The 72089-nt window shown below is 36.7% G+C and overlaps 1 pseudogene; it reads left to right on the forward strand.

Annotated features, from left to right (window-relative positions):
- Positions 1-14953: 14953 nt before the first annotated feature.
- On the forward strand, positions 14954-41477 carry LOC148840872 (uncharacterized; annotated as a pseudogene).
- Positions 41478-72089: the final 30612 nt, after the last annotated feature.

Here is a 72089-nt window from a genome sequence, read left to right on the forward strand (position 1 = left end):
TTACCTGAGAACCTATACAGTACATGAAGAAAAAATGAGGTGAGGATAATATTTAAAATAACTGTGTGCAGGACTTTTTGCTTTCTCATGCTGTCTACCACCGAGGTCCATAAAACACAGTCTACATGTATAGTTTCATAACAGACATGCTAAGTTACGTGGGCTTCAGTGGGATATCAATTAAATCTGTATGACAAGAAAAGCCTGGAACATTCATATAAACTGTTCTTTTGAGGCATTTATTCCTGCATGTATTTTTAGATGCATGTATTTTTTGATGCAAGACAAGTCCATACTCTAAATGGTTGCCCATTTTTTTCCCAACATTAAAAACTTGAATTATAAATTTAGTTATGTTATTTGTGAATTTTACCATTTTTATGTAATTATCTTTCTTTAAGCACAGTAATGTCAAAGGAAGCTCAGATGTGTTTTTTGAATGTAACGCTGTAAGCATACTATATATTGTAATGCACTAGTGCATCTTTGACCAGTGTTGGTCCCTGGGCCTGCCAGATAAGCATAATTTTGTAGATGATCCTTTTGATTTAAAAAGCTATAGAATGTTGTTGTTGTTTTTCATGGAGGCAGGTCAATTGTTCAATGAGAAAGAGATTAAAATGAAAAAATGAAAAATGAACATAAAACAACCTGTCAGACTGCAGCTCTCTCCAAGACCAGGAATGACTGCCCCTCCATTATTATAAGATCAAATTCAATCTGCTAAGAAAATCAATTACAAAAAAATTACAAAGTACTTGAATATCCATAAAATAGTTCACAAAGTGCTAGTTTAACCTTTTAATATTGTTTTTGGACATATCACTTGTTTACCTTACCACATGTTTTGAGTTTTCCTTTTCTTGTTTCCTTTTACAGTTTATACTGTACAAATATTTACAGTGCTTAGAAACTATGGTAGATGACCTCATTATTTTGATTGTGGAAGACATCCCATTGATAAACCATTATGAATTCAAGCCTTACACTTCACATCCATCCTTAAGCAATCTTTTGAGGAGCTTTTTTTTGTATATTTAGAATGCCCAATTAGTCTTGACAGAAACATCAGAGTACGGCAGAATACACATAATGAGGTGTGAAACATAGGAAATTCAGTTTTTGTTTTACTTAGGTGGCATTGCAGCCTTGAACATGTTGTTTTCATATCCAGCAGAAAATATGCAAGTTCGTCTAATGCAGGAAAAAAAATGTTTGTTTCTTCTAATGGCACAATTCTAGACTCCGTATAGGAACTTGAAAACATAAGAAAAATTATAAGCAAGAGGACATCTGGCCCATCTAACCTGTTTGGTAGTTAGAACTTTATTGTGACAAGGATCTCATCTGGGCATTTCTTGAAGGAAGTCAAAGTATCAGCTTTAATTACACATCTTTGTAGCTTGTTCTGTAGTTTTTGGTCTAAATACAAAATGTTACATGTGACTTAAACCCAACATGGTACATTACTGAGTCAAAACCATCCTTCCTGTTATGCAAGGTGGTGGCAGCATCATGTCATATTCCTGCTTCTCATCAGCAGAAATTGGGACTGATGGGATCAAGACTGTTCAGGACTAATGGGAACAAAGTACTGGCAAGGCTTCGAGGAAAAACCTGCTTTAGACTTAAACATGAGACAAAAATCACCTTTCAGTCAGACAATGATCAAAAGCATAAGGTCATGGGCACACTGAAGTGGCATACTGTAAGAATAAGAAAGAGAATGTCCTTGTTTTGCCCTGTCAAAGTCATGACCTGAATCCCATTGAGAATCTGTGGAAAGACGTGAAAATACTGTCTATAAGTGATTCCAAGCATGAAAGAATGGGAAAAACTTATACTAAGTTGGTGTGAAAGTTGGTAGAGTCTTTTCAGTACAGTAGAGAGAAGTGACTTGTAGGTGTAGTGTAACTGTTGCCAAAGATTCTTCCACCAAATAGTAAGTTGATGGGTCTGAATATGCAATTAACGTATTTCAGTTTTTCTCTTTCGTTTTAACTGACATTTACTGTAACTTATCTAACCCTTAAAAGTTTTCTGTTTAAGCATTAAGGTTTTGAAGAAAATCTGAAGTTTAAAAAATGTGAATCACCATTCATCAAGGCAATGCAATCTCACCCCCTTTCATTATATTAACCAAGATCTTAATAATTCTAGTGCTCATTGTATTTTTCTCCCAAAAAGCAAATAGTTGTTGTAACTTACTGTAGGTTCATTGTACTTCCCTTTTTGATAATTAAAAGTTAATATATTGTTTTAAAAGCAGCTTAAGGGAGCTTTTTTGTTTGGAAGAGATTACATTTTCTTTCTAGCAAGCACTTCAGCAATGGTACTAAATAATCTTTATTGCCTTCTGCTGTACAACGTTGCTGCCATGTTTTCTCTCTTCAGACTTATGTACTACACAATATAATTTTATAGGCTTTTATTGAGTGTATATGAATACCCTCTGCTGAAATACATAGAATAAGAGCAATATTGATGTATAATAATATAAATTAGTGTCATTTGTAGTGGTTTATCTTCATTAGATGTACTATGTCTGAGAGTCAGTGAAATCAATACCAGAATTTAGGAAGGAACAATTCAATAGATAGAAACTTTATGTGAAATGCAACACAACACTTTCAAAAGCAAAACATTATCATTAATTTAGTGTATAATAAAGTTTAATTTCTGTGATGTCTGGTAATTTAAGTACATTGTAAGCACTCAATGCTGAAATGTGATTTGTATGTCTGCAAGACCCAAATTAACTTCAGAAAGTACAGTACGCTATGAGAACATGACTGTGTAATCATAAACATAATCTGTTAAGTCATAGAAAGGTTACCAAATCCAGATGTGAATATACAGTATGTAAATGTTTCACAATACATAATGAACATTAGTTTGAGTCTTTGATAAATGTAAGTGATGTTTACAACCGTTGGTTGCCAGGCAATAACAGACCACATAAATACTTTTCTGAAAGACAATAAGATCTTGTTCAAATGTATTAACATAAAGTTAAAAGATGATTTACTGACTGATGCTTGTTTATGATTCATAAAGAGTTGTTGTTTGTAACAGCTATATTCACCTCTCTGTTCAGTATGTGCAGTATACAGTATAAATATATATGTATTGATTTTTTTTCTCTGAATGTTTTAGTAAGGGTTTCAACACTTCACTAAAAACTATAGTCTATAGTTTTCAAATCTTAAAGGACATAGTGTTTTTATTCATTACTTTATTTACATTATTACATTATTATAATAGGAATTCTGTTTTCTTTACATTCATTAAGAAAGGAATGATTGGCATCATGGAATATGGAAAAAATAAACTCAGATATTTTCAGTTATATTTATTCTTTTTCCATGTCAAGTGTCTCTACAGTATGTGTATTGAAGTGATCAAGGAATATCAAAATGTCTCTGAAAAATACTCTTCTTAATTGTTGGATGATTCAATTACAAATGAATTTGTACAATTACAAAAAAATGAAGATCATTTACAAATAATGAAAAGAAAAACATCTGCAGTAAAATATTACACTGTATTATTACTCTGGTTTACACTGTACATTAATAAGTACATATTGATTTAGAAAATAAAACATGCTTAATGTTAGGGACCTTCAGGAGTCAAGCTTGACAGGGAAAGGATGTATTTTATTTTCTTAATATATTGGTTGTTTATACTGTGGCTACACCGTGTGGCTGTATCGCATGTGAGCCCATCTTTGAGTGTTAATTTTTAAAATGTCCAGTGTTTTGTAATTCACAAAAACTGTGAGTCTCACCTTATGCTGTTGTAGTGACTTCATTCAATGGCATCAGATTTATTTCTCTATTATCTATGAGGATCACAGCATCCTAACTCTAATTCACTAAGATTAACACTCAAGACTTAAGTGTACTGAAAGGAGTATGGAGTGTTTAGTCACATTTTTGTCTTGGCTGAGGGCTGACTTCCTGGCCACAGGACAAGGAGACCAGGACACCCATGCAGAGTGAGGAGTGCTACAAAAGTGGAGAAGGGTGGAGGTGGAAATCACAAAGACGTACAGTATGTAAGGGACAAATGGGGATCACATACAGTATGTATAGTGTTAAAGGAGAAAAAATGACATTAGGAGTGATTGCGAAATTCTGATTCTGTTGTCATTCCTCCTGAACATTCATTATAAACTCCATGAGTCAATGTTCAAGGTTCAGACCAAGACTTTCCACGGTTCTGGATAAAGGTACCAGAGAGAGATTCTGACCTGGGCTGGTCGAGACAGGGGGGTTATTCACTACAGTTGCTGCAAGAGCATTAATAAGAACTGTGGGAACTACATTCTCCTTGACCATTGCAGAGCCACCATCAGGACTTGTGTCCCCTCCTCTTGTATTCTCATGAGGCAGTTTGGAAGGTGGGCAGTTGGGGGAAGAGGAAAGTAGAGTCTTTGGCCACAGGTGTGCTAGCATGTCAATGTCAGGAGAGCCTCCTGGTCTTTGCTGGCAAGTCACTGTGTGCAATGTCCTGATGGCTCAGAGATGAAGAGGTCCACCTCTCTTCACCCAAAGTACTTTCAGATCTGATGTCAGGAACCATGTGCGTCACACTGGATTGGTCTACTTTAAAATTAAAGTAAGGAACCTACAACACAGCCTGTCCTTGAACTGAGATAAAGCCCACCGAAGAGTAAGCACTGTTCAAGTCATCTTGCACCTCTTAGCCAACCCAGCATCTGTACTTCCCTACTGTCCTGGCCTGGGTGCATGACCACTATATTAATCAGAGTTTCTTGTTTTTCTTTTTCCTGGTGCTAAGCAATACTTCTCAGTGCTCAGAAAGATAATACACTCCAAACTGCTTTAAACAGTTTTGCTATAAATGGCTCCAACTTAAAGGTGCATTTGCAGATCTATGCATTAGCACAGCGCTCAGTCCTTGAATTGTAAAGCCAGTTTATGTGATTCTTAAATGTCTGAATAGATACTTCAATAGAAATAGAAACTATGCTCTGCGTATTTCAATTGTATACTGACCTTGCATTCTCCAGTTTTCAGTTATTTTAGAACTGCAAACATTGATTCAACCCTATTCATTTACCTCTTCTATGTGCATGTCTATCACCAATATCAGATTTTCTATACAAAAAAACTCCATGGTCTAAAGAGAGGGAAGCTTACCTAAAAAATAAATGGTTGAAATAATTGCATAAAATTCTAATGAACATCATGGATTATGTATCTACAAAAAACTCATTTTTGAACACCCTCATTTATCATGTTTTGCTAAATCTCCAGTAATATTTCTGAAAGCATAATGCATTATGTATTTTTCCTCTAGAGGCAATCGTGTACATGTTATTTTTCTGCCAATCATTGTTACCCATACAGTTCTGTAACATAGTACTGTATTTAATTTTTAAGTCTAATAAAATCATTAAGGAAAACATCAAAACTTCAGGAGGGTACTAAAGATGAGAATTTAAAAAGCATCTGTAAATGATTTATTGTACTAAAACTGAACAAATAATAAATGACTGATAATTGTAAACTGAATGAATAAGGTTCTGTCAGATACACAGCTTGTACTAACAATAACAGCTGAAAAAATCAGTATAATTTATAATTAGATCAATTAGATTTTGTCTGTTGTCTGTTGTCTGGAATGTTGTTCTTCTGTAGATTTGTGTTGATGGTTATGAATTTAGATTAACATGATATGGTAAGAAAAAGGCATATCGTGAATCATTTCCTGTTCCATTACACTGTGCCAGTCACTATAATTGACTCCAAGTAAGGGACCATAAATGACAACATTTGTTGATTCCAAGTCTATCCATCCATCCATTTTCTAACTGCTTTATCCAATTCAAGGTCACAGGGGATGCAGAGACCATCCCAGTAAACAATGGGTGCAAGGTGGAATATACCTGGATGGGATACCAGTCCATCACAGGACACACAAAGACAAACAAAGACACAAACACATTTACACCAGGACCAATTTACCAACCAGCATGTCTTTGGACTATTGGAGGAAAGTGGAGCACCTGTCAAACCCCCATGAGAACATGGGGAAAAGATGCCAACTCCACACAGACAGCATGCCAGGATAGGTACTGAACTCAGCATTGCCATCATGGGGCCCATACACAATACTGTCTCTATGTAAAAGAATGAAATGTTTTAAAGAATATTTTTATAGTAATTCTAAATAAAACTGAAACATCACCTCAAATGTCTAGTTCTGATGGATGTCTTATTGAACATATTTCAGAGAACAATCTATGGGTGTTTAATATTCAGTTAATTTGATTAATTTTTTGTAGTGTTAATTTCTGGATATCAGCTTGATGACTGTAGACACAATTTTCAGTCACTGTGTAACATTCATTTATGGTGTGTCACAATGAAATTAAGGTTATTTGCAGAATTAAGTCAAAAGATGGGGTAGGGAATTCATATCACTGTATTTTGCCATGGGATTTTTTTAATCCTCTTATTCATAAACAATTGAAAATACTCCTAGAATAATTTCCAGAACAGCAAATGGAAAATGAGGGAAGCTGGTAACTTGAGAATTTTACAGGTAATTAAGTTCAGTAGTTTCTGTGCCACTATATTTGAAAGCAAGTAAATGAAATTTACCTTCAACACTTACAATGTGCCATGCTATAATAAGAACTGGGTAGGAAATTAGTTTTTAATGAAGTAGACTATAACCCCTAATGTTACCTGTTTCTCATCTAATAAGTCCTACAGGAAGTCATATATTTTAAAGTAGACTAATCTAGTCAAGCACTCTTATATTCAATTATGTAACTAACTCAATCACAAGGCAAGGTGATTTTCTTAAACAAATACAGTATGCAGCAAATATGAAAAAGATATAAAAAATTAATACTCTTTGTTTTTTTGTATTTAGTATTTTTTGCACATCTGATACTTCTGGGTCTTGTTTAGGAGGAACATTTATGTTCATTAGAAGAATGAAGAGAATTCCTAACATGTATCCAAACCTTTACTTCAAATGACATTTCCGTTGTGGTATGAAAGTAAACATTGTGTGTATAAATCAAAGAATTACAGATTGGTCCAGGATAATTCTATACTGTCTGTTAGCGGTCTCTCTCTACTGTGGTGTAAGCAAAGATGATTGTCCAAAATTACCATGTTTATTTTATGGAAAAGATTGTAAAATTCCTGTAATCTTTACCAAACCTGGATGGTAATGGCTGGTAAAGTTGATCCGGTTGCTACTGTAAATGTGTCTTTCTTGTGCAGTGTTTTTGGAATGTTTGATCCACTAGGAAAATGCCACTCTAAACAATTATGAAAAAAATACAGGCGAATATAAGGATTGGATATGTTTTAAAACGGTAGTCATAGCCCACAATAGACAAATGGTTTTAAACAATGGTCAATAGTCATTTTCTTTTTTAATCAGTTAATAAGCAGAATCCTTGCAGTGGACTGATGTCCCATCCAGGGTGTATCCAGCCTTGGATAGGCTCCAACTCCCCTGTAAGCCCTAAACTGTAATATACTGTAATATCACCGGGGATAGTGTGATATCCCTGCAACTGATTATAGTGGTTAAAAAATGGATTGATTGTATATTATTGCCACTATATGCCTCTTCTTGCAAAGTTTTGTGCCCGTGTTGTAATTAAACAGAGCCTACATTGGTCACTGCTAATGAAGATAGCAAGTCTATAGAAAAATAAGGTTTTTGATTCACCTGACTGTATCTAGGACCCACATCATAAAGAGTATTAAAAGGAAATAAAATAATTAAATATTTGATGGAAAGAGCATTTGCAAGCTGTACTGGACAATACAATAAAATATCAATTGAAAAGATTGTATTGATAGTTCTACACACCCAGCTACAGAAAAAAAGAAAAAAAACGATTTTCATCCAGTACATGGCACACATTGTGCAGGATGCTGCCAAGCTGTGGTTAAATATTGTATCTGTACTGCAATCTCCTGTAACTACATTTATAATTATGGAAATTATGGATTGCTAATAATGTTATTTAGTGTGAAGACTAGAGCGGCTTCCTTTTTATGAAACACAGAATAAGAATTAATCAGACATCTCAAAACCCAGTGAAAGATCCCAAACCTATTCATTACTCATAGGACGAAGGCTCCACAGCAGAAACGTTGTGTTTCTTTTCTTCTCTTTTCAACGTGGGATCATTTACTTGTTCCTGTTCATTACTAATATTACTCAAGTTTCATCTCAAGGTATTCAAGGTATTTTAAAGTAATATACAGTATAAAGTCAGGCCAAAGAAACAAATATTCCAGTTTCATTTTCTTCATCCAACTAATTGATAATATATGAGCTACCTTGTATGAATTGTATGATCTTCTGTATTTTTCCCTTTCTGCAGGTGAACTCCAAAATGGTGTTCTGGACATACTGTACGGCCTTAGACCAGTTACTGTTTGTATCTGGGCACCAGGCTTCTGCCTCTTCTCTCAAACTTCGGTTCTGAATTTGACAAATGATACAATGACATAAAGATTAATACTTTTGAAATACATTAATCATTATTTGATCAAATGTAACATTGTGGCCATTGTACAAAAGCCGAAGCTTTATTTTAGGTTATCCTTCAAAAATCACAGGTTGAGGGAAATAAGAATTCACCAATGTTCTTTTGGTCACACTTAAAAAGGATGATGAAAGAAGACAGTAGAGCTTTGCACTAAATACATGTAATGCAATAAAATGTATGAGCTGTGCTGCTGGGATTTGCAGCAGGACTCGAGCACTAAAGGTATTCTGATAATGAAAGATTGCTTTGACAATCTTATTTACACAAGGAAAAAGGAAAATCAAGATTAATATTCTTGTTCCACAGTGTATTTAAATGCTGCTTTGAAAGGTGAAACCCAGTCATTTTCTAGCTTCTTTATCCAATACAGGATTTCAGGGAAACCAATGCCTAACCCGAAAAGCAAAGGGCACAAGACAGGTTATACCCTATATGGGACACCCTTTCATCACTGGAAAGGTTCAATTAGATTGATTTATTTTTCTTTTTTTTTCCTCTAAAATACCATAAACCTAACTAGTTCATTTGCCCATTGCTTTATACTTAAATTGTGTGGAATAAAAAAAAAAAAAACAACTGAAATAATACTTTTGTCCAAGTGCAGTGGCATTATAATCAAATTACTTGCTATCCAACAGTTACGTTAGCCATACCAAAACCAACCCCTGGTTGGCAGTCCAGAATCAGTGCGGAAACCAAGCAGACAAACAAACGAAACCGAGCTACTTCTCTTTGGTCTATTAGATTTCTGCTATTAAAAGTATTTAAATTAAAAAACGTACAGTACTTCACTCATGCTTAGCTTCTGGTTTTGCACAAGTTTACCCAACAAATACCTTTTTTACAAAACTATCTACCTACCCCTCTGTCTAAAATATGGATCCCAGTGAAATAAAATTAAATACTAAAAATCCATAAATATTTAATTCCATTCCGTTAATAATATTTCCATCTGTGTACCCCGTGGACTGCTTCAGAAAGCTGCATTTACATTTTCATTTGATGTTTCCTTCATCATTTAACCTGTAAGCTTTTTTTTTCCTCCATAGTAAATTAAAAGAATAGAGAATGTATGTGAAGCTGCTTAGAAAATTAATGACACTTCAGTAATTGAAACATTAACTAGGATGCTCTTTAACAGCTAATAACAATTACAATGCTCAGCATTTCATCACTATATCTTGCAAAATCTATGTGTAAAAGATCAAACTCTCCAGGAACCTAACAATAAAACAAACACTTCGGGTGCCCACACATTGGTTTTGGATACAGTGGAAATCTTTTCAACTCATGTTGATGGTTAAGGGTCTCCAGATTACTCCAACTGAGACTTTACGTTTGAGATTTACAATAGAAGAGAAAATGCTTGATAAAAATCAAAAATACTTAACCAAAAAATATACCTTTGGGATCCACTGAAGCCTTTGATAGTTTGAATCAAAGGATCCTTGGGAGAAAAAAGGAGATGATTTTATTACCAGATGTTGCTTGAATAACTATTAAATCAATCAGACCACATACTTCAAAAGAATACTGTATATGTCCCAATGTTTTATTTTCAAACTAATATGACCTATTGTCTCTCCTTTAAATTGAAAAAAAAAATGCACTGGCTCTTCACCCAAACAATTAAGACATTTAAAGTTTACTATTGTCTTCAGAAGAATATCATTCCCATAATCAAATTAAATAGAATAAAACCACTAAGGCATCCTTAATCAAGCAGAGTTTCCAGGCTTTAGCAATTATCGTGCATGAATTCCTGCATACAATTTAAACTAGAATTGGTGCAAGATTCTTTTTTTGTGTGTTTTACATGATTTTCAAACGTATGAGAGATAATATCCATGTTTCTGTTCTGAACCTCATTAAAATGCGAATCATCTTCTTGGCACTGATCCATATCCTCAATTTGCCATTCGATTGTTCAAAATTATTAAAAATAAATTTAATTACTTTGTTTCATGAATAGAATATATTATGTCCAACTTTCAATTTTTTAAGGCAGAGATTTCATTTGGGGAAAGGGATCAATCCTCTTCTTGAAAGACATTACACTCCTAGTCTGAACAGCAGAAAGATTAAATCAGAAAAAGGCAAAAGCCTAGAGGGAGGTGTAAAAGGTTTGATTAATAAGAATGGGAATGGAAAAACAAGTGCTGTTTCTTGGTGCTTTCATACATATGGGAGTTGTTTGAAAAGTCCTGTGCCTAATACAGAAGACAAGGTAACAAAGAATTTCCACTGCAGGTACTTGTAATCCACTAAGTATAATGAAATTGCTGGTCATAATACTTCAGGTTGTTTTTCATAGTTTTTCTTTTGCAGGTATGCCATTATGAAAGCTGTGAATGAAATACAAGAAAATCAAACACTGTGCTGTCTTCATTTTTACACTCAAGAGATAACACCATCAAAGGCAATTTATTAGCTCTTTCCTTAGCATCAAAAACCTGCTGCAAAAATGATTGATATTTTTCTCCTGCACTCTTTCAGTCAGGAGCACACATTGAACGTTTTTTACAGTTGCATCTCTTTGATTTTGACCCTTTGAGTTACCCCTGCCTGTAACTGCCCTGGTGCCTCACTTTCTTCACCTGACACAAAGCCAGAGCAGAGGGTACAATGAGCAGATGAACAGTAGCTGAAGTCTTAGGAGGTTAATTCAAATGCCCATTGAAATGATTGACTAATTAATTATCTAATGGAAACCACTAGAAACTCTTTCTGGTATGAGGATATTAGAGAAATTTACTAATGGCATCAATGGGTTGTACTGTCTTTTGAAATTTGAATTTTGTACAATTTTGTTTTATATTAGTTTTTATTTATGTGGTGCACAAAACAAGGCTTTTCAGAAAATACTGTATCGTCTCTATTTATCTGATTACAAATTCTTTAGTGATGTTTTAAGCGTGGGTCAGAATGACTAAACAAGTTAAAGCTGTGATAATAATTGCTTCATCTCCTTGTTCTGACTTTCATATCATTTAGTACCTGACACTGTAGACCTCATAAAATACTGGATAAAGCTGAAGTACTGTTATTTTGCCTTTCACTCTTTCTGTATAATTCCTGTACAAAAAGACATTATATGAATAAATAAATGGCATTTTGATTCAAGGTGAACAGAACTCAAACTAAATTAAAGTAAGTGTTTTTATGTTTTTTACAACAATTTACAGACAATGTGGAGGCATGAAGCTTCCAGGGAAATATACAAAGAAGGTTCTGTCTGAGCCAAGTTCATCTTGTAATTCAGCAGAAAACTACTTACAGGTTCAAGAATAGAACCAGAACACTTTCAACTTTTATTTTTTCATTTTTATATTCAGCCAAAACAGACACACAATATCAAAAATCACTTATCTACCATAATGTTCTTCCTGACAGCTTTGGAAGCTGTTTTAAAGGTTTTAAACAAAGCAATAATCCAGCTACATTCATGTTACATTACTCATTAAAATTGGGTTTTCAATATCAGTCTTAAATTATCAACAATAACAGAGCCAAGTATAAATTAATGAGAAAGTTAATATTTATCAATGTTTTGACAGTTGTCAGAACGGTATTAGTAAAAGCTGCACAAAGCCCTTCACACAGCTGAATAGATTCTAGTATAAGTCATTGATCTACAGTATGTAGCTTTCCTGGATTGGGGCATCTGCTAAGAAATAAATATAACAATCGGTATTGTCGTGCTTTTACTACCGATTTACATTTTAAGATAAGATCACTTTATTGGCCATATACAATTTCTTGCATTAGGAATTCATCTTTTCGCATACCCCAGCTTGTTCTCCATGAGACACACAGACAGGGAGAGAAGCTTGGGGTCAGAGCACAGGATCAGCAGTTGGGGTTAAGGGCCTTGCTCAGGAGCCCAACAGAGTAGGATTCCTCTATCAGCTGCAGGATTTGAACCAGTAACCTTCCAGCCACAGGCACAAATCCTTAGCCACAGTGCCACCGCTCCACCCAGCCCACATTCACCAATGTGAGGGAAACATATAGAAGTCTATCATGAAATTTTCACAAATAGTCCTGGAAATAAAACATAGCCAAGTGACACCTTTAATTGTTTATACAGTACTGTGGAGAATAAATTCATGCTGAAAAGTACAAAAGAAAGGAAAAAGAAGGTTTTTCATTCTTGAGTCTTCTTCGGGTTTTCCTCATTTTGTTTCCACTTCACTGTAGAAAAGCTGAACATTTCCACCTCTGCATGTTCCTTCCCAGTCTGCATTCTGCAGCCCTCCATTCAAACAATCTCCTGAAACACACCTGCCAGTTGTCAAATGATACAAATGTTACTGCCTGACTGTTTTAGGACAGCTGGCATGAGCTGAAATCACTCACCAGTGATTGCTCTAGATCACATTATACTAGTTGTGCATCTTGAGTAGGTAATCTGGAGTAACTCTGTCTTTTTCAAACCATTATTCCCCTCCAACAGTGCACTCAAATGTAGACACACTGTACAGTACATCCTTTAATAGTATCATTTGTTCCCTGCCCTGGAAGAAGTCAGCATGCCTGGACCCCTGTTATTAATCACTTTCTTTAACTATGACATTAAGGCTTTCTCCACATGTTGATTCTGCTTTTGTATCACCTTTGTGGCTAACCTCTAATTCAACACAAAATGTATACAGTACAGTATATCTGAAACCATGATATTCTGTGGTAACCCACACAATTGTGTGTTACAATCTTTTTGAATTCTTGGTAAATAAAGTAAAACAAGATCAATTTAAGTTTAAAAGGACAGTCACTTCTTACTGGACCTTCTTACTCATAATTCTTGTAAGTCTAAAACCTACATTTGGATTTTGGTATAGTCCCAGCTCTACTGGTCACCTCCTACTGCATGTCCTGTTCTGTTTCTGAGCCATTGACTGATGTTCTGTTGTTGCCAAACAAGAAGTTTCTGATTTTGATTGTGTTTTAATTTCTGTTCTATCGCAATTAACCCTGAGTAGGTAGGGCGATCTTTGTAGCCATTCAAAAGTATTCAGACCGTTGCACACTTTTTCACATTTTCATAACTCAAACTGCTCCACACACTCAAAGACAATACAAGAAATTAGCAAATTATTTGAAAACAAAATTGGAAAACTATTGTTTACAGATACTGTATATTCCAATATTTTGCTGTGGCAAAACTAATTTAATGTAGGTGCCTCAATGTAATGAGATTCACAATTAGTTCTGTTTTATAGTAATTATATGGTTCACATGATTTTATAATATGTCAACCTGCCCTCGGTTAGGTAGTGTGTTTCAAGCAAAGATTCAACCTTGGAAACCAGGAACCTATCAGAACAACTCAGTGGGCTCGCAACAAAGTGATGTTGTAAACATGGAGAGAAATGTTTTGTAGCTAGATAAGAGAAAATGCAAACTTTTTGGACTATACACAAAATGTGAAATCCAATGCAAAATACTGTACAGAACATACTTTATTCATGTCTTATTCATGAGGTAATAGATTGAGTACTAGTAATTAACATCATTGTATTTTCATTATAATCCTATGTAGTAGAGGGATACCTTGCTGTTAAATGTCTTTCTGTTCTGGAATTTACATTAGGGGGAAAACTTTCCTGTTAATTCAAATGGTTGAGCACTTCCTCACTTCCCTACCTGATCTGCTATGCACACTGTAGTAAGACTGCTGCCAGATAATGGCTTCCATGCATCACCCAAATGAGTGTTGCACTTCAGTGGTGGATGAAATTGTTCTCCTCCTATATGAAAAGCACTTTAAGATCCGTTGGGATGAAAAGCACCATGTACATGCAAAAATTAATGATTAATAATTAATTTACATATAACACTTAGAAATATGAGATTTTAATAGATGGATGCAATTTCCTAATTTGCTCCAGCAGAACATTTCTATAATCAAAATAAATTTACTCTCCTGCATCAATTTTTTCAGGTCAATGCTTCATCTGCTTCCTTCTCCTATGTACAGCACTAAATTGAACCCAGTGATGTATATATTTGCGGGGAAGACGACATGTATCAAACCCCCATGGGTTTGACAATTCTTTATTTTTTGTCATTCGTATTGCACCCTGTCACAGTCTGGTTTGAGCTGAGGCTTCTGTTTTTATTTTTTTTATTTTACATTGCCAGTTCTTATTGCAATATACTGCCAGTTTGCAATAGCCAGTTGTGTTTTCTTCCCATCTCAGCACACAGCTACAAATCCCATTACACCACCCAGGGGTAAAAGAGAAAGTGTAGGCTGAATCCTCTGACTCTTAGCCATTGGTCTTTTAACATATCAGAGGCACTGATGCCCCAAATGGGAGGTTCAACACCAACTGAAGGGGGGTATATCTTTCACTGACTGTGCCACATTCCTGCAAGCACTGGTATTTAATGCCATCCTGTCCTCAGAAGCGCTCAACCTATTGTCTGCCACCACTAGGGGATTTCCAGTCACGAGCCAGGCCTGAACCTGTGATCATAGAGTTCAACCTGGGTGAGTATCTTTATCAGTTCAGCCACCTGGAGGACAAAGATGACACAGTAACATGCCTTACAAGTTCAAATGTATTTTCTGATTTCCCTTTACCAATGTAAAATACAATTTGTCTGTTGTTATTTCAAATTCAAACAGTTGTGGTATTAGGTACTGTATATCATATTGACTTGTTGTTCAAAACCCTACCCTTTTACCTGGTGGTCTTCCTTTCTCTTTTCCCCTGTGGTCTGATTTTGGAACTCAGACTGGCAGATGTCATAAAAAAACAACTAACTATTACATTCCAGAATCCACACTACAATTTACCGATTACCTATTTTTTATCTGCGTCTTTGGTCTACAATGTGTTCTTCTGGGACACCCTGGGGCACAAGTCTTCTGTTTCATCTGATACACAAAATGTTACAGACATACAGAACAGACCACTGGGACTCCTCAGTTTATGCTCATCTATTGGGGTCCTTGGAACAGGTACTGTATATACAGGATCTTCTGTAGATGTAGGGATTTCTTGCAATACTGTTAGAGATAATATGAAACTATTTCGTTAAAAAGTCTTTAATCCATCCCCTAAATGCTACGATGTGATATGGATTTTTGGACTTTTTTGTTAGAAAGGGAGAGCAGCCTCCACTGGACAGCAGGGACACAGGAGGAAGGAGAGTCACCAGTTGGGGAAGGTTCTGGGGATGGTGGGTATGAGAGAAAATGGGATTTTATATCACCCTGCAACAAACAGCTGGCAACCCACTGAAGCTAAGCAGGTGTGAGCCTGGTCAGTACCTGGATGGGAGAAACTAAGGTTGCTGCCTGAAGAGTTATTAGAGATGCCAGTAGGGGGCGCTCACCCTGCATCCTGTGTGGGTCCTAATGCCCCTGTATAGTGACAGGGACACTATAAAAAGGCGCTGTCCTTGGGATGAGACGTAAAACCAAAGTCTAGATTGAAAATCCCAGCTCTTTTTTGGAAAACAGTAGGGGTGTTACCCCGGCATCCTGGCCAGATTTCCCATTGACCTTCACTAAACATGGTCTCCTAATAATCCTCATCTATGAATTGGCTTCATCTATCTGTCCTCCTCCCCACTGATAGCTGATGTGTGGTGATCGTACTGACGCACTATAGCTGCCTTTGTATCATCCAGGTGTTGCGCATTGGTGGTGGTGGAAGGGAGTCTCTATTACCTGTAAACGCTTTAAGTGTCCAGTGTAAGGAATTATTATTATTAGTTTGTTACTTTATAGTACTGTGATGGCTACTGAGCCGAGGGGATATACAATACTATATAAGGGTATAGTTCTGTTGTTCTGTACAGGTTCACTCTCTGTATGTGTATCAGCATGGTGCAAGAGGATATGGTTCCTGTGACATACTGTTAGCTTGGGAGAGCAATTTGAGGAGTTAAATGTTTGTAAATTGGTCCTCTCAGTTATGATCTCTCTTGAAATAAAGTTATAATGCGCCATTGTTAATCAGATCTCTGTCCCAAACACAGTTTGTCTGTTTTTTTTATAAAAAGTAACATTTTTTTTATATTGTACATCTGTTCTGATGTGTTGTGGGCTTTCAATTTTTGAAAATATAATTCCTCATTTTTCTGACTTGATGACAACAAGAAATCTCTCCACCAAATATTGTATCATAGGTTTTGAGTGCAGATTTCTAAACCAATATTCAGATGACATTCAGACAAATAAAAAATGCCTCCTGTATATGTAATAAATGTCCTTTAAGAGGTTTGGAGACCCCTCAGGTGCTCCTCATGGGTAACACACAGTACTTTTGTAATCTTACTGTCTATATAATCTCATACAAGGAGTCATTTTTGAATAGATGTAGGTGTGTGTGGGCTGTTGTCAAGGAAACCAAACAGGAATTGGGGATAAATTAGTGCATTGTAAAAATCAATCATATTATTCAGGAACTTACAGTATACAATTATGACATTTCCATTTTTCTTTTATGTTTATTATTTGTTTACTTCCTTTTATTTCATGGTTTGAATGTACAGGTATGCATTATGCATTGCTATTAATTACTACAAATATTAACTGTTACTTCAAAGTGTCATGACTTCCAGCTTTAAAGTAACAAAATTGAAAAACTGTGCATGGTCTGAATACTTTTGCTAAGGCACTGTATATTAAATATGTAACAATGCCTTGCGTTTCAGATGAATGAGCAGCATAGTCTAATGATAACTTAGCTGAAAGGAGCTGCAGAAAGTACTGTGTATTTATGCTCTGTGTATTCATGCACAAGATATATACACAATTTTGAAAATACTTCTTCATGGCCTCCTTTGTAATTATCTCAGTAACATGGCAGGGGCAGTTCACTGTTCTGTCTGAATGAGTCTGAAAATAAGTGCTTAATACAAAGCATATCTTTCTTCCATTAAAATTCAGAACTTTCTTTCTCAGGCTGAAGCTTCACAACACCTTTAGAAGAAGAGTTCTCTCCCATCTGGAAATTTTATTATGTTGGGCTGGCTTGCAAATCAGCTTTTTAATACAGAATTCACTTCGACTGGATGTTCTACCACATCAGCTTTTACTCTTGATGACACTTCCAAAACCTCATTTTAAACTCTTGATTGTGCCATTCTTTTTTCTGCAAACTATTATTTTTGTTTTGTTCCTTGCACTGATTTATGGAAGGTCGTTGCCGCCAAGGGGTAAAAAAAAACGCGGTATGGTATCTCGCAATTGCGACTTTATATCTCAGAATCCCGACTTTATATCTCGCAATTGCGACTTTATATCTCAGAATTGCGACTTAAAAACTCTGAATTCCGACTTAGAAACTCAGAATTGCATAACACGTTTTTTTTACTCCCTGGCGGAAACGGGCTTCCATACTGATTCAGTATGATATTAGTTTGATTTACTTACATGACCATTTGGAGTAGTCTAGGTGTTTTCTGAAACCCTAAAGGCTTTAACCTTTATGACTTCTCCATTATATGGAGACTCACAGGGAAAACATTTTTGTCAACATTATATTCTGAAAGTTGTACTGTACACTTCATTTACAGTACATTAATGATAGTTCTACCCCCACCCCAGCACCACAGCACTAAAACCAAACTAGTGTCTCTTCCACAAAAGAGATGCTTTTGCATAGCGTACTGTGAAGGTGATCAAGTTGTTGTTCTTATTTTAAAAAAAGTGATGCTCAGGGGATTAAGGGAGGATTTTTGCTGCCTTTTTGTTGTTTTAATTTTCTTTTTTTGGTTATTAAAATAATAAAATCATTAGTAAAGATTAGTTACAAAGAAAGAATTGACACTGTGCTTTCATATGTTAAAGGTGAGAGGATTTCCAAATTGAATTTGCAGCTCCTACTCTGAAGTGTGCTTAGTATGATACAAATTAGTGTAATACAAATTGCACATGAATCTAAAACAGCAATACAAATACAATATGTTTTTAATTGAAAATCAAGAAAATTGAATTCAGAGTTTTGTATTTCTGCTTTTATAAAAAAAATGTCATTTTTTACATTTGTCCTACTGCATTCTAATCAGCAATACTGTTTTGTTCATATGAGATTTGTATCTCAATCATTCTCAGCTGTTTTTTGTACAATTCATAATGTAAGATAAGAGTTACAGAGCTGAGAAAATATTTTGTGCACCCTCAGGGTTCATCTGTATTATCCTATTCTCTCTCTCATCCTAGCGTTAATCCCGCATCAGCAGGGTCCCCTTGTCGGCACGCCCGTCTCCATTTGGTGGTTTGAACCAAATCTTTGAGCTGATTTTGCCATTAAATGCGACCAAGAATACTCCAACCAGAGCGTCGCTCCACCTGCCGTCGGAGGGGGGGCTTGGAGGAGAACAAAGTAATGTAGCCAATTTATAGAGGGGGATTATTATGAGGCATGGGAAATTTGGCCAGGACGCTGGGGTTACACTCCGACTCTTTTCAAGAAACATCCTGGGATTTTTAATGACCACAGAGAGTCAGGACCTCGGTTTTACATCTCATCCGAAAGACGGCTCTTGTTTACAGTATAGTGTCCCCGTCACTATACTGGGGCATTAGGACCCACATGGACCACAGGGTGAGCACCCCCTGCTGGCCCCCCCAACACCTCTTCCAGCAGCAACCTTACTTTTTCCAAGGAGGTCTCCCATCCAGGTACTGACCAGGCTCACACCTGCTTAACTTCAGTGGGTTGCCAATCGTAAGTTGCAGGGTGATATGGCTGCTCTGTATTATACTATTACTTATACCTAAAATGTAAAATTTTCATGAAAGTCTAAATAAAAGATGGAAGTCCATTAGTATTGAACGGATGCACAGATCAGATGCCTTTTCTAGGGATATTTTTCCCCAACCATCTCCACTCCACTATGTCATTGTCAGGCAGTATGTTGGTCAGTGTACATGCTCGAGTGTACTTTAAAATAATGTTCAGGTGAGAGTCCTTCTTTAAAGGTCACCAGGATGTGAGATTGGCCTGGACAAGTCCGAGAGTCAGTTAAAGTGAGGAGATTCTAGTCCCGGGGAGTTACCCTAGGATGTAGGGCTCACTGCACAAAGCAGCTCAGGGAGGTTTAGTGTTGAAGGACAAATAAAGGAGACAGAATACCCCACATATTTGAATCTCACTTCCAGCATCTCAGACACCTGAAAGGAGTTTCAACCACTCTTTAAAAAATGTATGAAGTGCTTTGTACTCCAAAAACAGACCTGGTATGTTGGGGAGAGATTGGGGAATCCATTTAATAATAATAATAATTGCTTACACTTACTGTATATAGCACTTTTCTGGACACTCTACTCAAAGCGCTTTACAGGTAATGGGGACTCCCCTCCACCACCACCAATGTGCAGCATCCACCTGAGTGTATCCATCCATTTGCACTCAAACACACACTCTCAGTAAAGAACTGTCTCAGGACAACACGGATATTTGTTTTTCAGTTTTATTTGTTAAAACCTGTTTCAGAGACAAAATTCCAATATTGTAGAAAGAAGGGAGTAAAGAACTCTTTCTATAAATTTCTATGTAGATACAATGTATACTGTATACAGAATTCTTCGCCTCTGGGGTTCTGTTTGATTCGAATCTGTGAAAAAAATGAAAGGATCGTGGAGGTAACCACAAGGTAACATTCTCAAACATTTTCTAAATGTACATTTTTGTAAAAAAAATGTTCAATGTTTCTTTTATACAATATCACAACCTGAGTCAAATACAGTACATACTTGCAGCTTATGGGGGGACTGGGATTTTGAGTAGCACATAAAGCCAATTTTGCGTATAGTCAAGTTTTACCCTAAAACCCTTATAAAAAAAACCTCTTCTAACCTCTTACAGTAATTTAAAATATTAAATATAAGCATAAAACAGTAGATAAAAGCAAATAAAAAGAGCTTCACAAATTTGTCTTTCACTCTTTTTAGTGCACAAATCTGGATTCATTTTGGCCATATTTCTGAGCGACATTGGTCACTGATATGCCACCTCTGAGATCGTCTAATATTTCAATTTTTTTATTCAATGTACAGTAGGCACCGAATGTTGTTTCTTCTTTTCACCACCTGATTCACTACTTGAAGCCATAGTTTAGGGTTCACGTTAGAGCTTTCTCACAATAAGAAAAGAAAAACACGAATGCTGAACACCGGGATGCTACTCTACGAGAAAACACAGAAGTGCTGATGCTGGGTCCCTGCGTCACTGAGTTGGAGGAATGGGGGGAGAAGATTCACTTCATGTCAGATGACTGTACTGTATATGCTTGATTAATTGTTCAGACAATAAAGCATTTTTTAAAATATATATTTTTTTTATTTTCTGGTGCTGAATGCACATAGTTGAAGTTGAGAACGCATAAGTTGCAAGTTTGTATTTTGCTTCCACAGTGTCACGCACAACAGAGCAGGTGTAATCATGAGGTACAGGATCATCATTAATATTTTTAATCAGTTTACTTATTTCCCGCTCAATGTTTGGCATAATATTATATAATAAATAATATATTGTATATCTATATTCAGGTGACGTAAAAGACTGTTCCCAAAAGTATGGCCAGAGAGCCGAGGCCTGACATTAATTTTTGAATAGTTGTTACGCAAACCTATTTGTTTTGTTGTTGTTTTTTTTATTTTAAGACAATGCAAAGCATTTCTTGTGTATCTTCTGTTGTGTAGCATCAGATTATTAGATGTTTAAAACCCAAAATGAAATCGATTAATCGATCACTGAGGACATCGAAAGATGGCTGGCAACAAGAACTTCATTAATATTTTTGTCTTTATAAAGAAAAGGTATGCCAGGTGTTTACACAAAAGATTGAGAGCTATGTCTTTAAATGTTTTTTGCACCCCACTCCTGGTTTTGCTTCATTTAGGCCTACACTACACAAATACTGTACACTCACCATTCACACAGGTCCCTGCAGTGCGCACACTCTCATGACTAAGGTTAAAGATTAAAAAAAAAAATTATTCTGTATAATTAAAAGGACATGCAAAGTTGGAGGCCTACTTTATTATTAGATTGTTAGATATGAAACACCGGAAGAAGGTAGTGTGTATAAAATCACTGACTTTGGTGCCAGACATCTCAGGCAGTGAAATGTAAATGCTTTGAGATGTCTGGCACCAAAGTCAGAGCACATGGTAGATCTGTGCTTCTTACAGTCTTTAAAAAGTAAAAACACGTGAAAGCTGTGTTTACAAAGCGCTTTATGTTAAAGATTAAAGAAACGGTTTAGATGCAGTGGTTTTTAAAGGGTTGAAATCAAATAGTTTTATATATGACTTTAAAGGGAAATAAAATTTAAAAATATAATTTAAACAAAGTTGATTCCTTCAAGGCCTTATTATAGATGTAGGAATATTATTTCAGTGTAATACTATGGCACTGTTAAGGGTTTGAAATAGGAGTTATTATTTTATTTTCCTTTGGGTTGTAATTTAGATTTCAGCAACCGTTATATTACAAAAATATTTGCCATTTAAAAAAAGGAGCTTTTCTAAGTCACACAAAAGACAATGACCACAGGTATTTTTTTAAAGATAAGCTCCATTGTGGGAATGCAGTCTAGTAAGATGAATTACCTTCCTTTTCTAGGAATAGAGTGTTTATGTTTAAAAAAAGTATGAACCCCTCTTTAAGACGACTATACTTTCACAGTATAATTAAGATAGAAATTAATCTTTTGCATAACTTTCGAAACAATAGTTCTAGGCATATAACAAATCCATTAAGTCAAATATACAAGGACACCTTCTGTAGTCAACTATCTTTTTTCTAATAATGCTTGAAAGCTTGTTGCTAAATTAAATTGAATAATGTAATAATAATTGAATTAACACATCAAAAATATTTGAAAATCTCCTGGTAAATTGGATGTCCATGGTTATTTAACACCTTAATCATACAGATGTGTTGTGCTATCTGGCTCTGTTATTTTACATGCCAAACAGAGCAGCAGGTTTATTAAATCTAGATGATCCTCCCCACTCCCAACAGCGAGGCATATTATTTCACTTAGAAGGGTTATTAAAGATTTCTAATAATCTTTGTGTTGCATTAACAAGGCAGTTTGGGCTTCACTGTAAATGCAGAGGAATGTGGCTAAGATGCCCCTCTGATAAGATGCATCATAAAGCTGATCCCATGCTGTACAATACAATGAAATATAGTGCAGATGGGCTCCAGTGAGTCTGTAGTCTGTTTCTCCTGAAGAGCACGGCTCTAAGGTCACTGTCCATCACCCAAAGGAAGATTCATCAATGAGGGACCCACAGGGTGGGTACCAAGACATTACCTGATAACACACTCAATCAATCACCAGTTGTGATGTCACACCTTAAAACCTACAGTAGCACCCAATTCATTTTTTTTTTTGTTAACTAACTCACTGGCTCCTCTTCTTCTCCAACTAAATTGCCAATCTGACTTATGCATATTAACTTGTATCAGAGCATATGAATATGAAGCAATCGTATGAAACAGATAAAACCAAAAGGGTAGACGATAACACATTATTATTAACCTTTTGAATCACAGCATTTTGCTTCACAGATATATTATTTTACATTTGTTACTTTGTAATGAATGTTTTGGTATTGTATATTGTATACTGTATTTAGAATCCATGTGTGAGACTATGAATTACTAAGTTTGATTGTCAAAGTATTTTGACAACATCTCTATACACATTAGAACAAAATAAACCCTTTGATGAACTCTGGAAACTATTGCATATGCACTAAATTGGCCTACCATTGCCATTCAATGTCTGGGACCAATGTTCTGTGGTATTTCTTTTCCATTTCATCCGGATTTATGCACTGACTAGGTGTGCTGCTCAGAGATCTTAGGGGTATTGTTAAAAGTGGGGGGTTATGAAAATGCAAAATTCAGTAACTAACCAAGAGGTTTAGTCAAAAAGTAAAATAATTGATCATAACTTGTAAGTAATTTATACTTGAATATACCTGAGTGGTTTATATAATTAGGGGCACATGAATTATTTGTTCTCTGGCACAAATTTGGTGCAAAGAGTAATAATCTAGGCACACTTGATTAAACAAATGTTTATTAACAATGACAATACAAACACTACACTACACAAAACACAAACATACAACACAGAAGTGCCTGTATTTACAAGTTCACAGACAAGGCGTTCCAGAGGCCTAATGTCCTATTCACCCAGAAAACCCCAGACTGCTACTAAGTATTCAATTCTTAAATAATGCCAACAGGGGCCAAAATAAGAGATAAGCTGCCTTTAAAATAAAATTAAAAATGCAATACAAGTTTTAGTTGAATCTCTCTCTCTCTGCAAATCCTGATGCCATAAAATAAATAGGAGCCTATCTCCCTATTCAAAAATGCACCCCCAAGCAGAAAAGGTCATCTTTAAACAATCTCTTACTCAAGAAACAGAAGTTCCCTAAAACCACAGAATAGCAAGCTCTCTCTAGCAAGGTTCAAATACTTAGCTCTATTCAGATTTTCTTTGGATGATTATGAAGTAGGGGATTTTGTCTGCTTCTTCCAATTCATTGTCATGTGGAAACCAAATTAGGCACGGACACTGACTTGGCCAATCCAAAAATCCATCATTTCATCTTCTTGTACAACCATTCTGTTGTAGATCTTCTTGTATATTTAGGTCAGTGTCCCTTTGGGCTCACCAACAGCTGATAAACAGGCCTGACAGTCTTCTTCAGAACTTGTAGGTACAATTTGCTGAATTCATGATTCCATCAATGGTGGCAAGTTGTCTGGATTCTGAGACAACAAAGCAGATGCATGGGTTCTACTGTCTGCTTCCACCTTCTACTGATATGTAGTTAGACTAATTGTTTCTAAACAATGTGTTTGTGTATCAGTTCTGTGATGGACTGGCATCCTTTCAAGGTTGTAATTCTGCTTTGTGCCCAATGCTTCCCAGATAGGCTTTGGGTTGCAAAGTAGGACAGTTACCAGTAGGAAACAGCTTCCTGATAACGCTGATAAGGATGTTCAAATGTCCAGTAACCTATTGATGTGACTTTTTTACACTGAAAATTACTCACTTGTCACAGTTCATGGAGGAGGCAATTAATATTGTCTTTGACCCTATGATTTTAAGCTACTGCAACTGCAATTTTCAACGAAAAAGATTGAAAAATCAGGTTTGCCCCTGATTTTGTATTTCAGCAGGAGCTCTGTATCAGATATTACACCTACAGTAAAACATGCTTGTTTGGGTTTTTTCTTTTATTTTCACTAGATATCTAAGTAAAAATGATAAATAAAACACCACTGTCATATACTATAAAATACTATAATAGGGAGGTATTAACATTGACAAAGAAACCTATTGTATATATTGTTTTCAAATAAAAAATTGAGTAGTGTCTTTATATTGATAAGAATCCATAAAACAAATGCAAAGTACTTTACTGGCATTTAAAAACTCAGATTATTGACAGGAAAAGTTATTCTTTATCTTTTCTGGTACAAAGCACTTATTAGAATTATTAGCATAAAAGTAGCAGTGTGTGGGTAGCGTCTGTTGCTGAGAGCAAAGAGCTACACTTATAATGTCATTTGTAACTAAGTTAATTGTTATACTTAATGATACTCAATGCAAGTTTCTTTTCTTAAGTTTTACAGTAATTCACTTTGCTGCACATTTTTGTGTTTTAACTTCCTTTTACGTACAGAATGTACAGTATCATTTAACAAATTCCATCAAACAACATTTTGGATCCACCCTGAATATCAAATGGAAGCCATTATGTTTCAGCAGCCCAACTACACAAAAGATCAGATTGTGAGTTGAGAAATAGCTTAATCAATTGAATAAAAGTGGAAGTTCAGATCAGACAGACTGTGAAAAAATATACTTGGATTATATTATGTATGAGCAGTGGTACAGGGTTCTATAAAGACCAAACAGTCATGACCTCAATTTAATGTCCAGGGCCATCATTAGCCAACCTAAGACCCAGGCCCACCGGACTGAACATGGAGCCCCACATGAAGCTCCACACCCCTTTGAAAAATACAATGCTACAATAACAATAACTCTGAAGGCCATTCCTAGAGAAAGTACTCCATCTCATCTCTAGTTTAAAAGTTTCAGTGCTGGAGTAAACTCTATTGTTAAGCAGCATCATTAAAATGAAATAGCAAGTTACATCCTGGATGACAAGAGAGGTGTCTCACACAAGAAAGTGATTGTTGCACCAAGGCCTTGAAAATGTTCAATTTAACTCTCTGCATTCATTCCTAATATGACAAATGCAAAGAATGCTCACTGTTCTACAGTAAGCTGCAGTGAAGAATGTTGTTTAGGGTTGCTTTCCGACCATTGTGGTTTCTCAACTTCAGTTCATCCTTTTGTATCCACCCTGCAGGTTCCTCATTGCTTGATCATCCTTTGGATGAAAGAGAGTGACCTCTGACCCATTGCCTTGACTATCACTGAGAAGAACCACGTGCATATACTGTATACCACTACAGAGTTTCAGAATGAACACAGACTTGGGATATTCTGCTTATTAGAGGGGTCTCTTTTAGTGGCATTTTTCCTATGCTTTAGTAGTTCAGGTGGGTAGCTGCGTCAGCATGCGCAGGCTGCAATGAAACAAGTAAAGGTTTATTTCATGCTGAAAAGAGAAGAAAAGAAACACCCGAAGAAGGCTCCACAGCTGAAACGTTGTGTTTCTTTTCTTTTCAGCATGGAATAAACCTTTACTTGTTCCTTTGATTCCTACGGTTTTACGCAGTGGCCCATCACAGAAGGGCACACTTTATCACAGAAGGATTATAAGAAATCTTCCATCTTAAATCATTCTTAAGTCTAAAGTGTAATAATAATCTTTGTTGTTATAATACAAAGAAAACATTAAATAAAGTTTAGGAAAAAACACTATGTATCCTTTGCTAAATGAATAGCTATTCATATAGAAATGTCTCATGGATTGTGAATATATTTTCAAAGTTAAATTTCCCTCTCGGAGTCAGTGCACAGGTGTTAGTTTTGTCTACTTTTTTTTTTGCTTTTGTGAGCTTTAGCAAACACTGGCTAACTGTCTGTAATGAAACATTTTTCAGGTTTAACAGAAGTATAAAAAATAGGGAGCCCTAAAATGTAGGCAACTGTCCTATTTGCTCTGCCATAATAGCATCCCTTGTCATATCTCATTTAAAGGGTGCCACCTCCTACAGTTACCATATTGGGGAAACTGTTAGAGAATCCTGATTCAGAGGGAGCAGTGCCAGTCCCAGTTCTTGTGCCAAAGTTGAGAAGAGCAATAACACCAAGTTCAGTTAATGCTTCAGCTTAGACTCAGACCTTAGAACTGCACCTCTTTTTGTCAGTTAATATTTGTTCTTGGGTATGTCTAACATTGATGCCTCGTAGGTTAATTCTTGAGTCCATAACTGTGTGTAGTAATGCTTCAAATTTAAAGTTTCAACCTGGACATTTGTGTAGGACAACAAAGCAGAGCAGAACCCATACAAAGTTATTGCTCTTCTCGACTTTGGCACAAGTTGATTACATCAGAACCACAACAACTGGGACTTTAGCTTAGACTCCGACCCTAGAACTGCAGCAGCCCTGGTTTCCATGGAAGGTTTCCATGACCAGGTATTGACTTGCTTAGCTTCTTATTAAATTAGGCTAGAAGATAGAAATAAGAGTTTGTGTCGGACCGGTAAGAGTTTTCAAAAACAATCCCTTTCTAAATAGTATCAGACAAATTAGTCCTATTTTAGTATTGGCATGCAAGGCAGAGTAAGCAAAAACATTTGACTATGAGCATGAAATGGAACCCCCAATGGAAAACTATAAATGTCCTGTCTAATGTAGACTCTAAGTCTAATCTCATGATAAAACAGACTCTCAGAGGATGTAGGTAAATCTAAATGTACAGTCAGTTACTAAATCAATGAAGGAGAGTAGAGCCCTATACAGTATTATTTCTTTAATTAAGAGCTGATGCAAATATTGCTAGAGAGAGAGAATTACATTTCGAATCGTAGATTCGTAGAATTTAGATAATGAGAAGATTATGCCTGGTAGTGGCGGGAGAAGACAAAGATTAAGAAGAATGAAAACAATAGGAAAAGGTGATGTAAAGAAGCAGTAGCACAAGGAGTAGCACATAATGGTGCTCTCTACACAAATGTCCAGGTTGAAATTTTAAATTTGAAGCATTACTACACATGGTTATGGACTCAAGAATAAACCAACAAGGCATCAATGTTAGACATACCCAAGAAAAAACATTAAAACACAAAAAGAGGTGCAGTTCTAGGGTCGGAGTCTAAGCTGAAGTCCCAGTTGTTGTGGTTCTGATGTAATCAACTTGAGCCAAGTTCGAGAAGAGCAATGACTTTGCATGGGTTCTGCTCTGGTTCGTTGTTTGAACAAGAGATAAAAGTTGCAAAACAGATCATTTTTGTTTAACAGAACCTCATTTGTTTAAGGACACCCTATTTTGGTTCTGCACTGAATGCAACAGGGGAGACATCAATTCCAGGCAGGAGCAGTGAATTTAGGAGAAACAATCTCCTTCTATAACAAGGATATAATGTGAAGCAAACCCTGATCATGAGGGCCACTGCAAAGACCTGGGAGGGATGGTGACGCATGAGATTGATCAATTGAGGCTCTTAGAAGTCTTTATCGATCCTTTATTAAAGGAAGGTTTATTAATGGAAGGTTCATGAAGAAGCAGAGTCCCATGAAGTACTGTAGGAGTTGATGCTGACGATTCAAACTCAAGGAGGCAAAAAAAAACTCTAGAAATTTCTTTCCAAGGTGCATTAAGTGCTGTATTGATGCAGTTCAGTGTATGAAAAACAAAACGAGAAACATTGGAATAGCTAAGAAAAACATTCTTTTTTATATATAGTGGCATCAGGTTAGTAGGTTATTCACTCTCCTGAGCTTTCATTAAGAACTCAGATTCTTAAAGATATTGGAAAGATGCCCAGTTGCAAGAAATGAAAACCTGGAAACACTATGCATAAAATGTGTACACCTATCCTGCCAATGAAGATGAAACTCCACACCGACTCATCTTCCAAAGAGCATATGCTGGATTTTTTTTCATCAAGGAGCTGACATTGCAGAATGTAAAAATATTAGCTAATCAAAAAAAAATCTAACTGTTCCCCAGGCTTCAAGGTTTATAAATCATTTCAGAACTGATTCACAAGATTAGTTCTCCTTTGCATAGTTTTCCAAATATTTCTTTATTAATATACTTTCAGTCTGATTTTGTTATGAAAAACATCTTTCTCATGCTGCAAGAGAAACCCCCATATCAACAGAGTACATGAAAATGAACAAGAACAACAGCCATGCATATGGATCACTCATTTCCTCTCCCACGTTTTCTCATCTTATTATTACAATTTGTATTTTGATGGAGCCTGTCTTTCCATGAGATAATAACATGTAGAATCTAAATGCTGATGAGTGTTACCAGTACCAGCATGGCTAAAGTAGTACCACTTATTATGCTGCTGCATGCAAACTGAAATATCGTCTCTATCTTATTTGCAGTGAAATAGGTGATGGCATTGTACAAGTAGCTGATGAAGGAACAGATGAGAGAAGGCCAAGCAGAGGCCATGGAACATTCAAAAGTATAAGGTTGTGACATTTTAGGTGGTTAAAAGATGCATTAGTTGTATTAGTTTTAGATGTACTGTACTGTATAGACTTTTACATTCTGTGAGCTACAGTTCCTGAAAAACTAGAAAAATTACCGTAGGCTGATGAAAGTAATGACACTTAGCATGGAAGTGCCCAAATACTGTTATTTTAGACATATTTCAATTTCTGACAATTTCCAATCAACTTTTACATCTATTTCCAGACCTTCACATCTTCTCATAAAAGCAGCATTTAGGATAAGTCTTTTGTTTTTCCAATACTTGATCTTAAAATTTTCCACACTAAAATGTGGCATTTTATTTAAGGCATGTCATTTTATTTTGATGTTTGCCTTGCAAGTACTTTTTTATCAAAACAAACATATCCCTGATAAAGTATACTATATAACAGGAGCAAGTATGAAGAGTTCTAACACCATTTACACTGCACTTCATTCTTTTATAAGGCTCAGTTTAGGCAATTTAATTTTCTGCTGTTGACAAACCAAGACTGAAATGCTCAATACATACAGTATTTTATTGGTTAAGAAAGGTTGGTTGTTCCAGGCATTATAAAAAACAATTTCTCTGTTTCTCAATTTCTTCTATCTTTCAATGTGATAAACCGCAGGTCTTCTGTGTTTGTATTCTTTTCTAGGAAAGTCTACAATAATTCTTTAGCAGTTCTTATTTTCCAAATGAGTCATTATACAAGAAGTGAACGGGCTTATATTAAACTACAGTTCGAGGTTATTGCTTTTTCTGCATTTATTTTAACATTACAGGAGATTAGCAGAGACATGCACCAGCCCTTTCAGGGTCCTAATATTCTATTTATATAGTGTATTAAAGCAAAACAAGCAAAGAAAAATAAGATCATTCACATTTCTAAGAGCCAAAACTACACATTATTTAAATATTTTAAATAAAAACAGCACAAAAAAATGTTTTTGGAGCATCAATATATATTCATGTCACTTAGCTTTTGCTCTCAAACACTGGAGGCAGAAATGTCTAAACAGACTTTGAATTTCTCTTACTGTATATACAGTATATACACTCTATTTAAAGTATATTTAGCAAAAAGCAGAACTCAAAGTCTATTTACACCAGGCTCTGTCCTGGAGGCTAGTATCTGCAGGTGTATTTACATTACAACTCAGTTCTTCATTACCAAAATAAGCTTGATATTTGTTTAAATGGATCAAATTAACCACTGCTACCATTGGCATTGAAGTGGCATAGAAAAACTATAGACACACTGGTCATCCAAGACTGAAGCACCCCAGCCACAACTCATACTTTAGAGACTGTATGCTTTTAAAAGTCATCACAACCAATAAAAACACATCTTTCTATGATTTTTGTTTCAGTACGAAAACTGCCACGCACCAAGGTCCTTAATCCAAAGGATTAGATGAGGAAAGAAACAGAATGAAAAGCACAAATAAAAAATATAGAATTCTCAGTTAATTCTGAGGTCGGTTACACCTGACAAATGAAGCTGCAAATAGAACAGGCTATAAATGTATCCTGACTCTTCAGCTTTACTTGCTGAGAAAGATCAATGGAGCAAAAAATACATAACAAATCAAAGAAGGCAAGAGAGCAATTTGATGGCAGTCTTGCAGTATGTGGAAAGATAATTATAATGCAAATATTTCACTCATGAAGTAAAAATGTGTTTTTTTTAAATGCATGACATCTCAAAGTTTCGAAAAACTTTGCAGTCATCATTATATACAGTACAGTATAAGGCTATTAATAAAGTTATCATTATAATTTGTCTTTCATTTTTGTTGTGCATGAACACTTATGTCGTTCTTCAATTAAATGGGCTATTGTTTGGCTTTTACATTTATATATATTTATGAAAAGTAGTTAAAATAAACAATTTTAAAAAACTATGTGACATACATTATTTATAAAAAAGCACAATATTGATGTACTGCACTTCCCACGTACTGTGCCATGAGTAATTCTGGTGAATGTACTATTATTATTATGAATCATGTTTGTTGTAAATTAATTACACTTAATGTCAATGCCGTAGGCAGGTCTGCAAAATATAAAGTTCAGGAACAAAATGAGGTGGGGATTCTAATCTATAGATTGACGTAATTGACAGTATAAATAGCAAAATTATATTCTTCACTGTCTTGAATGATATTAAACCACCACAGAAAGAACATCAGTAAATGTGACTTTTTCTCATAGAAACTCATTACAATTATTGGGACTAGACTGCACTTTTACATTAATACATTTTCGGTAGCACTTCAGAATAAAGGCACCTATTAATAACTTCTACTAGAACAATTTAGCAATCGAAATTGAAAATTGAGGGAACAATTGAATTTAGCCTTGTTCCCTCAATTTTTTTCTCACATCTAATATCTACATAAAACTGTATGTAAAAAGTGAACCATAAACTTTGTCAATACAACAGTTCTAATTTCTAGTCATAAACAGTCATTTTTTTTCTGATCCCAAAAAATAGGATTTGTGGAGGCTTGTGAAAGTTTTACTTTGTAGTAAACTAATATAATAAAGTCCCAAAAAACACAGGAATATTAAGTTCATTATTGCACTCAGAGAGACAAAAAGACGTGTGATCAGCAGGTTTCAGTTGACTCTTGTGTTCCTTGGTGCCCTAGATAAAGTCTTCCTGTGCACAAAATGTACACAGATAAAGTGCAAAAAGTCTGCATTCTGACGAACAGCACATCCATAGAATACAAAGAAACTAAAGAAGGCATCAGATTCTGGACCATTTCTTTCCTTATGTCTATGCAATATATTGCAATGAATACTTCAGCATTGATCTCAAAGCTTTTAATACAATTTTCGCTTGCCATCTACTGTATTCCAAACAATGGAATAAAGGTTAATAGTTAACATACTGTATGAAATTGAAGGTCATGATATTATAAAAGGTAAAAAAACAAAATCAGTAAATTACTACCAGGGAATGAAAGTGTCAGGCAATCATAATGGTTTTAATAGGTTAATTTATTGAAAAAAAAATCAAAATATATGATAAAAATTTGAAGCTGAATATAAAACTATGTGACAAAAATGTTTTAGGTTTGATTATGTTTTGTTAAATGTGTAAGATTATATTAACCACTTTAAACAAAATGATTCATTATCAGTCATTTGCTAGTTGTTGCCTCTGCTCCTGTGCCCAATCAGCCTATTCATCACACGGTTGCAATTATGTTACATCACTGTGCCATTCAGAGCAAAAACACTCTAATCATGTGAAGAGGTTTCATTAACGGAGCAGATGATCATGCCTCAAGACATCCAAATCTTGAAAACTGGAAAACACTTGTATTGATCAACAATTTTAGTCCTTAAATTTGTTTCTGAATATAATACAAAAGCCATTCTATTTAAAAAGTTAGATTAAGAAAGCTTGTTTTCATACAGTATGTTGATAAAAAAGTAAAAATTTAACAAATTAATTTTCTTAGTCTGAAAGTATTATCCAAAAGGGGGTAGAAAAACGTGCTATTGCTGACGAAGATTTATTCAATTCAATTAAACTTTATTTGTCATTATACGTACACAGGTGCTTAGTAAAGTGAAAAGTGTTTCTCATTAATCTCTCAGGTGCAGTATGTAAATAGAACAGAAGAGAAGACAAAAATAAATATTACAACTAGTACAGTTTTAAGTACAATTTCGACTTACATTCAGTTGTCGTGTATGTAGTGGTGTTGGAGTACAGTCATTGTGGGTACAGGAAGAAGTGAGGAGAGATCATAGTATGATGGGAGGGAGTGGGGGCGTCACCAGCTTGACGGCTCTGGGAAGAAGCTATTTTGGAGACTATTTGTGTGTGACTAGAACGTCCGGAACCTTTTGCCAGATGGTAGGGGGACAAACAAGTTATGACTGGGGTGAATGGGGTCAGACATAATGAGACATAGGTTGTTGGTTCGGCACCAATCTGCAAGTTGTTTTATCTCCTCCATGTAGGCAATCTCATTGTTTTATTGTTTCAAAGTTAAATTTCTTGGAAAAGTTCCAAGTCTTCTGATATGAGTCAGATCATTAAAAATAATACATTTAATATTTTGCTATACATAGTCTGAGCATGTATTAGCAACAGTAGGTAGGTTTACATTAAGGCAATAAATAATACTGTGCTGAATCGGCTCCAGAGCTGGATTAGTAGAGGATGGTCACACAGACTAAGCAGGCAAAAATGAAAATCTAAGTACGAAACACGACTCAGCCATATGTGAATATTATTAGGAGCTTAGGTTTTTACGAGTGCTATACATTTGTTAGCACAAATGTATTAGATCCTTTAACTGAAAAACTCTTTAAATGCATTTTTTGGGGTTTTGAGGTACTAATCATTTATTTAAGGAAACATGAACATGAAACATTTCTTTTTGACTTTTGCTGATTTCCTGCATTAGAATGTCATCCAGTGACAGATATGCACAGAATCTAGGGCTAGAAAAAGTGTGTGGTTAGGGTTAGGGCTGGAAGATCCATAACCTTTTTACTTCAGTCAGGATAATGTGTGAATTGTTCATGGCTTAGTGAGTGTGATATATGATTCAAACATAGATTAAAAAGCAGGAGAGAGGTCAGCAGCTTCACATGGCAGAGATTGTCCCTTTGATTACAGAGGTGTGCTATTCAAATACTGTATGTTGTGGAGAACAATATATATGTACAGTAGTGAAAAAAAACATGGTAGACCATGCAAAAAGTGTATAGTGCAGACGTGCATTGAGTCTGAGGCTTTGCAGTTAGCTGTTAAGGATGTGTATTTCAGCAGGACATAAGCTGTTCTTAAGCCTTAAGTGTCACGATCGCTACTCCTCCTCTTAAGGGCGCTCCAGCCCTTCCTCGCTTAGCCCCATTACCTGCACCTGCTTCTTATTTCTGTTCTCCCTTAAAAGCCAGACGCTGACATCATTCAGTGTTCCTCATTGAATTCCGCTTCGTGAGAGCCCGGGGTCCTGGTGCGTCTGGCTCCGTTATGCTTTTAACCTTCTGTTCCTGATTCCCCTCCCTTTGCCGGTCCCGACTCGGTTCATGGTTTTAATCCCCTGGATGGATCTCCTGGCCTTGGACTTTGCTTCTGTCTTGGATTACCCGTTTGGATTTTCTCTTGGATCGTTCGCCCCGGACTCACTCCCCCTGGACACCTGCACCCCTTGGACACCATACCCTCTCCTACATGACTTTTTCCCTAGTGTTTCTTCACAATTCCGGATCGTGTCATCTGCATAGGACCCGGAAAGAACTGTTCGTGACATTAAGGTCCATACTTTAATAGTGCGTTACAGCTTGCCAGGGTAGGGAGGAGAACAGTTTGTGGCCAGGATGGTTGAGATCCTGACTGATGGATTGGGCTTTATTGAGACAGTGGATGGTGTGAATCACACCGCTTGATGGTAAATCACATCCGTTAATCCTCTGTGCCGTTGCCACAACCCTTTGTAATGCATCTCTTTGCCATGCATGGTAGCATTGCTGTACCACACAGAATGCCACTAGTAACAATTATACAGGTTTCAAGATGGCGCCGTTCGATGGTGACGTCTTGCATGTAGCCCTCTCTTATATAGGGTGCAGTGGGGGATAGGGAGTGCAAGATTGGCGGTAATGGCACAGTCCAAGATCTGTGGGGATTGAAATTACTACATAGACTACATAGACTCCCCGATTCCTAGTCCCCGAGGAACACATCTGTCATCTCTTGACATGACTTACAAGATCTGGTTGCACTTGGACTGGAACCCTGGTGGGTAGGCATTGTTTAAAGCAGAATTTCCTGCCTCCATTGTCTACAGGCTCTCTTTCCTTAGTGGTCAGTCTTCTTCTCCAGGGGTGAGGCTTGAGGCAGTGCACTGCAGTCCTTGGCTGGCCCCTTGGCTTGGCTGTGTTGCAATGCTGTCCCCTGTCGAGAACTCTGGCCAAGCAGAAGCCTTCACTAGTGGGGGTGCTGCAGGCGGCCTGCTAGTCTGGCTCTAGGAGGGCTCTGGACACTACCTGTGACAAGAATAGACGGTGAGGCACAGATCAGTTAGCTCTTCCTAAATGTCAGTAACTAATTACATCCTGATCTCGAAAGTCTCCCCATGTAACACCCCACAGTTGGCAGCACTCACTCAGTTTCCGTGCTTCATGGCTTATTCTGCTAGGTCTCTCTACATGCCCTGGCATTTCCTGTCTACTGCTCACCATGTGGTGCAAACAGAAAGAGAGGTAGGGGTGATCTACTAGAGAGGAAGGTGTCGAGGTATTGGCACAGTGCAAGATCCAGGCGTGAGGAGAACATTACAAACTCTAATCAGTGAAAATGCAAATGTAAAGACTTGTTGAATCTGCATGAGATATATATTTGTAAGAAAGGGCAGTCTTCACTTCTGTTTTTACTAAATTTTGAATATTAAATAAACATAATAAGTATTCAAAATAAGGGACAGTGTAAATAGGAAGCTGGGTATTAGCAAAGTTAAACATAATTTTTAACATAACATAACTAAACCATAACATTTCTTTAATGCAATAAAACAATTATTTGCTCCAGCTACGATGTTCAAGGTAAAGTTTCCACAGGTCCTTCCTCCCGGCAGCTGTCAAGGTGTATAACACTGCCCTAGGCTAGGACTGTTAGCCCTTCATCTGCTCATCTATGGACAGCATGTTGCACTAATGTACGTTTTGGACACTGCATTACTGTTTATACTGTGGTACTTTCAATCTTTATATACTGTACCTACAGTATGCACATTTTGCACATATTTTATTGTTTTACAGTAACTAATAGCATATTTTGCACACACCTAACTCTTTTTATTTTTATTTTGTATTGCTGTACTTATTTTAATTTTTAGTCTATTCTGATGTCTGTTTTTGCTTGTCTTGGGCTGGGCTGTTGTAACACCTCATTTTCCCTTCGGCATCAATAAAGTCTTATCTATCTAAATGGTGTGCACTTTGCACAGAACAGACTCAGGCATATACATTTGTTTACCTGAGAAAAATCACAAAGTTGACAAATTAGAGAAAGCCATTTGGCACTTCTGTCTCATTTGCTAGCTAGCAGATAATTATTCTGAAAATCAGCATCCAGCTATTTCTTAAAAGAATCAATGGAATCTGATTCAATAACATGGTCGTGCAGCTTGTTCCAGGCTCCATTATGTACTGTAAAAAAGTGCCTCCTGTTCACATTTGGAAAAGTTTTTCCCCTTAGATTCCATTTGTGTTTTCTGGTTCTGTTTCACATATTTAAACCCTTGGAGAATTTTTTATCTTTGAATCAGATAAAGTCCTCAAAGTATGACATTCCCTTAAGTCTGCTTTCCTTTCGAGTGATTCCAGACCGGCAGTATTTCTTATAGTGTAGGTACCAGAATTACACATAGAGCAATTAGTAAGGCATTGTTCTCTTTTTAAATTACATCCCTTAAATTTAAATTTCACACTTTTATTAATATACTGTAACTGTTCTGTTTTTTTAATGGCCTTTTTAATTGCTTTTCCAATTTTTATAATATGCTTTATACTGTGATTTACTGCAACCTGAAGACATATAATGAAGACATATAACGTTCTTATGTTAGCTACTGTCACACAATGGCCTGAGGAAGGCCAAAGTAGGTCCATTTTATAACAGAATGGCTCCACCGCAAAAACACTCAATTAAAAGAAGTGCAGTTTATTTACAGTGCTCCCAGTCCCCCACACCAGAAAAACAAAAACCCAAAAAGAAACAAAACTAATTCTTCAAATGAAGATAAAACCTCCTTATCGCTTTCTCTCTGTTTTCAGTCACACTACCTGACATACCAACCACCAGCAACCTTTTAGGCTGAGGAGACAGCTTAAATAGCTTGTAAGCCCCTCCCCCTCTGGAACAAACCATTTCTCCAATTCAATGCATGGTTTTTCCCATCTCCTTAAATAAGCCTTGAGAAGTGGGGTTAGGTTTGGCCTTCTGAGGCCAATATAGGCTGACCCACCTTGGAAGTACTGACACCAAACAAACTGTGAGTCTCATCCATTTTGAGAGCGCTCTCCATTCACACCACAGTACTCACTCATACCCGTGTTTAAGTATGTGTTTTATGTATGTGAATGTATATGAAATTAAGTAATAGCAGTTACAAGTCAAGCCCTGAGTGTGCACCCTCAGGAATTAATCTAACAACTGCTCAATGGAAGGTGTATGAATAGAGTATTTCCCATGCTATCTGTACCTCGTGACAGGCTCCTCTGTCGCAGCTACTAACTACAACACAATCTAAATAGGCTGTTTTACTATGTTAAATCTTATCATGGAGGAAAGTGTTTGAAGATGTTCTTATTGTTAAATAAGTATTGCATAATCATTATAACTGATAACTAGCAGCACAGATCAGTGGCGCTGTGGTAGCTACTGTAATATGGTGAGGTGTGATAATTTAATTGGAACCAATGTACATCATAAAACCTTACATTTGATCTCATTAACCTTTAACAGTTAGTTGTTTTAGCTGATTGGGCGGCAGTTTTTGGGAAGTATCAAGGCCATTTAAAAGGAAACAGCTGCACTGTTGACTCTAAAAAGTAAAAAAAAAACTAAGGTTTCCTTGTGTTCTAAATTTTTTGTTTGAATTATTGGCAATCTTAGAAATCTAACAGATAACAGTGATAACAGAGGTGTTATCACTATTTGTAGCTGTGGGCCACAAAAGCAGAGGAGTGTGAGATTCTAGAAGATGCAGGAATGGGATTAGGTCACAGTAGGCAACATATAGTAAGAAGATTTTAATAGGTACCAATTACTGGATACAGAGCTGGCTGCTGATTGCACAAATGAAAATGGAACAGTGGATAAGCACCAGTGCCCACTCTATTGGGGAATTAATTTATAACAGGCATTAAACAATGTTGTACAGTATGTAATAGAGACATGTACTGTATAGTTTCATGACAGCCTGGTTTTGAGGAATCAGTGACATTAGCTAAATTAGACCTGAGGCTGTACAACATTTAAAAAGTTAAATCCAAGGTAAAACCTCAGTTTTGTCTGCTGAAATACAACCAGCACTACATGCTACTGTAGGTCAGGCAGATATTTAAGAAGATGTAAACAGTGCAATGGGCTTCATCTATCCACATGCACAACGGCCTCTTGTCATCTGAAATGTTTTGCACCGCTTGCACCATATAGGTATGCTGTATATGCAGGACATCTGAGAATTATTTCAACAAGGGACATGTGTGACAGGTCTATCAAAGATATCAGAATTCTTAGATTGCAGCAACAGCAGTATTAACCACATTTAAGTGTGATCTTGTCACAATATGAGACCTGAATAAACAGGTTGCTCCTGTTTGTGGACCAGTGGACACTCTTCCTTCTGGATCAGAACTCCCAATCTAATGCCAAAATATGGTGGCCAGGTTCATTGTGCTTTAGCAGGTGCTTTCTTTTAGTTGAAACATTGTCAGTGTTAACAAAAAGTAGGAGTGATGTTCTAGTGTCCTGAGTAATTTCCACTCTGGGCTTGATTAACTTAATTAAACCAAACAAATCTACCAATTTTCTAACAATTTCATTTGTTTCAGGGTTGCGGGGAAGCCAGAGTCTATCCTGGAATGCAATGGATACAAGGTGGGATACACCCTGCAGAGGATGCCTGTCCTTTGTAGGATACACGCGGACACAGACATGTACACACTCATCCCAGGGCAAGTTTTCCCAGAAGCCAATTAACCTATCCGTATGTCATCGGACTGATGCAGAAAACTGGAGCACCCAGAGGAAACCCATGCAAACATGGGAAGAACATACAAAGTCTGATAGCACCCCAGGTCCAGAATTGAACTCAGGGCTCCAGCAGTGAAAGGCAGAAATGCTAACCATTGTGTGGTTAATATATACCATACTGTACAGTATATAACTGCTTATACTGTATATACCTGTATATTATATAAAAGTAATTGCATTTGTAATGCAGCTGCTCTTACCTGCCTGAGTGAAGAGTTCTAAGGAAGTGGTCTGAATACAAGTGTGACCAAAGACAAACGAGCAGGCTGAAGAAAACAGGCAGGCAGAGGAGTGAAGAAAGGGGAACCACAGTCCAAAGCCAAAGTAGAAAACAAAGCGAGTTTCCAAACCATTAAGACACAGGGCAACAGCACAAGAAGAAAATCCACAAGTGTAGTTGAAGCAAGCTAAGTTCATAACACAGGAAAGAGTCCTAAACAATGTCAAGACCAGATGGGTCAAAGCAGAAGAGACCAGAGGCAAAGCATAGGGGTGATTCAGAGACATACTGTAGTCAAGAGCACTAGTGAAGAATGGAGCCAGGATGAAAGAACTGAACACAGAGACTAGAGAAAAAACTCTGAGCAGAGAGGTACTGCGGAAGCTGGTCTTAAATATCCTGCTGGTTAAAAGTAACTGTTGTGGATTACCTCTAAATATTTATACGTAGAGCATGATACAGCACACATGATAATGTGGGTTAACGTGGGTTAAACTTTTCTGTATTTATGGCATCGTATCCTTAAGATAAGCATACTACACTAGGATGTAGTTAGGAAGTGCTTGAGAAATCACAAATACATATCAGTAAGTGATGAATTAATTGTGCACAGGTGGAATATATCCCCTTCCAGCCTTCCAGGTTGTCACGGCAACCAGCTGATTGTCAGGTTGAGTAGAAGCTCATCCAGTTTCAGGGGTGTTTTGGGTGCATAAATCAGTGCTACTGCAGGATCTAGTACGGCAGTTTTAACCAAAACAGAGAACATTAGGTACAAACTTAATTTTATATATTGTGTGGAACTTACATTGTACAGTATTAGCACTGCTGTACTTTCTTTTATTGCATGTATTGCTTTGTAATTTTATTGTTTCTGTTTTCACCAGCTGGTATACTGTACATTGCAATTACCATTGAAAGTAAATAAAAATAATATTGAAAATCCTGAGAAACACTGCACAAATCAATTCTGGGAACTTCAGGATCAGCAACTAATCAAGGACCTAAGGAAATTACATTTTAGATAAATCTACACAAAAAACAGTAGACAGTGCTTTACACATAGGGTTCTGAAACTGACTTTATAGCATCCTAAAAATAGATTAATTGAAATTGTAAACCATTTAGCTGCTGGTAATAAAATAAGCAAGAAGGGCCTAATGACTTCTTTTCATTGGTAACATTTATTTTATTCTTCTATTCTTATTTTTATTAGTATTAATAATATAAGTTGTTTGTTTTCTAACGTAACTTGTAATTAATATACAGTATACAGTGCCTTCAGAAAGTATTCAGACACCTCCACTTTTTCCACACTTCGTTGTGTTGTAGACTTATTTCAAAATTGATTGAATTGATTCTTTTTTACAATCAATCGACACACAATACCCCGTAATGACAACGTGAAAACAAATTTTTAGATTTTTTTGCAAATTTATTAAAAATAAAAAACTGAAATCTCCCATTTACAAAAGTATTCAGACCCTTTATTATGACACTCCAAATTGAGCTCAGATGCATCCTATTTCTTTTGATCATCTTTGAGATGTCTCTAGAACTTGATTGTAATCCACCTGTGGCAAATTCACTTGATTGGACATGATTTAGAATGGCACACCCCTGTCTTTATAAGTCTTTACAGTTCACAGTGCATGGCAGAGTAAAAACCAAGCCATGGGAACTCTCCATAGACCTCCGAGATAGGATTGTGTCAATCTGGAAAAGGGTATAAAAAAAATTGGCAACGCATTAAAGGTTCCCAGGAGCACAGTGGCCTCCATCATTGTCAAATGGAAGAAGTTTGGAACCACCAAGACTCTTCCTAGAGCTGGCCATCCGGCCAGATTGGGTATTTAGGCAAGAACGGCCTTGGTCAGGGAGGTGACCAAGAACCCATTGGCCACACTAACAGTGTCAGAGTTCCAGTGTAAAGATAGGAGAACCTGCCGGAAGGACAACCATCTCTGCAGCACTCCATCAGTCAGGTCTCTATGGTAGAGTGACTAGATGGCAGCCACTCCTGAGTAAAAGGCATATGACAACACATATGGAGTTTGCCAAATGGCACCTAAAGGACTCTGAGAGCATGAGGAAAAAGATTCTCTGGTCTGATGAGACAAATATTGAACTCCATGTCTGACAAAAACCAGGTAACGCTCATCACCTGGCTAATACCATCCCTACGGTGAAGCATGCTAATGGCAGCATCATGATGTAGGGATACTTCTCAGTGGCAGGGACTGGGAAACTGGTCTGGATTGAGGGAAAGAAGAATGGAACCAAATACAGAGAGGTCCTTGAAAAAAAAACTGCTCTAGAGCACACACAACCTTGGACTAGGGTCCTTGAGTGGCCCAGCCAAAGCCCGAACTTGAACCCCATACAAAATCTGTAGAGAAACCTGAAGATTACAGTTAATAAATGCTCCCCATGCAATCTGACAGAGTTTGAGAGAATCTGTAGAGAAGATTGGGATAAACTGCCCACATCCAGGTGTGCATAGCTAGTAGAGGCATATCCAAGAAGATATGCAGCTGTAATTGCTGCTAAAGGTGGTCCTACAAACAACTGAATAAAGGGTCTGAATACTTACAGTATGTTAATGGGGGATTTCAGTTTTTAATTTTTAATAAATTTGCAAGAATTCCTAAAAACGTGTTTTCACGATGTCATTACGGGGTATTGTGTGTCAATTGATGGTAAAAAAGAATCAATTAATCCATTTTGAAATAAGTCTACAACACAACAAAGTTTTGAAGAAGTGGAGGGGTCTGAATACTTTCTGAAGGCACTGTATATATAGAAATTTATATACAAATGGTAGTGAAGCGGTTAACTTTGCTGCCTAGCAATGCTGTTGTCATAAATTCAATTCCGGGCAAGTGTTTGTGTGTGTTTACTTTAGGTGGTTAGGTTTCCTCCCACAGTCCAAAGACATTGCCTGCTGTGATAGGCTCCAGCTCCACTGCAATCCTGTACTGGTCAAAGCTGTTTAGAAAATGGATAGGTAAATATTTATATATTTGATAAATATATAGAATATTGAATATTATATGTCTAAATATGGTTCATTCAATTTGTTGATGGCCTGTTTTTGAATGTGTTCTCTCTTTGCACTAATATATTATTTGAGATGTGAGAAGTGGATCACACAGTTTTTATTAAATATCTTGGTGAATGTTGAAGGGCACAGTGGATAAGTGGTTAAAGTTGATATTTAAAGTATTTAAATGCGTTAAGTGTTTTCATTCCCAAATACATCAAATATTCTTGTTCCTGCTGGTGGTGTTGACATATATACATATTTCTAGGGCTTATCTAATACTGCATTCAAATAAATAGAAAGTGTTTCCTGTGTATAGTACAGTGAGGTCATAGATAAACTTGAATGACCTCAATTTCAAGGAAGCTCAATGGTAAAGATGGTGTACCATGAAACACAATAAACTTACGATGGATATGCACTTAATTTACACTTAATAAACTTATGTTTTACTTGCATTGATAATCATCCTGTTGGGCTTTGCTTTTACCAACATCCAAAGGCACAAGAGTTACGTCTTGTAGTGTGTGCATTAATACCATGTAGGCTCCACCGTAGCACATGTCACTTAGCATTTGATTGTGTCTTTGCAGATACTGCCATTCTTTCAACTGTGATTTCAGTTTTGAGTTTATACTGTATATCATTTTAAAGCTTTGTTGAGAACTAGCTGTATAGAAAACAGATTACATGCCATTCTATAGAATGATTACTAGGGTTCAGTTCAATTATGTCATAGTGTGATAGTCACCGTTCCACGCGGGGTCGTGCCCCCCGCCGCCCGTTCCATCCCCCACACTTGGTGTGCGAACCCGGGTGTCCGGCATAACACAACAGGGCACCAACCACGTGAGCTAAAGGAGACCTCCCTCAGCTCAGGCAGGTGAGGACCCTGATACGCGCAGTGAGGGCGCTGACGTCACCACACTAGCTCCGCTACAATAGAACCTATTTGATGCTGCACAGAAGCTTTGACATGAAACAGGTTTCCAACACCTTGGTACCTTGGGGCCTGTTCTGCATGTTTTATCCAGATTATGTTGTGTTTTGAACACAGGTTTACTTGACACTGTGAAATGCCCTTGACAAAGAGCTCCACTGGTTCCCGCCAACTTTTCTACTACTCACAGTAATTCTACAGACCAGCTGAATATTCTTCACGACAGGGAAAAAAAAAGATGTTAGGATAAATTTGGAAGTTCTCATATCTAGTATCTTTGCCAGCACTTAAATTTGCATTTAACTGCATCTTCAGCTATGAGGCACTGCCCTCTGGGGAAAAGGTGTCCTTTTGTTTGAAAGAGATTAAGAGGAGTTTCTCTACTTTGGTTTTGTTTTTTTTTTATTGCTGTTGTTCATGTGGTGGTGTGAAAAATAATAAAAATAATCAGGAATTTAAGAAGAACAAAGAACAATACACAGATAATCTATTCAGAAAAGAGTGAAACCCATGCACGAATACCTGAAAATTGTAATCTCTTCTGCCGGCTCCTTAAAAACCACTAATGCTTACTGGTAGGTTATGAATTAGAAAATGTTGGTACTACACACATCAGTTCAAGCTTATTAATTTCACATGAAAGTTTGAATTATCCCTTAAACACGCTTGAGTGCATGTCCTAATTTGTAATTTAATTATTGTGACTATAAAGTTCTCTCTACATGTGTTCAGCAATATGAGAACATGCATTATATAAGCGTAATTATTTTAAGCTTCCTAATACATTGTCACATAATTATGATAGTTTTTATTTGTATTCAGAACACTAGAATAATTATAAGAATTAAGCATTTCATGAATCAAACCAGATTTTGAGATGACAGAAATAGCCGTGCTACACTTTCTCAGTCCCAGTTTTATACATCAAATTCTACTGGCATGCTACTTTGCAGTGCTTATCAATTTTAGAGGGAAGACATCATTAAGCTTCTTCTGATTCATCCAACACACAGCATTTCTACAAGAAGAAGAAGGCTTCTTGTGTTGCTTTGAGCACAGTTACTAGGAAATTTATCAAAAATGTGACCTGTGTACTGCCATGTGCTTTAGATACTCAATTACACCTAGTACTGCTTCTGAAAATGCAAAATATTTTTAAAAACTTGAAAAATCCCAGTATATTTAATTACTGGACAGTGCTATAAAATGCACCACAGGGATAGCACTGTGTTTATGGAAATGTATAGTAGTGATTGTGCAAATGTCCAAAACCCAATACTACATTACATTTTGATTATACTGTATGTGCAATAATATGGGTCTTACCTATTAAGAACCTGCACAGAACGATTTACTGTAAGTAATTAGACCAATTCAATGTGAATTAACATCAAAGATGAAAATCATATGAACATATAAGCTTCTATTAATTCAATGGAGTTCTGTAACAAATCACTGTTTCTAGATTCTCACTTACAACCACAACATGCATTAACTTTATTTAGATTAATTTCAAATTTACTGAACAGGCAAGGAAATAGCTACAGTACGACTGGTATATTGTGTTTCATTATTTTTATTTTTGCAAGTACAGTAAGAGCTAAGTAGTCAATGTAACATTAAACATTTAAAGGAAAATAAAAAAAAGACACTGCTTTTAAAATGTCATAAAATAATAATTCTGCATACCAAATCACCCCAGCTTACCAGAAGCTAATGATGGAAACTACAATGAATAAACTTTTCAATGCCAAGTAACTTGGAAAGGTGTGTTTTTTCAGAAAGTATCTATCAGTGTACTGTCAGAAACAATGTATGGAATGACATTTATCCCTGGGTACACACTGCAGCTAAGTCAAGGATTTAATTTGCAGGGAAACAGTCTTTAGATGCAAAGGCACACAAGGGAGTGGAAATTTGCTTTCCTCTACAATGCATTTCTCCAGTTACCAAGGCAACCCTTGCAAAAATATATTTTATATACTGAATTTTGCCACATATGTTATCCTCATAAACTGCACATTACACAAAATTAACATTTTACTTCTTTACCTGATAAAGATTTAAAAGTTGGTTAAATAAACCTACCTTAATAATTCTGCATACTGGATAATATACTGTATTGGATATTATAATAAAGAAAAAGAAAATGACACAGGATACAAACTAGCTGTTTGGTCCATTTTTCTGTTTTTAGCAGTTATGATAAATGGAGCTTGGGGCATTTGGATAGAATGTCTATCCTTTTAATTCTTAAAATTGAGGAATTCCGTCTATTCTTTTTAACTGCTTTATCCAAAACATGATCAGGGGAGAGCCAGAGCCTCTTCCAGAAAGCAATAGGCGCAAGGCGGGACACATGCAAGACGGGATACTTGTCCGTCACAGGGCTCACATAGACACAAACACACACAGCTGGGACAGGTTTCCCAGAACCTGATTAACTTACCAGTGTGTCTTTGGACTGGGGGGGGGGGGGGGGGGGGTAAACAGAGCACACAGAGAAAACCCACACAAACAATTTCTCCACAGATAGCACCCCATGTCTGTCCAGCTCTGTGACTCTGTGGCTAGGGATCTGTGCCTGTGGCTGGGAGGTTGCAGGTTTGTATCCCGTGGCCGGCAGGGGAATCCTACTCCATTGGGCCCCTGAGCAAGGCCCTTAACTCCAACTGCTCCAGGGGCATTGTATAAATGACTGACCCTGCCATTTAACAGAAAACAGAGCACCCAGAGAAAACCCACACAAACAATCTCTACACAGCCCTTAACCCCAACTGCTCCAGGGACGTTGTATAAATGGCTGACCCTGTGCTCTGACCCCAAGCTTCTCTCCCTGCCTGTGTCTCATGGAGGGCAAATTGGGGTATGTGAAAAGACAAATTCCTAATAGAAGGAATTGTATATGGCCAATAAAGTAATCTTTCCTAATAGAAGGAATTGTATATGGCCAATAAAGTAATCTTATCTATCTGCAAAGAGTAGTTCACACCAATGTGCTGCCAAAACATGGAATTAATTATTAATATTTAAGGACATACTGTATCTTTTTGTCCTATAATACCACAGAATACCACAGAAATACCACCATAGGGACGGTTCCTATTGAACAGTACTTTCTACTGTACTGAGAGTACAGTAACTGTGAAGCAGGTAGTACGGTAAGACCATAAAGGTGATAAATGTGTTGGCAGTTTTTTGCAAGGTAAAGTGCAAGTGTTGCCATGATGAATTACAGAATAAAGGAGAAATAAAAAGGCTCCTAAGAGAGCAATTAGAAAAAAAAATCTTCCTTCAACAGAGCTACTAGATAGAGTCATGAAAAGAATAAACCTTTAATAGCCCATACAGTAGATTACTGGCAAAGAGAGATACTGTAGAGGAATATGAAGTGAATAAAATGAAACAATGCTGTTTTTTAAGTATTCCACATGAAACACTGTTTCACTTTTCTATAAGGACATTGTTCTATGTATAGACACACTTCTCAGGTTTGTGTTGTCAGATCTGAACATTTCACACATCAAAGAATGTTTTCAGGGTGTTCTAAAAAATAAAATACATGGAAATGTGTTCCTTAATAGAGCTTCTGGTGCACAACACAAATACATCTCTTTACGTTTTATTACTGACACAAGCAAAACAAAATAATATCAGTATATAATATATAGTATCAAAGGGGGATGGAAAATATTTTAAAGAAGACCAATAATCTTCTTATTAAATATTTGTACTACAGATGTTCAAGATAGAATATTATAATGGAGTATACTGTATAATAGAGTATCAGGCAATTCAACTTTGTCAACAAATGAGATGTGAAGCATAGATATTAGTATAAAAATAACTCATTCTACTGTATGAAGAGTAAACTTGGTAGATTGTTGTTTTTTTTCAAAATAACATGACCAGTCATGCAGTTAAAAACTTAGCTGTACTGTACCTATAGGTTTTTTAATCTTGAGAAGTAAACCCCTTTAGTTTAAAACAAAATGAAGAAATCAGTTCAGTTTATTTGTCACATGCACAAGTAAAATGAAATGCTTATTTACATGGATGCTCTGATACAAAGACATTAAGGAAACACCAAAACCTAAAAATAGAACAGCAGCAACAAGTTAAATCACATACAACCTTAAAAAAAGCAAGTCAGACAAGCAGCGTGAGAAGAGGAAAAACATCAGTGTGAGTAGTAATGTAGCTATAGTAATGTACTGTGGATGAGTTTAGTCAGTGGTAGGGGTAAAGTTCAGTAATCTGATGGCTTGCGGGAAGAAACTGTTTCTGAATCTGGAGGTTTGTGCCTTTATGCTCCTATAACGCTTGTCAGAGGGAAGGGGGGAGAAAAGTGAGAAACCAGGATGATTGTTGTCCTTAGCAATATTTCCAGCCTTCCTGAGACGGCAAGTTGTAAAAATGTCCACAATAGAGGGAAGCTATATTCTAGTAATGGACCTGACTGACCTGAGTACCACCTGTAAGGCCTTTTGGTCAGACAACAAGCTGCTGCCAAACTACTGTACATGTGAGGGCACTCTCAGTAGCACACGTCTAAAATGTAGTAAGAACAGTTGAAGATAGACCAAAGGTTTTAAACTGGCTGAGGAAGTAAAGGTGCTGTTGTGCTTTCTTTGTAGCTCCAGTTACATAATGGGACCACGTAAAATCATGAGTAATGAAGGTACCCAGGAACCTGAAGCTCTTAGGTTTTGCTAAAGTTGAGGGAGAGATTATTATCAAGGCACCAGTCCACCAGGTTCCTGACCTCATCCCTGTAGGCTGTTTCATCATTACTGGTGATTCGGTCAGTGATGGTAGTGTCATCAGCATGAAGGAGGTGTCTGGCCACAATCATGGGTAAACAAGGAAAACTGCAGGGGACTAAGCACACAACCCTGAGGAGCACCTACAGTATATTGAAGTTCAGCATGGAAGAAAGCTTTCCATTGACCCTCACAGTCTGTGGTCTGCCAGTAAGGAAATCCAGAATCCAGCTGCATAGAGAGGTGCTAATAATCAGGTCATTAAGCTTGCCAACTATTCTGGAATGAACTATAGGTGGAGCTGTAATCAATAAAGACCAATCTGCAATAAATTAAAGATTAAGCATAGTATTCCTTCAGCAAGCTATAAAGATGGAGCATGAATGCAGAGGAAAACAAAGAAACCCTTCCCTAAATGTCAAAACAAAAATACTGTATATACATCCTCTGAAATACAATCAAAACTCTATATGAGTAGAATACAAGGAAATCATATTATTACATTTCTTTTGAAAACTGAAAGATTGAACATGTACAGTACAGTATTTACCATTCATCAATAATGGATGTACTGTAGCAAGACATACTGTATGTCATGGAAATTGAGACCAGAAACACTCAGAAAAGAGAAAACTCATATATAGTGATAATGGAGAAACTTTTAACAGGAAATTATAAAAAAAAACAGAATTCCGCCACCAACTCATTGTTGTTGGAGGAACTACAAAATTGCCTAGCTTTAATTCACAATAATGTTAAAAGTAGTTAACAAGCAATTGTTTCCTTCCCAGTTAATACAATTCCATTTCCAGATAATACCAGTTAATCTGTAAATATAAGAAATGATTCCAATTGAAGTGACTATTCATTACCATTTGCAATTTGTGACTTACATAAAAAACCATTAAAAAATATTCACCTCCTGCACTTTTTACATTTTGGAGCTGTCTGCGCTTCTATGATATTTTTTTTTAAATGGCACTATGACATCTATTTTAAACTGAAAAGGCTCAAATTTGATAGCATGAAAATGAATGTGGATTCAGCCCCCTTTGCAACAATAACCCTAAATTAGTTCAAATACAAAAGAAAAGTTAGAACAGTCACAGAAGTTGTGTAATGGTTACTGTCACTGTTAAATCAAGTGGTTTAATGTGACTTCACAGTAAGTTTCCTCAGACAGATACTGAATTTTAAGCCATAACTCAGACAGTGATAAGACAAATCAATCATGGCCAAGGAGTTTTCCAAACAAATCAAAGAAGTGAAAGAGAGACACAGATCAAGAAAAGGTTATTTGTGCCTTACATACAGTAATAGTAAATCCCATTATTAAGAACTGGTATTAACAACACCCTGACACTTCCTAAATCAGCCTTCCCTTCCAAAACTGGTTAGCAATGCCACTCTGACGCTAACTTTGAAAGACTGAATTGAACGACTGTATTTACAACGTTCTGTGTCTGATATGGGAGAAATTGTTCAGACATCAAATATTCCAGTCCCTACACAAAACTGGGCTGTAGGGGTGAATTGCATGAAAGAAACCCTTTCCTGAAAAACTCTCATCTTAAATCTCAAATGAATCTCAAATTGAGAGTGCACACCTGTCCCCTGTTCCTGTAACCAAGCAGCACCTCCATTTTGAGGACTGACGTTCTTCTGCCGCCATCTTTGTGCAGGCAAACACACATCTAAAACTTCTACGACACGGTCTGGAAAAAACCTCTGTTACCTCTATAACCCTACCTCCTGTAGCATCACACACTCTATTAGTACTTTATTAATATGTTTAGTTTAAAAAGTGTTTAGAAATCCTATTTCAACCCTAATCTAAGTGTTACCACTTTGATAATACTCAGATTCTGCAGTTGACCTAACGGTGTTATTGAACAGAAGTTCTGGTGCAGGTCAAATGCTGATCTCCTACAGTACTTCTATTTCCCTGTTAAAGGGGAACTGCAATGCTATTTTTATATATTGTACCAGGGATAGAACCTGAGTGCATTTCAAACCACAAGAAAAATAAAATGTGCACCTTGATTTGTAAAACTTTGTAAAACATTGGAAAAGTTTCCATTTATATAAAAAAATACACTCATCGCTTCACAATTTGTGGGAACTATGTTCTCGCCTGTGGTGAGACCAGGGATTTGTATTTATTATATGTTTTTTTTTTGTTACTGAGATTTAATGACTGGTCTGAAAAATTGGGACTGCAGTTCCTCCAGGCTGAACACAGAGCTCCATGTATCCTTTTAGCACAGCTCCCACCCACCACTCCATCTTCACTGTTGTCGTATTTTCTCCCTGGCTCATACCTCATAATTGAGGGAAATGTGACAGAGCTGCTTTTCAATCCACACTATCATTTCCTCAGCCAGGCAAAGTAAAGACAAACTATTAAGCAGGCCATCTCTTTATGTTAATTGGCTCATTCCATCATTATTAGAACTCGACTAAACAACAGAATTATATTAGGAAAAAAACCTAATCCCGACCATAACCCAACACACACTGTACCCCTAAGTGGAAGGTTATTTGCAAGAGGTCGTTGGTCCTATAATTTATAAATGTATTAACAACATTTTGTTCTATTTCAAAAGTCTAATTTTCCAAATACTTCAAAAAGTCTGATTGAAATACAGTGTATTTGTGTAATTGAATTATATATACCTGAATTATATAGATTCAAATGGCATTGAGAGTTTTCCATAAAAGATTCAGAAAATTGATATGGACAATTGGTTGTCCAAATGGTATCAAATACAGTATATGGAAACTTTCCATTTACCTAATAAAAAGCCACATTCTTTCATGCAAATAATAATAAAGTGTGCTTTGGATGTCTGCCCAATTTTCTATTGACTGTGTGTTTTCATTTAGAATTAGTTAATCTTAATTTTCATATTTGATGTCTTCCTCCACATTTTGTTATTGGCTCTGTTTAGATGTCAGAATTGTAAAAGGCATGTTTTTACTAAGCAGCAGAGAAATGAGCAGAAAATATCATTGCATCTAGTGCTATTATTTTTAATGTACACAGAATAATGTAAAAGAACCAGGCTCCAAACCTTCTATTACATTTCTTCTTGGTCTATTCTTATCGTACCCTGACACCAAATCCCAACAGCATCTTATTGTACATGAAAATAAATTTACTGAGCGATCACTTAATACAGGTATTTCCAGTACCTTTATATGAAAATGTTTAATATAAAAAAAATTATATAAAGATCAGAAAATGTAAAAGAATGTAAAGTAGGAAGAACATAAAACATAAATACAATGAATATTTTTTCAAGTCAAAACTGAGTTCTGCAGATTTATTACTGTACAGTATATTTAGTTGTACAACTGCTCTATCATCATGCAGAGCATCCAAATAATGGACATCTGCTGTATTAAAAAATAATCTTGTTTCAAGTCTATTGTACATCGCCTTGTTTCAACATATACAGGTTTCCAAAAGAACCAGAGTCCAAAGATTATATTATATTTCTATTGGTCTCTTCACATCAAACTCTAACAAGGGTCTCACGTCTCAAGTTATGGGAGACTAAAGTTATGATTTACTCAAATCTGTAACAGATAAATGAGCTTCCATACTGGTTTTAGCATAAGTCCAAGGTTCTCATCATTAAAAGTAGTAACAATCTAAGATTGTTTCTGTCTGACAATTTATAAATCTCAGAGATTACACATAGACAGAAAATATTAAACTGAAGCAATACATTGGTTTATTGTGTCATTGCTAAAAGAGTTTGGACACCTCAACACACATTACCCTACATTTTAAGATGTAGATTTCAACTTTAGTAAACCTATGGAAAAACAAGCCATTATATTTGCATGATTGATCCTCACACCTACCAGCCATGTTTGTTTCAGAACTGCAACTCTAAATCAGTGATTTCATATTAAATAAATTGAAATTTTCTTATAAGAAACACGTCTTTCTGTTCCTTTTGTTTATTTAGCAAGGAAAATCAAATAAAAATGGAAAATGCTATTTTTCTGAGAAAAAAAGCCCCTCCTATGGAAAAAGGGACTGCTATTGTTACTGTATATACTTTGTTAGATCATACAAAACACTTATTATTAATAATAATTGCTTACACTTATATACACTTAAACTTATATAGCACCTTTCTGGACACTCCACTCAGAGTGCTTTACAGGCCCGGGGATTTTTAATGACCACAGAGAGTCAGGACCTCAGTTTTACATCTCATCCTAAGGACAGCACCTTTCTTCAGTATAGTGCCCTCGTCACTGTACTGGGGCATTAGGACCCACATAGAATGCAGGGTGAGCACCCCCTACTGACTCCACTAACACCTCTTGTAGCAGCAACCTTAGTTTTTCCCAGGAGGTCTCCCATCCAGGTACTGACCAGGCTCATACCTGCTGAGCTTCAGTGGGCTGTCAGTTGTGAGTTGCAGGGTGATATGGCTGCTGGCAAAAAGCATGGAAATCAATAAAATAGCATAGAAATGACAAAAAGGCAAAGGGAAAGTACCATAGCACAGCAACTCATCAGGGTTCTGTAGAATTAAACAGACTTAGAGCACTTACGTCCATCCTGGATTGCAGTAATCAAAGGGATTACCACTGGGAATTCGGATCCTCACTTACACAGCTGGCTGGAATGGAGCCACTAGGGTAAAGTACCTCAGTCAGGGGTACAACAGCAGTATAATTAATGGAAATTTGAAAGCATAACCTGTCCAGAGGCCCAAGAGTCTTCCTCAAACATCTGCTTTTGCTATCCTCATCCAACCTGCATCTGCAAACTAATTTAATCTTGTCAACATACAGACTCCCTATACCACCATGCTTGCCATCCATCTTGCCATTCATCATGTTTTCAGCCCATTGCTATTTTGATCTTGTCACTCTTTCGAAGCTATCACTAATACTTACCAAAACGTAAGGCAATGAGTCTTCATATACAGTACATCTATCAATTACTACTCTCCAGAGCTCTCACACGTCTTAAATAAACTCAAAATTGACTCTAGGCATTTCTTATATTTTTAAATAATTTTGAAATTATTTTTAAACAATATAATATGCAATGAGCATTTTCCAGTAAAAGTAACAAATTCTCAAAAATATTCCCTACATTGAGATGTCAGCTTTGGCTATAGAGGACTGGATATAGTTTTGTCTGATGGGAACTGTGCCTGAGACTACATTTTAGATACTGGTTATAATTTTATATATGCTATGCTGTCATAAACCCCAGGTGGAAAGAATAACAAGAATCCACTTACCAGTTCTATTCGGAAAATCACTAACAACAGCTGTGTGCATATTTTTTTGTCAGGTCTTCTTTTCACTTAAAACTGACTACACTAACTGCAGTGAATATCATTCATTTCTCTATGGAAAGCATTTCTTATAATTTTTAATGTTGGGGTAAATACAAAGCCCAACCAGGGATCAAGCAAACACAAAAACAGAAACTCACTGTATGTTTTGTAAGCAGATGATGAATTACTGTTGGCACAAGTAAAACATCTTCACCAAACAGACAACACCATTTTAAAGCTCAGTCTATATAACAAAAGCAGCAAAGGATGAGAAATCAAAATCAGAAAGGTGAGATTTGTCTAGATGGAAATGTATCCCCAGAATAGTAAGACAGACTGATCATGCATGAGTGTCACATGAAATTGCCTGCACTACCATGGTGGTTAGTCTGTCAAATCAGTCAGCAACCAAACTGTCTAGTCCAGAAACATCTAATTTAGAAATGGCTGCACCTGGCCTACCACAATGGCACTATTTATTTATGACTAATGAATGTGTTTAACATGGCTGCTGTTATCCAGCTGTATTTGACAGGTTCTGTCATACAACTATTTTGAATGTTCAGCAATTGGAGATTTTACAAAACTGCCAGTAGACGTTTGATCACAAAGCTTGTGCCTGAAGTTTCACTTAAATGTAGATAGAAACACAACAGTGACTAGTACAAAACCGTTGCTCAGAAATCTGCTGTGCTGTATAGATAAATAGAGGAACATTTGCACAACCTTCACTTTCTTCACAGTATCTTTGTTATTCATGACTATCCTTTTGCTGTCAGACTCCTGCTGTGACAGCATGTTTGAAATGCTCCTGTAGGATGTGTCTTTGCTGTATGTTTGCTACCCTAATGAAAGCATCATTTTTAATCATTTTTGTACAAACCACTATAGAAACATTCCCACAAAAGATTAACAAATTATAATAATTGATTATGCAACAAAGTCTTATAGGTGTCATGATTGTAGTCCCTCCCTCTTAAGGGCGCTCCGGCTCTTCCTTGTTTGCCTTATTCCCCGCACCTGTTCCTTGTTCTAGCCTCCTTCCAGCTTCCCTTAAAAGCCAGGCACTGACGTTAATCCGGGCTCTGCATCTGATTTCCATATCGTGCGAGCCCGGGTCCTGGTTGCGCCTGGCTCCGTTATGTTTTTAAGTTTCTTTGCCTGTTCCTCTTCCCCTTGCCAGTTCCGACCCGGTTCCTGTTTTTAATCCTTCATTTTGGATGGATCACCTGGCCATGGACTTTTGCTGGTGTTTTTGGAATTCGCCTATGGACTGATTACCTTTGGATTGTTTGCCTCAGCCACACCTCCCCCGTGCACCAGCGCACTTTGGACACGCCCCCCTGTTTTCATCCCCGTATTCCTGCATGACTTTTCCCCAGTGTTTCCTCACTTCTTCGGATTGTGTCGTCCGCACAGGGTCCGTTACAATAGGATGTACTTTTTACATCCCTTTTACTGTAGATAATTTCTCTAATGGACATTTTCTCCTATATTTTGCTACAGAACTCTGTACAGTAACTCTTTCATTGTCACTGTTGACCTCACAGAAGCACCCCTAACATGTTTCGTTCTGGCCCAGCTGCTCAGTTTGGAGGGATGACCTAAGCAGCGTCTTGATGTCCTCTATTTCTTAATGCTAAACGCCACCATGCTGAGCAACATATTGAGACTTTTAAATTAATTTTTTTCATACAGTTCTCCTGTTCTCTGCCCTTACAGTATATGGATTTATAGTTGTGGAAAGCATAGAGAAGGTGAAAAAAGTGTTCTGTGATATGTAGCTTAATCAGTTAGCCTAATTCTGAATTAATATGGTATATTTCTATAGATCAAAACACTATACAGTGTAAATTCCATGTTATAAAGTACTGTAGCTACAATGTGTAGAAAGGAAACCCCAATTTGTTTTGAGTTTAAGGCAGGAACTCATTCATCCATCTGCTAATGTAGTAATGTATTTAGAATGCAAAAAATCACTGCCTTCAAAATCAAGATGTCAAGATACTTGAGACACACTTTTTGAATCATTTATGCCTGAATGATCTAGATCATGCTCCTCTGTAGGTTGTTTATGATTTAGAAAATTAATTCAAAAAGAGACAAAATGTACAGAAATGGAAGTTATTAACTGAGGCCATAACAATGACAAATCAACCTTGTACAGCTGTTCCTAATCACAAACCTTATGGAAATGATATATATATATATAACACAAACACCTCCCTTCATTTCGTCTCAAACATCCTTCCTCTACCCCAACTCCACCTTGTAGCAACCCCTTGGTCCACTCCTCTTTGAATGGGGTTCGAACCTCCTCATCCTATGGGCAGAAGGCTTCCCGTTATCCAAGCATATTAAGCCAAACCTGTACTATACCACCAAATAAATCCAAACATTCACAAAGCATCTAATTCCTGGATGTTGTTGTCCCTAGAGAGCTAACAGTTGGATGATGAAGTATTACTTTATTGTAATATTCACTCATTTTGTTTTCAATATTTTTTATATTCTTCTAAGATTGTGACTCTTAATTCTGGGACACATATATTCCTGAAACATCCATTTTAGTCAAAGATAAGTGGATAAAAGAGTTGGTAAAAGATTTTCCCATCACATTGTATCTACTTAAATGTCAGGAATGCAGAATACATTTAATTCTAAAATTTGAAAATAAGAATAAAATGAAAAGACAATAGAGTAAATCAATATGCTTTACATCTTAAATAAAGTACATAGAAAGTCCTACAGAGACCTTCAGATGACAATTGTTGCTTTAGAATAATTGGTGAGATAAACAATGGCAAATAATAACACTAACCAGAAAATAGCTACAGTATTTGGTGGAGAATGTTAATGTCAGGAAACTAATTGGTAGAATAGGAGGATCCTTATGCGGAACCGTGAATCCCACAGAATGCACAGTAGATCAGGCACAATCCAAAAGACCTAATCCAGGGGCTTGGTCAATTAGGGAGGCAATGAGTCCGGTAACCAGGGAAATCCAAAACACAATCTAAAGACAAAATCCAAAAGGCGTGGTCAAAAGGCAGGAGCAAAGAGCTCCTGGTACCAGGAGATCAATCAAAAGGCTTAGAAACGCACAGAAGAGAATTCTACAGGAGGCTTCTCATTCAGAGCCGCCCTGGAAAGGAGGGAGGTACTGTCACGATTTTAGTCCCTCCCCCTTAAGGGCGCTCCGGCTCATTCACTTTTTAGTTGATTTTGTGCACCTGCTCCCTGTTCCAGCCCACCTTTAAAACCCAGACGCTCACTCTGTTCCGGGCTCTGCATTGGAACACGGACGCTTGGAGGCTCGCCTATCACCGAGTCGCCCTACGTCCGCGGCTCGGGTGGCATTCACTTCCTAGGTGTCCTGAACCAGCCGAGCCCGAGCCTGGGGCCTGGAGCGCATGGTTCCGTTCCCTTTCTTCCCCCTGACACTTTGTCGGATCCTGCTCTGGTTTTTAACTTTGTCATGTCTGTCTACAACCCCTCGCCAGATTCCACTCCGGCTTTTAACTTTGTTATGTTCATTTTGGATTTATCACCCGGCTCTGGACCTTCGCCTGCACTAGACTTCCCTTTGGACTCCCTTTTGGACAGTTCGCCTGGACCACGCCCCCCGGAGCACCTTCGTCACACACCCCCCCCCCCCCACCGGTACCTCTACCAGCCCAGTTCCTCATCTCCCCACTGTGTGTGTTCACTCCCTTCCGGATTGTGTCATCTGCATAGGGTCCTGAAAGACACTTCGTAACAGTTAATGCTTTACAGAAAATAGAAAAGAAATGTTCAGGTACTGTGATTTAAAGGAAAGTATCAATTCAATATTTTGTACAAGTATTCACAAACCAAAGACAAATATACACAGTTACCAAAGATAAAAGAATGTCCATAAAATGTATGGTTTTCACAGAAATACAATCAGTCTTTGAAATTACAAAAAGGTGAAGGCTAGCAGTCTCTCAGTCTCCAGTATTGATAATATAAAGAGATGTAGACAACATTCTAAAACAATCTGACACAGAGGATGAAAAGAAAATTGGGTATTTGTAAAGAAATCAGGTGCAATGGTCTTGGAAAAAAAAAGCTATTGAAAAGATTTGAACTCGTGTAGAAAAAGCACTAAAAACTGCTAAAAACATAGACAAGATCTTTTAAAGAGTGAAAATGATAGATTATACTGATAAAACAACCTAATTCAAATCTAGACAGCTTGTACTAAAGTTTTGTAATGCATTATTGCGGAATTAAGTGGAGAACTGTGTATTTTGAACAATTAAGTTTCCTTTATTGAAATAAAGCAGTAGCAAATATAAAACAAGAACAGAAGAGAACAGTGTTATTAATTATTTTAATCTCAACATATTATACCTGTTCTTCAAAAACATAAAAAAGACAAACTTAAAAGGATTTAGCTCTTTAAACAATACTGAAGGTCAAGTCTTTGTTGTCTTCCAGTGCAAGTTTTTCCTAGGTTTTCCAAACTTTCTTTTCCAATTTTGTGCAAAATCTGTTTAACAATAGGATGTCTTTTAGACCATTGTTCTGGATTAATTTTGAACACTATTCACTATTCATTTTGACATACTGTATTTACTGTATGTGTAAGACCTCTTGTTAAAATATCACATAGTAGGCTTTGTGACTCACTTCACCAAATCCTCCCACAAATCTAGAAAAGAAAGACTATCCACCATATTTTAGGTAGTTACATGAGCTTCATATTGCATGTGAATCCACAAGCTCCAACACAAATGCAAATGATGGACAGCGCTGTTAACAGTATGTCCACAATCATAAAATGGTGTCCACCATCACAAAATCACTAGCAATCTCTAAATGCCTGACATATTATATGTATGTGTAAGTAGCTTGTCCAAATTTGTCGTTGATAGAATTTAAATTGAGAGAGTTCATCCTAAAACTAGTAGAAAAATATCAAATTTAACTTTTAAAAAGATATTGCAGACCTCAGAATACTTCAAAGAATAGTGACAAGATTAGTTCTTTGATGAAAATGAATGTGATATACCGACATGGTAAGGATTGAATATTTCAAGATTATTTATTCAGGTTTTCAACATGCGCAAATGTATTTCTGAATTCAAAGCAAAACATTTTTCCAAACTCAGCAAAAAGTCAACAACATGTATTTCAGACTGAATATAGGAAGTACTGTACTTTCTCACATGAAGGGACTTGGGAGCCTAAATCTCAGTTTTGTTAAAGTTGAGTTTCTGGAATCATACTAAAAGCACATTGATGAGATTTTGTGATGGAGTAGCTACAAGAAATCAAACAAAGTGGTCTAGATGTCCTCTACGTTCCATATACTCTCCTCAAGTAAAGTGGCTTCCCCACTTACACTTGAAAAATAAGCTGATAAAAACTGGATTGTAACACTCTGTATGATTGCTCATTATTTTTGTTGTGCCCTTGTTTTTCAAACAATGTCTTGACCTCTTGCACAAACAATTTGAGTAAATTCACCCACAAAGCGATATTCTAATCCAACTAGATAGAAAAGGAATCGAATAATTAAGAGATGATACTGGCAGGTTTCAAAATCATAACAATGCCATCTAAACACTTGACAGCTATAATTTCACTTGCTCTAAACTTATTTTACAGCACACCGCTGACCTCTGATGCATTTTGCTCTTACCTGTACCTTTCCTGGTCAGTTCCAAACACTTAAATGAGTCATTAAGCGAAGTAAAGAAGACAGCCACAGCAGCAAAGAGTTAATCTGGAATTAATTTCTTCTACAAACCCCTATCAATGTCACACTGCATTTATGCAGCATGCAGATAGAATTTAGTTCACAGTTGGAAACTAATTACAGTCAAACTGCCAAAAAATTGCATATTAAGATTTGGTACTGTGAGACCCATGATACATTACTGCATTGCTTCATTGTTCAAATGTTCTGCTTTTCATTATTATTATAATTTGGGAACTTAATTAAACTGATTTATAATGTTTCACTGTCAGATATTATTAATGATCTATGAGGACTGATATTCTGATGAGGAATTTGTAGCCAGACAGGGAATGGATTGCTTACCTAATCTTTTCATTCTCATTTTCTTTTTGGCAAGCTAGGAAGGCACTTGCGCCTTGATAAGAAGTGGAGAAGAACTAAACGCTTAAGGAAATGTGGTCAGGTTAAATGAGATATTAAATCCTGAATGTCTCTTGACTGTGTCAGCTGTTTGAAATGAAAGGAGGGGTGTTTTAATCAATTTTAGCTCTGGACTTGTGATTGCACAGAACACAACATCAGAAAGTAGTAGTCTCTGCTGCAGTCTTCACACCATTTTGGAATTACAGTATGCCTTTCACTACAGTTATATGATTGAATATGTCCCCTGTATTAAGGAGCTATTATACTTTATGCAATTGGTCTCTAAATTACATACATCAAAAGCCAAAAGGTGAAGGGCTATGTAAATAATGGGGTGCAAATCTTTTTTTTTTCACAGAACTATGTGCGATCAACAGTTACAGCAGTTAAACATATATGCACTCTAAGCTAGTCTGCATACTCTTTCATAATTAATAGTCTTTAATAATTCATCATTTTTATGCAGATACTTACAACATTACCCTTTTCAGTTAAGCCATTAACTTACAGTAGATGTTTCTGTAATCTCAGTGAAAGATGTGATTCTGATTTACAGTCTTGACGTCATTTCTCAAGCAGATCTTAGGTGGCCATATTTTAGACCAGTATGCTCTTCTGCATACCAAATGGAAAGTAAAGAAAATAAGTCCATCGATAAATGTCTACTGTAAAATTATATGGAGTTCTTAGCTGAAATTCTGGAAGCATGACGGCTTACTTTATCCCAAGCTGTTATAAGTCATAACTCATTTTCTGAAAGCTTTATATACCATAAGTAAACTCTTACATTCTTCTTATCCCTTCTTTAGCCCATCTCCACCTGAGCAGCTGCCTCTTGGTTTTCTCCTCACCCTGCAGGTGGTACCAGCCTTCTCGTCCTATGGACAGGGGACTGGCCTTCAGTCAAGCAGGTTAAGCTAAATCTCACTATACCTACATACAGTTTGCACTCATATACATCCTCAAACACATCTAATTGGTGTCATTATTCCTCATGAAAATATACCTACCAATCCTTGATCTTCCATGGAAATATTTTTGTTATTTTATTTATTATAATACAGGGTTAGTCAAAATGTTGTCGTCAAGTATAAATGCCAATTATTTGACTAATTTGTTTGTTTTCTCCTCCACAGATGGCGCTGCAGTCATACAGTATCCACAATGGCATTGCCTGTGGAGAAATCATTTTGTGCTCTCTGTTATCATGAAACAAAATAAAGCGTTTCTATGCAGCAATCGTTCCAAACTAAAGTTCACAAACATCCACCAACACGAGACTCCATCCTTAAGTGGTACAGGCAGTTTGTGGAGTGTGGATGCATCTGCAAGGGCAAAAGCATAGGTTGTCCTAGCGCTTTGATATTTATGCTTTAGTTTGAAACCTTTTTTTGTCAGAGTAAGCCTTGTAATTAATTCATAATAAACTGTCAAAGTTGTCGAGAGCATTTCGACTAACCCTGTATATGTGAACAACTGTCAGTTTCTGAAACAGTAATAGTGACAGGGTTAATGTAGTACACTTACATTCTTTGGGATTACTAATATTTTTGCATTCCTGAATATACAGTATACTGTACAGTAGTCACTCTCTTCTGGTATTTTCTGGGCACATTGTTAGGAAGGCGTCTCTTAAATGAAGTACCAGCTGTCCATGAAGGTTTTTATAGGCAAGGTGTTAAACTGGGGAGTCTGTTTATGTTGTTTGATAAACCAGGTGAGGGAACTTATATGTTATCAAATTTCTCTCTCTTTCTGAAAAGGATGAGAATAAGTGAAGATGAAAAGTTTTACTTTATCAGTTTTACTTTGCCAGAGGACACAGATGTGTAATGCTCTATGACTGGATTCACCTCTACATTTTCTGAGAATTACCGGGAAAATATCAAGGGAAAATACTTTTTAACCCAGTGGTGTTTTTAGTATAGACAAGAATCCGTGCATGAAAAGAAATACACTTTTGAAATAAAAGAAGTACTTGAACACACAAACCGAAACAGGTTGAGACGAGATTTTAAACATCAAGATTAACATAATGTGTATTCTTATCATATTTTTACAATGGGAAGGACTGGTTATCGGGACGAGAAGAAAAACTGCCAGAGGAAAATCATTTTCAGGAGAAGGTTAAAAAATGCAGTTTAAATCTCGAGTGTTTCTACAAAATATTTACGAACAACACCATCAATATATGAACCTTTTAGAATATATCTTAAAAATAAATGTATGACATATGTATTTACTCCAGTCGTTTACTAATCAACATCCAGTCTAGATGAACTGGGCATATGTTTGATTCTTTTGAAGTTTAATTATGACCAAATGCTAAATAAACACATTTTTCATAATAAAACATTTACTTCCGTGTTTCCTTATCTTGTTTATCATTTCTGCTCAGTACCAATCTGTGTATTTTTATGTTTCTTGTAATCTATTCATGTTTTCTTTTACATTTAATTTGCATAAAACGTCAAGACTAAATATTACTTACAACTTACAGCTTAAGAAGTAATCTGTTTTATAACAAACTCTCAAAGCAATCTAATTTCAAACCTGCCTTTATTACTACCACTGCACATAAAATCTTGCAAAAAAAGTTTGGTTTGAATCCATAACATATGTGAAGGTGAATACAGAGGAATTCTGCACATATACACATGCATACAGAATAAAATGGAATTGTGATGGAATGGACAAATTATTACATTAATTTTCTGTATTTTGTGGTATATTATAGTAGATGATTTTCCGAGATTAAAAATAAAAATATAAAGCTTTCCTATTTCATAAACATTTTATTAATTTTACAGTTTTCAAAATACAGGAAACACACAGACATACAAACCTTGCCCTTCTGTGATGTTCGCATGAGTTTTCTATCAAAGTATCTTCAACATTATGTTTGACATACATTGCAGAAGTGCAGTTAAGAACCGAGTATACTGTATAAGCACCTGCATTCCACATCTCCTGATGGAGCCCTGCGGTGCGAGCTAGTGTTTCCATGGCAGCTGGGCATACCTCTACTCACCTGTCAAGTCAGTGTCGGTTGCCATGGAAATGCAATCAGACAGGAGATCTTTACCACCTGGAGTTATTTGTGACCACACTCTCTTCAGATGGTTCACCTAGAGGACTCGTCGTTCCACCTCGCATTCCAGTACTGTTCCTAATTAGTCAATTAACCTCAGCCTATTAAGGCTGCTTTACACACATCTCCGTGCTCAGTATTGGGTTTATCCTGGCTAGAGTTACTCATTCTAAACCTCTGTGACTCTCTATTTGGATATTGACTTCCTGACCCTGGTTTGTCTCCCGACTACGTCTCCTGGTTTCGGTCTTGGCTTTCTACTGTTTGTTCTGGTTTCGACTCTCGGCTTCCTCACGGTTTACGGCTTCACTTCTATTTTGGTACTTCTGCCCAGCTCGACTACCTACAGTTTACGGACCTTGGCTTGCTCACTCGACAACATCTCTGGATATTGTTCAGGATTCTGCATAGGGTCCACACTACTTATCAATAATACAGAAATTGTAAGTGTATACTCAAACTAAGATGGGCCAGGTTAAAATGATGCCAGAGGAGGAAATGTGGGGATTTCCAACCAAGTGTCAACATCATTTTAGAGGTTCTGAGGTGATGCCAACCTGCCAGATTAATTTCAGCTTCTGTGAAAGTCCAAGTTTGAAGTCATCATTTAGCAAGTTCAACAGGTGACAACAAGGAATACTCTTGTTCAGAAAAGTGTACATACAAGAATAAATCTACCTTGAAAATGTTGTCTCATCTTCCTGAAACAGATGTAAAAGTATCTATAGTATAAAGGGGCATATGCACTTTGAAAAAAATATTAAAAAACAATGGCAGTGATATTTTTGGATACCAGAAGATTGTCAACCATTACCAACAACTGGAAAAGCACTATAAACACAACACAATGCTGGAAACATATTTAATTTAAATGGATCAACCTGACCCCTGGTTCATGTTAGGCATTTATACAGTAAGTTGACTCACACCAGTGCCTGTTGACAATCTACAATGTCATTGCATTACCCAGTGACATCTTGACTGATTGCCTTAGCAATCACAGATATTCAGGATGTGAGGTTATCTGCAGTAAATGTGACTCCAAATGTTGTATCTAGAGAAAGGTGCAAACAAAGCAAATAAAAATGAGTCACAATTTTCTCATTGAATCTGCATTTCTGCATTGAATTCAGGTCCTCTACCTATTGACAGCCATGCGATTTCATTGCTTGTCCAAATTTAAATATTATTGCTAATTAAAGAAATAGTGACATGTTGGAATAGCAGAAAGTGAAGAACTAAAAAAAATTACCTCCTTAGGCAAACATGTTATTTATACCCAAATTACTTTCTAATGTTTGACACCAATGAAATTGTTAATTAGGGAGATTCAGATTTTAGGATTGTTTAAGGGATTTGATGTGCATCCACCTCCCCCTCCATACAAATTTAGACATCACTGATTACTGTATAGCTTATTCCAGCCCCCACTAGGAGGAGGAAAAAGAATCGTTGAGCTATAAAAATGAACACATAACGTCAGTGCTGTCTGCAGTAGTGAAGGTCTTAGCTGACTCCAAACAGCAAGAAAAAAACATTAGTGAAGATCAAGATATTTACCTTTGTTCACACAGAGCAAGGCTTCTTTTAAGTCAAACAAATCCAGACAGCCCCCAGAGTGGAAAGATACGTGCAGAATGAGTGGTAACTGAAGGCAATCAAGAAATTATTCCTTATTATTGATTTCAATCAAATAAAATCAAATGAAAGATCCATACTGTATAAATCAGTATAAAAGTAATGAAATTCCTTATTAATTAACTTTCTGTCTGAGATTATGTCCCTGTACCCGCAATAGTAGGCATATTTTAAAAACTATTATTATTACACAGTTTCAAGGCTAAAATACGCCAAGGCGTACTGAATTGAAAATAATTATTCTGTCTAGCTACAGTTTAAGGATAAGAAACTTTGCATGCAACCCGAGTACAAAATAAAGGTCTTTCTTTGAAAAAAGAGAAATCACTTTCAGAGTAGACCTATCTATGCTCAAGCAGCGCTAGTTTAAGTTCAGAGTCTTTTATTTTGCGTAATCAAATCCTGTTCAAGATTGTTGGCAAACAACATGGTAGCACTACTATAAAAAAATAATCTGCTGTTTAGAATACAGGGACCATCTACTGCACCACAATTTAAGTGTTACAGTGCAGCACTGACCCGGGGAATGCAGTGGCTGTGAGACAGGCTGAGGAAACCAATCACAAGGTCCGGGTGAAAGCAACCAGACAGGTGGGGAGGATGATGCACTGAACAGCCAAGCAGAGCAGAGGATGTGCTGTACCCACTGAGAATGGTTGTGCAGCATGCTGAATACAGGAGGAGACTCAGGCTCATGGTCATATCCAGGCACAGAGTTGAGTCCACAGGGTTGGGCTGTTTCAGGTGGAATGCTGAATCAGCTTTGACAGGCAAGATCATGTAAGAAGCACTCTAAGACTCTCAGGGCAATAACCCTATGGCAGAATGCCAGACAGAGGTCAGGCTTAATGGGTGGATCTGTGGCTAAGGATCAGCATCTGTGGCTGGAAAGTTGCTGGTTCGTATCCTGTGGCCAGCAGAGGAATCCTGCTCCGTTGGGCCCCTGAGCAAGGCACTTAACCCCAACTGCTCCAGGGGCGCCGTATAAATAGTTGACCCTGCACTCTGACCCCAAGCTTCTCTCCCTGTCTGTGTGTCTCATGGAGAGCAAGTTGGGGTTTGTAAAAAGACGAATTCCTAATAGAAGAAATTGTATATGGCCAATAAAGTTTACTTATCTTAGTTATCGGGTGCTGATAAAGTAATTACCTGGGGGGCAGGTGACACAGACAGCCTTCCCGATCATGTTCTCACAGCACCGGGAGGTATTTCAGTCCATGTGCAAATGTGGCTGTTTGCCATGGTGTTAATTCACCATGAAGAAATTCACCAGGACTGGTCTGGAAACAACAGCATGACAGCCACAACAATTCATTCTGTAACAGAGTAATGTTGAAATGCCAACATGTGGCTTTTGTCGGTAGTGTCAGAAAAATAATGACAGATAACTGATGGTCTGAGACAGTTATTTAAAGAATATTAACATCCCTCAATCGATAGATCTTCAGTCCTCACTTGAGATAAGGTAGATTGGAATAATAAAATAAAATCAGTTCTAGAGAAAGATTTATGCCTGGAGGAAAAGTATTTGGCAGAAGGTAACTTGCCAAATGTCAAGTGGAGTGAGTTCAGTTTAGGAGAGAAGAGGAGGCAGCATTTTGTGATTACATGCAGCCTACTTGACCTGTCAAGAGCAATAATAACAACTGTGCAGATGGGACATAAACTGATCAAAGAGAATTGAGTATAGTTAACTAAGAGTTACAGTGTAGCAGGATTTATGAATCTGGTGTCATAATGTGTGTGAAAGAGGAAGTAACCACATTACTTTTTTTAGTAAATTTAGAGACATTGTACTGTCCCAGATATTTTCTTTCTGTGCACACAAAAAACACTTTTTATTCAAATTTACCCTACATTTCAGGATTATGAATCAAAATTAATCATAAGTCCTATGCTTTGTGTTACATACAGTAATACTAATATCAGTTCAATAAGGTAACATAACTATTCTAAAAAGTACAGAATGCTGTTAGCACAGTGTTAGTATTCTAAACTCATTCATTAGCAAATACTGCAAGCTAAAAATTAATATTTAATATATATTATCACAAATAATGTATGTATAATCAATAGCTTATTTAATATAATTTATTTATTGTTTTTAATAATTAAAATTAATTATCAAACTATTAGTATGAGATATACAGAAGTGTATATTATATTAAACCCAATATGCAAGCTCCTGTACTTCCACTATATACAGTACATCAAGTTGTCTTTTTCCTGAACATACCCAGTGCAATAATAAATACAGTAGGTCATAAATCTGTAAGAGGTATTAAAATGCTGGACACATGACACACTTCAAGACATTTAGATTGTAAAAGCACTGTTTATGTGGATCACATCTACATAAATCAAATTGAATGTAATTTAATTAGCTCAAAGAATGTTTTTAATGTTAGAATTTAAGAAAACCCCTCACAATTTCCAGCTACAACCTGTTAAATATTTGGGTAATTCACTTGCTACCATCCTACTTAAAAAATTGCCACTTGAAGGAAAATCATGGCAAGCATAAAATATTGATATTTTTCTTACCAGTCTGCAATTATTATCATAGCCTTAATTAGTGTTTTTCTTTAGGAATAATTATTGTACATGTTTATTAAACAAGGGATTTGCTCCACTTCAGAGAACAGAAACATGGTTGCATTAACTACAAAACACTTAAGACATTTATTTCCTTATTTCAAACATAATTTCAATGACCTGGAGTACAGCCACTCAAATGCATTTTGTAAATAAGCATTTCAATTACCATAGAGTTACTGCCATGAAACTCTCATAGAATTTTAAATTGATAACTCTTTCAGGTTGGTATTGGATAACAGTGTATTGAATAATATGGATGTATTATTTATGGCAACTACCTGTATTTTGAAATGCATCCAAGTTACATTTTTATTCAAACAACTTTGCTCTGGTTAAAGTTTGCTGTTTAACCTTACAGTTTAGGCCTATATTTTAATGCAGGTCCAGATTTCCATGTTTAAAGACATTCTTTGAAGATACTGATGTCATGGCCCTCCCTCAGTGAAGCCGCAGGTTGTATGCAGCTGTAGTGGCTGCGGGCCACGCCTCCTCCCTCCTGCGTGCCCTATACCAGTTGCTGAAGAGATAATATACTCATAGCACCTGGAGGCAATGAGAAATCGGTCTGCTGTGAAATCATTGGTTATTTACTGTAAGTCATGTTAAGTTTCTCCTTAACAATCCGGCATTGGGTTGTTCAGTTCTTGCCCTACCCTGCCCTACACTTACAGACTACCAGCCAGCCTTTTCCCAGCAAAGTTCTCACTGCCTTTCTCCCATTTCCAGTCTATCTATTTGTTTTCAGTCCACTCCTGTTTCCTTGCCTATCTGGACCTAAAATATCCTGACCCGACTGTACTCCATCTGGGGAACATGTCTTTTGCTGTGCTGTCCTCTACCGCTCTAGTTTGTTCTGTGCCACAGGCTATTTGACTGTTAGCAGCACCCTGTGGGGCTGTGGCTGTGGTGCAGCGGCTGCCTGCTGTCAGTGTGCACACTTCTGTTCCCCTGGCACCCACGTCACACTGGAATTGGCCCACAGTGGCCGTGAGGTGCTCCTGGTTCCCTGGTGCCTTTGTTGCACTGCATTTTAAGAGCAAGTCTTTCCTCTTTAGGGTACATTTTATGAATAGGGAGATAGACTCCCATTTATTTTGTGGCATCCAGTTTTTCAGAGAGAGCGATTTAACTGCAGATTGTATTCCATTTTTTTTAGAAAGCAGCTTATGTCCTACTTGGCCTCTGTAGGCATTTCTAAGAGTCTGGGGTTTTCTGGGTGATAAGGATGTTAGGTCTCTGACACACCTTGTCTGTACATACTGTAAATATAGTAACTTGTGTGTTGTATGTTTTGTTGTACGTAACGTAGTGTTTATATTGCCATTGTTAATACATATTTGTTTCATCAAGTGTGCCTAAATTATTATCTGTTCACCAAAGCTGTGCCAGAAAACAAAGAATTCACATGCTTCTAATGATGCCAGCCACTTGGGTGATTCTGAAGAAATTCTGATGACCTTTATCCTCAGAAGGGTGACCAGCTACAGTATACACTATTAAAAGTGATACTTGACCTTCGTTGTTCTATTTCAGGTGTGACAATTTGATTTGTGGCTTTGTTTCTAATGAGCACACAATAATGTGTGCATCAAAGAGACCTTGGTGAATGTCACCCCAAATTGGCAGACAGGATTTACACATAGAAAGCTTGACAAGCACCAGACAGTAAAGTGTCTAATAGCATAAATGTGACAGGAGAAGGAGGTAACAATAAAGAAATCCTCATGGGAGAAATAAACTATGAAATTGATCATTTTAGAACAGGAGGAAAATCCAGATGTTGATGAAATTATCAAATGAAAATGATGAGGTTAGTGTGAACTTTATGGAACAAACTGAAAAATTTTATTAGACTCATCTTAACATTGTGTTGATACTCCAAACAAAGTACATGTGTGAATGTATACCTAAGAATTAGGTTAATGGGGAGCTTTGAAAAGATTACAGAACACACACATTACACAAATTAAGTTGCATTGTTGTAATTAGAATGAGAGTTGAAGCTCATGTCATCCATCCATTTTCTAACCTTTTACAGGTTTCCAGCAAGCAACAAGCACAAGGCAGGTTACATCCTGGATTGGATACCAGTCCATCACAGGGCAAATAAAAACATATCTTCACACCACGGCCATTTTTTCCTAGAAGCCAATTAACCTACTAATATGTCTTTAGACGGTGGGAGGAACCTGGAACACCCAGAAGAAACTCATGCTAACATGGAGAAAACAGTGTACAAAGTCCACACCGATAACACCCCAGGAATTGACCCAGGGCCTCAGTGTAACACAACAGTATTGCTAACCAATTCACAACCATTCCACCCAGGTTCACATCATGTATTGGCATTTGCTTACTTTAATAAGAAAGAGATTTTTCAAATTGGCTTCAAAACAGCAGAATGGAGTAATAGAAACCATGAAAGCCCAGGCTGTGAATGTATTCAATTCTAACTTGACAGCACTCTTTGTTACAGCAAAGCCTTATTTGACTTGATTTTCACCATCAATTTAGGAAAAGAAAACTGTTTTTTTTATATACAAACAACTATATACTGCAAGTGTATTTTCTAAAATTGCTGGTGCAACAAAACCAGGGGGGTTCAGTTCAGTGCATGAGGAGGTTGACCATTGGCAGCTTTGGCTATTATGAGAGGAGTATGCGTTCCTGTAAGCCACATAGGGCTTCTCAGGGTTGTCTGTGCTGGTTACAACTCAGTTACTGCACATTATGTACAGATTCCTACGAGTGATGAAAGGGTTCATTTGGTAGCCAGGTTATATTACACTTAGAGAAGCAGGGAGGACTCACTATATAGGGAACACTTGTGAATGCAAAGCAGTTAAGTGCTGCAGTGGACATTTAATTTGGGTTTTCAATCTAAAATAAAAATATATTTCTGTCTGGCCTTTGAGTTGGCTATAGGCTTTGGGAAATCCAGAATATATCATGACTTTCATACACAGATTAATTTATTTTATATTTTTATTCATGAATCTAGCCTTCTTCCCCTAAATAGCTTCTTTCTTCATAATCAAATCTAAAAGCTGTGTGATTGCGTTAACCTTTAATCAATGTCTAGAAAGGCTTGGCATTTGCCCTGAGATAAAGCAAGATATATGTTTTCTCAGACAAAAAGGAGACAGGAAATAGAGGCTATTTTCATGTCAACAAAATTATAGAGAGATAAAATATATACAAATCTAGTAATAAAACCTGGGTTTAAGGGACAATATTCAGAAATCAAATGATCAAAGAAAATATAAAATCAGATATGGACAATATAAAAAATATTTTATCATATATGTGCTTAATATACACAAAATAAACTTTATTCTGAAAAACTTTCTAGCCATCACCAAAAGTGACCAAAATCTAGAAACTGGGAGATCCATCGGAGACACAGACGGTTAAAAACAGGAACAGGGAACTGGGACCAGGAACACAAAAAGTTAAAAGCATAATGGAGCAAGGTGCTCTGAGCCCCGGACACAGAGGTCCGGACACCATGATGAAGCCTGTGCCCCCGGGACACTCTTGTGCCCAGTGGTAGGCAGGCTTCCAGGTGTCTGTCTTCCAAAGCTGAACCCGGAACTGCGGCGACTCCGGGCTTAAATAATGGAAAGGGAATGAAACACAGCTGACACTAATAAAACTAAGAATAATACGGAAAAGGTAGGAGCGCCCTTTAGAGGAGGGATGACGACCGTGGCAGTATTCAATTAATTGAATTGGTCCAAATCTGCATTACTGTCATTAAACTCTGTCATAGAGAAAGCAGTTCTGATTCCACCTGTGCCACTGATCGGACATTTTAATTACTATACCATGGTGTTGCACAGTAAGCAATTTTTAATAACATTTGTAAGTAGGTACATTTCCCTAATTCTCCTCAAACTCATGTCTCCATAATAATAATAAATGCATTTCCGATCTTTATTTATTTTAAGTCCCATGATTTTTCCTTATGTTATTTGTATAAATTGCATTGCAGAGTGACAATGTATATTAAATTTTCCACTATCCGTCCACTCTGAACAGTCTACGGGACATCAGACTTTTCAACATTTTCCTTTTTATTTTTACATTATTGCTCTGTGTCCATTATCTATTTTGTTGAACCCTGACACTATCCTGTATCTTGGCAAACATTTAAAGAAAATCTGGTGTCTCCATATACAGAAGACTTCAAAATCAAATGTACAGTATAATATGGTTATTCTCTTAGATGTTGTAGAAGTGTTTTGGCCCCCTAATTACACAATTAAATAAGGCTATACACATGTCTTCATTCTGCAACGTGAGGCTGTGATGTTCTTAATGAAGTTACAGTATCCTTACACCCGGTGCTTAATCTGTATGATGTCAGGGGTAAAATCAAAGGGTTGGTCTCTTGCATTTATGTCCTTCTATAACAAGCTTTCATATAAACACCCAGCAGCACTTAATAAAAGGGACTTGAAAATTTAGGTAAGGCAATATTCTGGGAAAATATCTGGAATTAAAGAAACTGCCTTCAAAAATTCTAACCATCAAAATGACCATATATATTTCCTGCACAGAGTGTATTTGAGCCCTTGTTGATGGTATCTTATGAAATCAGTTATATAATTTAAAAAAAACTTAATGTAAAGATGTGAAGAATCACCATACTGTATCTTCACATCTTCAGATGTAAAGGTATGAACAAACTCAATTGATAGAGGAAATGTTTGCTTTGATTTTATTGTTAATTTTTCTCATCAGAATATCCCTTCTTGTTAGTTATCACACTCCAGGAGTTCGGTCACACGTTTTCCATAGTTTAGTAATCCATTGTCATCACCTCTTTCCTAGCCATCTTCCACAGCATATTTTGTTATTGGTTATATCATTCTTCTTCACTTACCTGTCAAATTCATCTCATAAGCTTTCAAAAGGTTCCACATCAAGTAATTTTGATAGATGTGGCTTTCTATCTGTCAAGTCTGGACATAGAGAATTTGGAGCATAGTTATAATAGCATTGTGAAAGCAATTCTGCCTCCCTTTAATCACTCCTACACAATCAACCAGGACATTTACTCATTTTTCATCCATTTCTGAATCTTCACAAATTGTTTGCCCTCCCTTATGAGGACCTTAACTACAGATCTCTATGCAAACCCACTTTCCATTCACACTACCATTCTGTCCTCTATTATGTTACTCATGCTACTGTAGGTCACATATGACATAAATCAGCTGAATATTTTTCAGCAGTCATATAAAGATACTTTCCAAATGCCTCTTGATTTTTTTTAATGACAACCAATTGCTATGAGAAGGTTCAAGATGTATAGTATATTTTCCTTAACTTGAACTTGAACTTG

Source organism: Atractosteus spatula, chromosome 1, assembly GCF_055471065.1.
Source record: "Atractosteus spatula isolate fAtrSpa1 chromosome 1, fAtrSpa1.hap1, whole genome shotgun sequence".
Taxonomy (NCBI): domain Eukaryota; kingdom Metazoa; phylum Chordata; class Actinopteri; order Semionotiformes; family Lepisosteidae; genus Atractosteus; species Atractosteus spatula.